Source organism: Onychostruthus taczanowskii, unplaced genomic scaffold, assembly GCF_017590055.1.
Source record: "Onychostruthus taczanowskii isolate IOZ18803 unplaced genomic scaffold, ASM1759005v1 scaffold24, whole genome shotgun sequence".
Lineage (NCBI taxonomy): Eukaryota > Metazoa > Chordata > Aves > Passeriformes > Passeridae > Onychostruthus > Onychostruthus taczanowskii.
In genome coordinates, this window is record NW_024499684.1 from 4,091,522 (window position 1) to 4,162,769 (window position 71,248).

Consider the following 71,248-nt stretch of genomic DNA (forward strand, 5'->3'; position numbering starts at 1 on the left):
GGACCCTTTGCCTGCCTGGCCCAGGGACGGGCAGCAGCCCGAGCATCTTCCCCGCACACCGAGCAGCCTTGAACGCGGCTCTGTTGTGCGGGCCGTGCATCGCTGCGCAATGTCCCCGGGCGGTGGCAGGACACTTGTGCCCATGACATCACGGGCAGGGCACAGGCGGTTCTTGTGCAGCCCGGGGACGCTGTCAGTGCTGCCATTGATGTGATGCTGCCCCGGGAGGAGCGGGGCACAGACGTGCCAGCTTGTGCAGGCTGCCCGGGGATTGTGGATTGTGCCCGCGGCTTCACCCTCTTAACCCCGGCTGCGAGTGGGACACCTCGGAGCAGAAATCCCATGGAATGCTGCCTGCAAACAGCCCTGGAGCAAACTGGGAGGGAAAAAACACGGGAACACCTATGTGGAATGCCCGGGGGAGGGTTTTGGTGCTGCGGGAGGTGCATGAGGTGATTGGGAACTCCTTCACAATTGGTGATTTCTGCCTGCCAGGCAGCGCTTAGGGGATTTTTTTTTTTCTGCCCACCCCGTTAGGATGCGCTGGTCCCTTCCAATCTCACCCATGCCGTGATCCTCATGCTCCTGGTGCTGGGGATCCTTGGCAGGGAGTGGTGCTGGGGCTCTGTGTGCTCTGCCCACAGCCACAGGTTGCCAGCATCCGACCCCAAATCCAACTCTGGAAAGGCCCTGGGAGCGCTGCTCAGAGGAAGGAAGAAGTTTTATTTCAGGGAAGAGAATTAAAAAACAAACAAAGCAAAGCAACCCCGGAGCAGCTGCAGGGAAAATGCACATCTGCTTCCATGGGCTGTGAGGAGATGGGGCTGAGAATGTGATGGGGTATTAGTGCTGGCACCACAGAGGGGAAGGGTTCTGAGGAAGCACAAAGAACATTAAACTTTTCTAGTTTTTAAAGGATCAAAACTGAAATACCTGCTTTGTGCTTGCCCAAAACCTCCTGCTGCCCTGTGGGGCTCTCGGGGCTGAGAATGTGACGGGGTATTAGTGCTGGCACTGAGAATGTGACGGGGTATTAGTGCTGGCACCACAGAGGGGAAGGGTTCTGAGGAAGCACAAAGAACATTAAACTTTTCTAGTTTTTAAAGGATCAAAACTGAAATACCTGCTTTGTGCTTGCCCAAAACCTCCTGCTGCCCTGTGGGGCTCTCTTAGTCTGTTGGCTCATGAAGGCTTTTAGTGCTCATTTGCTGACCCAAAGCCTCAAAATAGGATCAAATACAATTCTCCTGAATCGAAAAACTGCTCCACACGGTTCCTAACACCAAGTGTGGGGTGGTGGCTGTCAGCTGTGGTGGTCACCCCAGTGTGGAGGTCCCTGATGCCCAGCAGAGCTCTCCCCTGCTCCACCAGGACCAGCTGGAGCTCTTCATCCCATGCCCATGACGGGGAGAGTACTTGGCAGGCTCCCCATCCCCACATAACAGGGACAGCAGGAAGGAGCCCTTGGGGACACAGTGGTGGCCCTGAGCACCCCAAAGGGGACAGACATTTTCCAGGGGAAAAAGAAGTCATTTCCCCAGGGTCTGGGTATCAGATGAGAGCTGGCATTTGGGGCTCTGAGCACTTGCAGGGGCCTGGTTTCTGGCAGCTTTAGTTTTGGAGAAATCCAGCAAAATTTGCAAATTTCTAGCTTGGGTGTCCAGGGTGGGCCAGGGCGAGTAGCCACAAACAGGCTATTTTCCAGGGGAAAAAGAAGTCATTTGCCCCAGGCTCTGGGTATCAGATGAAAGCTGGCGTTTCTGCCTCTCCACAGCCCCACGGCCCCTGCAGGGAGGGGACAGTGCTGTGACACCCCAGCTCCCCCAAGGAAAGGTGAGTTTCAGCAGATGGGAAGACATTGGTGCACCCCAGGTCTTTGCACTGCAATAGTCAACCTGTGGTCATTGGCTTTAGGTTTTTCCTTTTTTTTTTTTTTCTTTTTTTTTTTTCTCTTTTTTTTTTTTTTTTGTGCAAACAGATAGCCATTTTCTCTCACAACACCACAAGTAAACAACAAAGTCAGCCTGCTGAAATGGATGGTCTAAAATGGAATTTTTGAATAATTTATAGCAAGATTTTGTTAATTTCTAGCTGCAATTTAGCACTGAAAAAAATATTAGAACTTCAGGTACTGACTGACTAAACAAAATTTACATGGGAATTTTTTTGATTATTACTTTTTGGTTTAGTTTTTCATTTAAAAGGTTTACATTGCTATGGAAACTAATTCTAAGACACATTTGCCTCTGGCTTTCTTTACAAATCCCTTAGTTCCTCTTTGATTTTTAAATGTAAAGGCACACAATAAAGCTTTATGCATTTATTAAAATATACAGATTTTGGTAAATTTAGATTTTTTTTTCTTAGTATCTTGATTATATATATGTATTATATGTATAGTCGTCAACAACACAGTCATTTGAAAATAAAAATCACTCCATAACATATCTGCATATTTTTTTTTCTTTCTCATGACACACTACAAGACCCCATTGTACAATGCACCAATGGGCTTCTGGAAACCACAAAAAAAAAAATGGATAGAACAAACTGCTTTTAACAAATACACCAACTTCATACCAGAACTGCAGAGAATTGTTACACCAGAAAGTACCACCTAAAAAAAAAAAAAAAAAAAAGAAAAAGGCAAGATATACATCAGAAAGACTGAACAAAACGAAGTGAAGGTCATTTACAAGCTGGATTTACAACATCCCATGTTGCTGGGGTGTGATTTTGCTGCCATGTGGAGGATGCTGGAGCACTGGGCCTCGCACTGAGGGGTTGTGAGCATGTGGAGTGAATTTGTGGAGGGGCTGAGATCTTACAGAGTCGGCCTGGAAGGTCTGAGGTATTTATGCTCCATCTGTACCATGCATTTGGCCCCTCAGGGCATGTGCCCCATGGAGGGCAGGCAGGCACGGAGGGGCTTTGTGCCTCTCACCAGAGGTGGGAGCAGGATGGTCCTGCTCTGCCTCGTCCTCCTGACAGCTCAGGGATGTGAAAACCTCCCTCAGGGCACCCCCAGGAAAGGCTGGATTTGGGGTTACAGCAAAACAAGCACTTGTGCCCCTTTCCAGCCCCCTGGCCAGCAGTGCCCAGAGGTGATGGGCACACCTGGACATTTTGCCTTCTCAGCCTTTGCTCGGGCCCGCTGAAGAGCCCAGTGCTGCTACAAGAGACAGCACGTGGGTTGGCAGAGGCTGAACCCACACATCTCTCAGGAGCTGCCACCCAGAACAGGGGGCAGGGATCCTGTAAACCCGCCCGTTGGCCACTGGCAAACCCCCAAGACCTGTGGCTTGGTCACCTTCTCCTTAAACACCTCTGTTGGGTGGGATGTGGTACAGCTCCCACCCCCAGCATGGCGAGTGCTGACAGCAGCCCATCCACATCTGTGGCTTCAAATGCTGTTCCCTGGAGGTTCCAGGATGGGGCACAGCCATCTTCCCCAGAAGGGGAAGGAGGATGGGTGACTGGGAATGGGGGCAGCCAAAAGGCTGCTCAGATCCAATGGAGAAGTTCATACAGACACAAAAGAGCAAGGGGTCAAGCCCTTGTCAAATTTTACGGCGTGACTAGAGCGGACGTGACGACAGACACTGGTACTGGTAACTGCTCCGTAGCAAGAGATTAAGGCTGCAAGAAGAACAGGCTTTGACCCAACAGGGTGCTTGGGCATGATGCCCAAATACCGTGTGGAAGCAGGACGAAAATGACTACCTTGGGTGTGATACAAGAGCTGGTAGGAAAATAGCGTCAACCTTTCTCCCTGAAAACACACAGCCAGACCTGCGAGGTGCCATCTCTCTTGGGTACTTCTAAGGCATCAAGAACGAGAGCAGCCAAGCACGGGTGGGTGGTGACCGTCACAACAGGAGCTCAGTGCTGCTGCAGAGGTTTCCTGAGCTGGCCCGTGAGCGGTGAACATTGCAATAGCTTTTCAGTGGGACACACTCAGGATTTCTCCTTGTAGAAGCGTGGTAGGGGTGGGCAGCAGGAGTCAATGCCAGAGCAAAGCTTACAGGTCCTTTAGCCAAATCCTCACTCCCACCCTGAAGACGCTGCAGAGGCCAAACTTCCGTTGGATTGCCTGGAGCACTCCAGGTTAAGATTTGCAGAATTGGATGTTCTTCTCCACTGGGAAAAGGACTGTAGTTTGCCACTGTTTGGGACAGGACCTGGATGGATACTCTTGCGGCTCCAGGCAGAGCATCTCCATCAAGTCTTTGCATCTCAGGAGTGATGGGGACGGGCACAGGTCCAGGCACCCTTTGCACCTGCTTGCCTACAGAGGGTAGCAGGCAGGTGTTTTGGGAGCCTGAGCCTCATCCAGTGTACCAAAGCATTAATGATTCTCAATATCAACGAGGATATTTCCATATTGGAAATCCTTCCCCTGTTGATGTTAAATTGTACGCTGGGATGCCAGCAGCAGCACGTGGTACTGGGGGTTGGTCTGGGCTGCACTGGAGACTCTAGGATGGATCCATCTGCAGCCTTCGGCAGTTGGGGGGAGGATGGGAGCTGCTGCCTGGTGGGTTTTGGTTACTGTTTATTCAAAAAATGTTCCTCCACCACAGTGTTTTACATGAAGCATGATGGGCTCCACAACTGGACTTGCTGATATGCACTGTTGACTGACAGTTCTGTGGGGACACAGGCAGCAGGGAGTCTGATGGCACTTCTGGGGGCCATGGCCATGTTCAGGGGGTTTAACATCCACCTGCTGACCACCTCTGCCCCGCAAGCCACCAGCTCTGTTTGGTTTCAGACTGAAGTACGGACACTTACGGAATGAGCAGCATTTCAGTGTTTTTCATACAGCACCTACCAAGCCAAGGTCAAAACCAGAGAATATTGTACAAGGTGCAGACGGCAGTAGGGAGCTAGATTTCAGCCGCCAAGTCCTCTCTGCTTGCTACCCGTGGCCCAGCTCTGCCCGGATGTGGCTGACCCATGGATGCTGTCTTGTGAGGGCATGGATGGGTGTCTGGAGCACTGAGGACAGAGTGAGCACTGGAAGGTGCCCAGCACGATGAGGGAATTTTTGTAAAAGACACAAGGTGGTGGAAGCAGTGCCCAACCTTAAACTGGTGATGCTCAGAGGAATGTTGACCATTTGTACAGAGAGGGTTGAGCCAAGAGTGGGTCACAGTCCTCACTGTGACCAGGAATGGGATCAGGCTCCCAGCCAAAGATCTGGGGTGTTGGGCCTTGCTAGGACTTAAAGGATGGACTGAGACATGAACTGATTTTGAATAACAGTATTGGGGTTTGGGGTGTGGGGATGGATGTGGGGGAAGCACTGCTCTGTGCAGCGTGCCAGAACGGGCCATGGAAACACTGTGTGATGGAGCCAACTATGCACCTCTGAGCTACTCCCAGGGACGAGTGTGTCCATCTCCATTTTGCACCTACCCACCTCTCTGTGCCTCTGGCTCAGCTATCATTTCTAGGTGGATCAAAGGAAAAAAACACACATGCCAAGAAAGTGCCAAAAATTTTAGAGTGGCATCCCCCCGCTGCGACCATTGGGTGGACATTCCCCAGGGACAATTTGACTTGTCCCCTCATGTGGCTCCTTCCACCTCTCACCACCCTCCTGGTTTGGCACATCTCCCACTCCGCTGCCTCCACTGGTGCAGCTGGTGCTGGGAGATCAGCCAGTGCCGGGGGATCAGCCAGCATTCACCAGAACAAGACCTGACTGGTGGAGCTGGGACGGGCCAAGGGCAGTTTTGGTTCGGGGTCAACGGCAATCGCAGAGCGCGTCCCGAGTACCAGAGGTGAGCAGGGCGGTGGAGGACCCAGGGAGGATGGGGCAGGATGGGGGAGCCACGGGGACCCTTCCTCATTTCCTGGGCGGCACGGCGCCCCGCTGCCCGTCCCACTACTCGGGCGAGTAGTCCAACTCGTCGTTGGCGATCAGAGCATCCGACGGCGGTTTGTGCCGGCCTTTGCTTTTCGACCTGCCACTTGTCCGATGGCTTTCCTTGGCGCCTGCCATTTGCTGGTACGAGAAGCTCTTGTCCTCAGAAGGACCCCAGGCTGGGTAGCTCTCGCCCTCGGGGGCGAAGGAGAAGCCGTCGTCCACGGAGAAGGGGTCGACGTCCACGTCGTAGCGCTGGTAGGTGCTCTGGTGCAGGGCCTCCTCCCGGGCGCTGATCTCCAGCGTGCTGTTCCACATCCCATAGCCAAAGTAGATGAGCAGACCTGGGGTGGGCAAGAGGGAGAGGGTTGGACCTCAGCTACTCACCAACCCCGCTAACCCCACCTGATTTCACCTTCCTGCACAAATGCTTTCACTGGCAGCAAATATATCCAGACATCTGATTTCCAGTGGATCATGGGATTAACCTACATCTGCACAGAGAAATCCAGACTCCACATGCCATGGACTAGCCATGGAGGACTAATCTCTGCCAGAAAAACCAATGAGATGTCCCATCCCCAACAGCCATGGGTGGGCTGGTGGAGCTTATCACACCTAATGCAGTGGTTTAATTGATTAGTTTCCACTGCTGGTAGCTCAAGAGGTGTTCATTATACCCACAGAGGAAAGAGCTTAATCACAGCAGATTAAATTGATGCTTTGGAGTAATATTTTTTTCCAGGTAGAAGGGCTTTCCCTGGATTTGCGGCTTCATGTGTTGACTTCAAGAGCCAAAAAAGCACTGAGTATGTCTTCTCCAGCCCAAAAATGCAGATAACAGCCCCTGCCCAATGGCTCAACTTGGAGGAGCTATGAGATCTGCTTTATTCTCTTGCGCTTGTGGACTAAGTGGATTGCAAAGTAAAGCACTATGGATATGCTAGATTCCTGGTTATGTGTCAGAAAGCCTAAATGTGAGGAAAAAAAGGATCCACAACAGAGTCTGTGAGTCCTAAGATGCCCCTACCCCAAAGATAAGAACTTGGGCTAAAAGGAGATACAGTCTACAGATCTGACTTTCCCAGGGCTTCTAGGATTGGGCAGCTCTGGACTTTGGAAAAGCAGTGCTGAAATACTGGTGTGGGCTGCTGAAAAGCTGAAGTGGGTGACTGAGCAAGAAATCAGGCTGATTTCTGTACAAAACCTGCCTGTGAGGCAATTTGCAGAACCCGCCTACTTTACATCAAAAAAGCCATCAAAATAGTCACCTTTTCATGAAACTGATGTTTTCTGGAGGTGTAATTTTCCATTTAGCTGTGGTTCAGGGGCTGGATAAAATCAGATTTCTAAAAACTTTAGGATGGCAAGGGGCAGATGAGAAGGACTGGGTATTTCCCAGGCATCAGCCTATGCACTCTAATTAGGGAAGTTGTTATTATCAACACCCTTCCAAAAGAGTGTCAGTGAAAAAATCAAAATAAATGAACCTGGGACTCACCCACAAAACACCAGACAGCAAATCGGATCCACGTGACTGTGGAGAGCTTCAGCATGAGATAGATATTCACCAGCATGGCGAAGGCAGGGACGAAGGGCAGACACGGGGCCATGTAGGGCAGCTTCTTGGGGTTTTCTGGCTGCTGCAAGATCACAAACACCAGCACAGCGATGAGCAGGACCATCAGCACCACCAGGAGGACAGCCCACCAGCTCTGCTCAGAAATGTAGTCTGACCCAAAAATGATGAAGGAGCAGAAGATGAACATGAGGACAAAGAGCAGGAGCACACAGGTGGTGACCGTGTGGCCCGTGGCCGCCGTTGGGCGATCCATTTTACCCGGCAGCCCGAGGTGGATCCGCATCGTGTAGTACCGAGGGCCAATCAGCTTCTTCAGTTTGATGAGATAGATGTTCTCAGACTCATCTGCCTCTATCCCCGAGGTCATGTCGACGGTGCCGTAATTGGGGTGATTCACGTTGTAGGCGGATTTATCGGATTTCCCAATTAGCATCTCGTTATCTCCTAGCGACGGCAGATTTTTTGCCCCGCACGTGTTGGTCGGTGGGCCAGAGAACTCCTCTCCTTCGCTCCCAGGAGAGCAAGCTTCCTTCTCACAGTCGGCCAGGATGCCCTCCTTCTTCTTGGTGTGCTCCTCGGAGAGGAATTTGACGAAGCCGTCGATGTCGCTCTCGGGCTGGTACCGCAGGAGCAGGACGCAGACGGACACCAGCGTGTAGGCGAGCAGGGTGCCAATGGACATCATCTCAATCAGGTCCCTCAGGCTGACCAGCAAGGAGAGCAGAGCTGCCAGGAACCCGGACACGATACAAGCCACGACAGGGGTCTCTGTGTAAGAGCTGACGTGGGACAAAAACCTGGGGCACAGAACAGTCACAGAAAGTTAAAATCACAGAGGTTTCCTGTTGCAATAACCCTTCCCTGGTTGCAGGGGACAGTCTCAGGGATCCCTTCAGGTCTTGCTGCTTTTTGGAACTTTAATTCCAGGTGGGGAATGGCAACACTGCTGAAGTTGAATTTGGAGTTAGATCTGGGTCTGACCAGCTCTGCAAGGAGCACTTGGATACTTCCCAGATTTTATCCATATAAACTGCTCTCCTTTGCAAGTAGCTCTTGAATTAAACACTCATCCCCACATAATCAAAATCTCTGGGTAACAGCACCAAATGAGAAACTCTAGGGTAGACTGCTTCCTGATATTTTCCCCTTAGGACAATGCTTTGTCTTGTGCCCCACTCTGCACCCACCTTGTCTGTGCATGCCCACTGCTCCCTGCAGTGACAACACTGTCAGGGTGTTGGGACCCCCAAACCCTCCAGCACAATTTCCCCTCAGATCCTAAGAGGCCAGAAATAAATGCCAGCATGGGTATGACTGACCTGAAGAGCAGCCCATCACCAGCCATGGCGTAAATGACTCTGGGCATTGGGAAGAGGGAGCCCAGCAAGCTGACGGTGAGGCCGGCCACGGACCCAATGGCAACGATGAATTTGGCTGCATAGAAGCCATGGACCACGAACATTTCCATCAGTGGGGACTCGGTGTCGATGGCATCGTAGGGCACCATCAGCGTGAGGATCATGCTCACCTGGGCAAGGCAAGAGGAGCAGAACAGGGGTGTCAGCATCAGCACTGGGGGCTGCTGGGGATTCTCAGGGTGGAGGGGATGTAAAATGCTGGAATTAGGTCTGTTTGCACTTTGCTGTAGGGTGGTTAATCCCAAAAACTGTGGAGTCTTAGTATTTGCTACTCAAAAGCAAGAAGGGGATGCTTGAACCTCACTTGAGGGGTGATGCAGGAGTCAAGTGGGACTGGTGAGGCTGGTGGGACTGGCAGGGTTAGTAACACTCACTTTGGCTGCATTCCTGTGTGGGAAATAATGCTGGGGCAGACCCCAAATCCAGACTGCATTGCTTGGAGCAGCACTCTGACCCTATTGGAGTCAAAGAATTTGTTTTCATGAGAAGCCCAGTCCCATGCGGGAGAGATGAGTTTCTTTGAAATGATCAGAACAGTGTTTTTTTTCTTTCATAACTAATTTTTGCTCTTTTGCAAGGACAAACTCTGAGCACAGGCATGCTTTTATTGGGGTGCAGAGCAGTGCAATCTCACACAGCCATCCCTGCCTATCCTTCCCTCACTTGGATCCTCTCCCATATCTCCAGCAGAGGCAGTGCTGCTTTTCCCAGAAACACAGAGAAAGGATGCTGCAATGCTGCTGCTCCTTCTTTGCTTCTCTCCTGGGTGCAAAAATAGCTGTGGACAGGGATGAGAAAAAACTGCCTGCCACCAGGTCCCTGCAGCTGGCAGAGGGGTCTTGTCAGGTGACAGGAGCCTGGGGACAAATGGAGAGGAGCCTTGGCAGGCGCTGTGCAGGTGCCCAGAAGGACTCACATGGTACATATATATATATATATTTACATGCATACATACATATTTATGTACACTCACACCTGTGCAGGGACTACTTACAGACACATAAGCTGTCAGGCACGTGACGAGCGAGGCTGTGATGGCGTAGGGGATGGAGGTGTTGGGGTTCTTCGCCTCCTCTCCCGTGGTAGCAATGATGTCGAAGCCAATGAAGGCGTAGAAACAGGTTGCAGCCCCCTTGAGCACCTGTGGGGAGGATCAAACATCTGGGTGCCGGGAGGGAGGCTGGCACCCAGCCAGGGAGAGGGAGCTGAGCAAAAATGGAGCAGCGCTGTTGTGCCTTGTGTGAGCTAAAGGGTGAGTGGCCACAGGTCAGGGAGTGTACATGTAGCTCTGGGGACTGACCCTGGGAGCACCCCTAGCCCACTAATCTGGTCTGGGGAAAAGATTTCAACCTGTGCCCTGAGCCATGGAGGCATCTGCAGCTCACCCCACAAACCTGCAGTGCCTGAATACGCGGGGAGATCCTGCCAGTGTCAGAGGAGACAATCAACCAATTTCAGGTTTGCTTTAACAATCCTCCACCCCAAATCCATTTTTATGAGTAGGGATCTGGAACATGTTTGCATGTTCTGCCTTAGCAAGATGTCTCATGTGGCAGCAAGATCTGCTTGCAGAGGAAGCAGGAGAGAGCAGCAGCTGTCAGATGTGAGCCGCTTCCCAAACAACCTCTGTTTTACTTGGAAGCTGCAGACAGGTTAGGAGCACACATTGGAGCACTTGGATGAGGAATTATTTGTACTGTTTGGTTATTTTTTTTTTAATGTGATTTTTAAAAATATACAATATTAGCGAGGACATTTATAGGAAAGGAATGCTGGAGCAGGGTGAAGACTGCCTGGCTGATCTGGAGCTGTGAAAGCCTTGGAGCTTGCTGGGTACCACCTGTCCATCACACCTCTGTCATCTGAGCTGTCTAGTGATACTGCACACAGTAAAACTCACCTCTTTCAGGGACTGCCTGTAATTACCCTTTTAAAATATGCCCTATGCTGTTGGGGTTCTCACACTTGTGCTTGGTGATGGATTTACTTTTGCAAACAACTTGTGAGACAATGCACCTGAAAAGGATGAGACCACCCTACTGAGTTGTTTTGTGTTTTGAATATGCATCTATCTTTTAGAACTATTTTTTTTTTTTTTCATGCCAAGAGATATTTGATGTACTGAATTGGAGCAAAAGAGATGTCTATCTTTTAGAACTATTTTTTTTCCATGCCAAGAGATATTTGGTGTACTGAATTGGAGCAAAAGAGATATTTTCTGTTTTCTCTTTTTCACTATTTGATGTACTGAATTGGAGCAAAAGAGATATTTTCTGTTTTCTCTTTTTCACTCCTGTTGCATGGTATAACAACCCAAGTGCAACCCAAAGGTAAATATGATCTCTGTTCTCAAGTAAGCCTCAGAGCTCTTCTCCTCACTGTTGTTCTCTGGCAAAGAGGTATTGATTTACTGGAGGAAGGTGCAGGGACTGTATGGCAGTTTGGGACCCTTTCAATAACCAAGATTCGTGGTTTACTTTACTTTCTTGCTTATTTTTCTGCACAAAACCCCAATGGAGTTGAGCAGTGTAAATCTGAGAAATTATCTTGGGTTTAGGCCAGCTGAGATATTTTCAGTCTCTGTTCATCCTTGGATAAAAACCAGTGCAAGCAAGCTAAAAAAGCCAAATATGTCCAAATTCTCAGTAAGCTTTGAGGGAACATCCATAAAATAAGTACTGGCAGGTGGCATTATGAAGTGCTCAAAACAAATACTTGAGAACATTGTTGTTGAAAACCAGCCAACAAAAGTATCTCCCCGCTCTGCAGAGGCTGAGACAGCTCTCTGGAGTGCCCTGTCTCAGAGAGCCACAGCATTTTGCTCCATTGCCTGGCAATTAATTTCCTTGGGGATACCTCCATGTGGAGTTTGACTCTGCAGAAGGACATTTTGGAAAAGTTCTGGCTTTATGCTAAGAGGAGTTAGGAGATGAAGCATTGCCGTACTCTTTGGGTTTGGTGGAAAGAGCAGGTCTGGATCCAAGCCTGCACTCCTGGGATTTGGAGGTCTCTGGCCAAAGCCCAGGTGGATTTAGCAGGGCTGGGTTCTGGAGGGTACAGCAGAATTGGGGTGTGTACACCATGAGCAAGGCTGAGTGTGTGGCAGCACTTAGGTGCTGTGTGTCCCTCTGTGCTCCCAGGACTTACCCCCGGCCATCCAAATGGCAGGAATTGCCCTTCAGCCCAGTTGTCACTTTTGATGTAGAACAGACCAGCAATCATGATGAAGACCCAAACTGCCAAGTTAATGACATTGAGCACGTTGTTCAGTCCCACTGAGTTCTTCACCCCCATGGCCACAATGATGGTGACAATGACAGCAATGACCAGAGCAAGAAGGTCGGGGTACGACTCCTCTCCTTTCCCTAAGTGAGAGAAAAGAGATGTGCTACTCTCCATCCACAGAATATCCAGGAACTCTGGGGAAGAGTTTTAAACACTTTTCAGACCTTGAAGTTTTGCAGAACTCTTTGGTCTCATTGCAAAAGTGGCCTCCAGAGGCCCATGTCTCCACTAGATAAAGTTGTTTAATTAAGGTGATAAATCTCGGTGTCTCAAGACACTGTTCAGACTTTTGGGAGAGCAGCAAACCAATGACTGTGTCCCAATTTGCATAACATGTATCTGCCAAGTACTCATTAAAAATCAATCAGCTATGAAGTTTTCATGACACAGGACAGCTGGCTGGTTTGCTTGCTGGTAGGATTCATGGACTGTTGCTGGAACTGCTGGTCATGCAGGACCACCACAGCCCCCAGTCCCCAGCAGTGCAGCAGACACCAGCTTGTGTTCTCTAACAAAATTCTGGGTGTGCCTCAAGGGGATCAAGCAGAGTGTTTGCACTGGGTGAAGGGTTTTTGTGCTGCCCTTACTCTCCGTCATTCAACTATTTCTGTGCATGCATTCCAAATGCCAGCTCATCCCAAAGGGGCTCAAAGTATCCCATATCCCATCCCATCTCCAATCCTGCCTGTGTGCCAGGCTGCTGAGGCAAAACACCAGAGCCAGACAGACAGTAAATAATGAATGAAGCCTGATATCCATGTCTGACTCCTGATGAGTTTCCAATTACTTTTCAGGCCCGAATTAATGGAGGTGTCTCTGTGTCACCATGATATTTTATGAAAAATTCCTTTGCCCAGGATTTCTTCTCCTGGGAAGATGAGAAGCCTCAGAGGAAAAGAAAAACAATATAATCTGGCTGCTTCTCCCTGTCTTTTGCTGCTTTGGAATGTGGCAGGTGCATCTTTGATTGGTTCCATGTGAATTGTTCTTACTTAAAGACCAATCCCAGTCCAGCAGTGCCGGACTCTCTGGTCTGTGACGGGTTTTTATTATGCATTCTTTTCTAGCTTTCTGATGCATCCTTTCTCTATAGTCTAGTATAGTTTTAGTATACAATATCTTTTAATATAATATAATATGATACTAAGCCTTCTAAGAAACATGGAGTCAGATTCATCTCTTCTCTTGTCCTGGAGACAAACATCACCAACACCTCAGCCCAGCAGGACGCACCCAGGCCGTTGAGCGTGCCCACGCTGTTGATCATCCAGCGGCTGATGGTGTGGTTGGCCAGCGAGTCAAACATGCTGCTGAGGGCGCTGGCACCCGCGGCCGTCCCGATCAGGTACTCCAGGATGAGGTTCCAGCCGATGAAGAATGCCACGAACTCCCCCACGGTCACGTAGCTGTAGGTGTAGGCAGAGCCCGTAGTCTTGGGGACCCGCACGCCGAACTCGGCGTAGCAAACGCCTGTTTGGAAAAGCAGGAAGAGGTGTAAGGAAAAAGGGAAATGGAAAAAGTAGAACTGCCTTGGTGCCACCTTCCCGGTGGTGCTAGCAGGTGTCAGGAGCGCAGACAACATCAGGAGCACTGGGAGATCGCATGGTGACCCTCCTTCCCCCGTTTCTTGGCTTAAAAACCAGAAATATTTCCACTAGGAAATATTTCTGGGATTTTCTTTTTGAGAAGACACAGTTCAAACCAGCCAGACGTTTACATGGGATCCTGGACCAGTGCTGCACGGTCTCATCCCAGAGGAAGATGCCACAGGAGGGCTTACAGAAGGGTACACCTCTCTCTGTCCCAAACTTCCAATCCCCAAACACTCATCCTGCATTACTGCTCTGCAGATCCAGGCATGAGCACTGTCCTGATCATCCCTGCTTTTGTTCATACCCAGGCAAGAGGAGTTTGAAGACGTCTTACATAGAGAACATAACTTATTTTAACACTTAAAAAATATTTTATTTAAGTCTTCTAAGGAATATTTGCAAAACTAACTGTGCAGAAGAAGAAAAGAAAAGCAAAAAGAAGTATTTAACTGTAAATGTTTGGGAGGAGAATTCATCAGACTTCAATAATTTTTGAACTCCTTGTGTGCTTACTATGTCAGGAAAATTTTTAATAAAAACTTGACCTTGACACGTTGATGTATTAAAACAACCATTAGCTTTTAAAAAAAAAAATAATGGATTAACTTAGTCTCAAATTCCCCAAATATTATTCTGAAGAAGTGCTGGAAGGGTCCTGCATGTTTAACATTGATTAGGCCCCTGCCCCAAAGACCCCAGTAAAGTTCATAATGGTGAATTGGTTAAGGCTGTTACTATCATTGATTAACACATAGTAATTATTGAGCTCTCTATCAACTGATATTCTCCATTTAGAAGATAATAATTGCTTCAAATTTGCAATCAGTTTAGTACAGAGAGGGGAATGAATAATTTATAAAAATGTTATGAGGTGGCTGCTCTTCCTTAAGTGCTGTTTTTACACTGTACAAATACAGAGTTGTTGAATCTCTTAAGCTGAATTTGGTGGTGCTTGTTTTCTTGCTTTTGGAGGATTTTTATATTCCATTTACTGCTTAACTTGAATGTGGGTTGCTTTGCAATGGGACTCTTCAAAACTTGATTTCTGTAAAGCAGCCCAACGGGAGCCACAAGAGGTTTCCATCATCCATCCAGCCCTACCGACAGTCATTATTCAAAGCTGATGAAAAATGCATGTACTTGGCAAAGGTACGGCGTTCACAGATAACTACAGGACTGAATGATTTATGAAACTGGTGCTCTGACGAAGACAAGTATCTAGTTTCTCTCCTTGATGGCCTTAAAAGAAAAAAAAAAATATATATATACACACACACTTTCTTGTAGGCAGCTCTCATTTTAGCCAATGACAAGATAATGATTGAAGAAGATGGTTATCAACACACAACGATAATGCTAAAGCAAAGAAATGAATATGTATAAAATGTTGGAGTTTTTGGTTATTCTACTTGGATCCCAAAAGAGAAGGGCTGTTTTTCACTAGGGGTTGGGTACAGCAATAGGTTGAGAATATCAGCATTAGGTGTCAGTATGTATTATACACAAACATATATACAATAGATACTAATATCTGTTGCATTTGCACTGTATTATTACTATTGTTGTTGTATTAATTTTTTTTAATTATTTTTTTTAAATAATCTAACTGCACAATAAAACTGTGTTACTCAGGAGCTTGAACTCCTTGGCAGTTCAAGCTATTCAGCACCTTGTTCCCCTGTAACCAGAGGAATGCAGCTCTCCCAGTGCTCCTGCACAGCCAGCCCAGCTCTGGAACTGCAGAGAGAGGTTGGGTACATCCTCCCTGTCACAACTGTTTAATTTGGAGACAGATTTACCTTCTTCCCCCCAGTCAAGAGTGTTTGCAATTTCTGAAGAAAACAAGACAACACAGTGGTTTTTTGAAAGACCAAGCATTCTACAGAGGATAATTTCTTTTCCTTGAATATCTGCTACCCTTGTGCAATTGGTGCGACAGTCATTACACTTGTGTAATTATACAGTCACTGACATTGTTCAGCAGGACATAAACACAGCTGAGTGGTCTTGGTCTTTCCAAGATCCCACCCACAGAGCAGCCACTGGGCAGCACAACTGGTGGCATGAGAGCTGGTGCTTTTGGTGTGCTGGCATGGTGGTGGCTGTGATGTGGGTGCTGACCCTGCCACTGATACTTGGCACGAGGCTACACAGGAACCATGAGACATCCCACAGGGCACTGGCATGATGGCAGTGATGATTCAGGTGAAAAACAACTTCTGAGAGGGGCCTTTCAGCTGCTCTGGAGGTAACTCCAAATAATTCATGCTACCACACCAGAAATTCAGAGGGACCATCTCTCATCAACCAAGAGCAGCCAACTTATTGAGGAAGCATATTATTTTCATCAAGCCACTGTGCCTGTCCATTGCATTCATGATCACCATGTGCTGATAGATAAAAGGCAGCTCCATAAAGAAATCTTCCACAGAGCAAGGACTCCCATGACTCCCAGGCAGCTGCAGGTGCAGCCCCTCAGCCCAGCCCTCATCCTGCAGCCAGCAGCACCTGAGGCACATGCTCAGCTCCCCTGTTCCATTGTGCATCCTGGCTGCTGCTGATCCTGTTCCTGTACCACCATCAGGTAAGTGCGGCACTGTGCTCCAAACTAGGTTATTGCTTTAGGAGAGAAGATCACTAAAAGGATAAGAAATGGCTGGTGGGAAAGGCTGTGGAGAGAGTGATGGGTGAGATGCAAACTGCTGATTTTTCCTAAGGAGGGGTTTTGGATAAACAGGGGTGAAAGTGGGGAATGCTGGTGGTCACAGCTGATGGCAGGAGCCTGAAGTGCACTGCGGGCTTTGTGGAGAGAAGCTGGGCAAGCATTTCTACTTGAGAGATGAATGAAAGGCCTTCTAGTGAGAGAAGAGAAGAGATTGATTTGCTTTATCAGTTCAACCAATTATAGTGTGTTTATGAGTACCCTGATGAGGTATGTGTTGCTTAAAACTATGGAAGGCATAAGTGGAATTTGTTGAGTAGATGAAATTGGAAAAGTACCTTTCTGAAACCAGGCTTAATAGTGCAAAGAGGCTTCCCTGTGGCAGGGCTTCCCTATGGCTGTCTCCCTGGGAAGGCAGATAACCTTCTGGATGGTTTTGGTTTGTCTGTTTTTTGGGGTTTTTTAAAATCTAAAATCCTTCTGGGCTCACTTTTGCAAGCAGCGGGGTTTGACTTAGTGATCTGTGATGGACAAAGCAAAAACTCCTTAAAATCTGTTTGTGCACACTTGTCCAAACTCAGTGCCTGGCACACCAGGCATGACCACAACGGGAGAGCTGAAATCACATCCCCAAGGAGTCTAACAGCCCGTCCAGCTCCTGAATTCTTACTTGGCTTTACTTGCCAAAAAAGTGTTGCTGTTACAAACAACAGCAGCGTTAACGATGAAGTGAGGAAGCAGCCAAGGAGACTATCAAAACACTGCATCCCTCACAAAACACTTTCCCAGGGCTACAAAAGCAAGGGGAGATGAAAGCGGAGTGGGAAGCGGCGCAGGCTCCTGTGGGCAAAGGCGGGAGGAGCTCACGCGGGGCAAGGCTCACGTCTGGGGTGAAAAAACCCCTTTTGGAGAACAGAGTGTTTTTGTTAGTAGAGACCCACCCAAACTCCCTTTGCTCTTGGTTTGCATCACCGCCAACAAAACCTTTACAGAGGAGAGAAAGCAGGCGGTGGGGAAGGAGAGACACTGATGCTATCTACTGCCTTGGATAAAAAACAAGCATTTTGGTTCATTTGTTGTGTTGGGCACCCAAAATAAACGCTGGATCTCAGTGCAAACTCTCAGCTCTTGTTGTGGGCTTTGGAGAGAGCCTGAGGACTATCCCTAGGCTGGGCCAGGGTTGTGTCTCTGGGCTGCAGGGACATCAGGGGTTCAAACTCCCACTCACTTTGGTGGGATCTCAGTGGAGATCTGCAAACTCCAGAGAAAGACCATGATGTGCTTCCACGTCTCATGACAAAAATCCAGAGTTTTGAAAAGCTGATCTGGGTCACTTCGCTGTGTTGGCTCTTCTATCAAAGCCTTTTGCCATTTGCTCAGGTTTCTTTATCCAACTCACAGACAAAAGCTGGATACCAGACTGACACAGCATGCAAAGTCCTCTGAGTAGAGAGAGCAGGAACATCACATCATCGTGTTAGCACTGATCTGGAAAGGACAAATGCCAGCAGTACTGGCTTCATGGAGAAACTGCAGCTTGAGCCATATGCTCAGCTGGGTTCCTACGGAGGAGATAGAATTCACCGTGTTTTCACTAAAATACATCATTTCTCTCTCCCTGCACATTTGTTTGCTGTTTGGTTTTTTTGTTCTTTTTTTTTTTTTTTGTTTGGAAATTCAAAGACTGACCCTGAATGAATGGGAGCCAATGAAATCAACTCCAGAACTAACTGAGCAATTTTTTAACTGTTAGCCATGTCAACAAAAGAAGCTGGCCCTGGTACTGCCCAAGCCACTGACATCTTTCCTGTTGGAGCTGAGTCTCCTACAAGCTCTCGCTCCAGTGCTGTGGCTTGGCCACACTCACGGCCTAGGACACACTCTGCAAAACTCTCAAATATCTCAAAAATATTGCCCACAGGCTGCATTATTGTAGAAGCCATTGGCAGCTGATCAGGATAATGCTTGGCTGCTGGTTCCCAGTACAAGGTTTGGTCTGATATTTTGACAACGAGGGACAGCACACCCCATGAGCTGTGTGAGACCTGTGGGAAACGGTTTTGAGTTGCTTGGGAGGGTGCTGCCTCCTTGTAGCTTATGATGGTGGATAGGTGTCCGCCCATGAAAGGAGAGGATGCAGGAAATGGCACATTACCCAAAACCTCACCTGACAAGATGGACGCGACGGCAGCGATGATGAAGGACACAATGACGCCGGGCCCCGCCATCTCCTTGGCCACCAGGCCGGACACCACGTACATGCCGGTGCCCACGCAGCTCCCGACGCCCAGGGAGATGAGGTCGAGGGTGGTGAGCACCTTGGCCAGCCGGGCGCCCTGGCTGGCCGCGGCCCCGCTGCCCTCCAGCATGGACTCCACGGGCTTGGTGCGCAGGACGCGGGCGCGCAGGGCATGGCCCGCCGCCCCCCAGGGCACCCGCCGCGGGTCCAGCCGAGAGAGGAAGCCACTCATGGTGCTGGGCTGGGCAAAGCTGGGCCACGGACAGGGTCAGCAGCACCCACTCAGGGCTGTGGCTGTGTTTCCATCCTGTGCTGGCAGCCCTGCGAGAGAGGGGAACAGAGTTTTGGACTGAAACAGCAGGAAAAAAAAAAAAGAATCAAAAGGGCTCCCTAAATTGGTTTTTGGTGGGCTCCGGTGCTGGCAGAGCTTTGTTTTGACCAATGCTGCTGGTGCTGTGGAGAAATCTCTTTTCTCCACCCTCAGTTGTTTTGTACAGCACCCTCAGTTCTTTTGTACAACAGCGATGCACTGCCCTCCTTTGTGTTCACATGGGTTTAGCCTCAGTCATTACCACAGCGCTACAAACAGCAGCGACCTGATTTCCTCCCAATTCTCATTACATGGCTTAGTTGCTGCCAAAAATGATGGTGGCTACGTGTAACTGTGAGGTGCTGGTGGCCACTGGGCCCTGGTGGGGACAGAGTGTGACTTCGAGCCTGTAGTTAAGGCAAACTGGGAGAGAAGCTCAGCAGGAGCAGTGTGGGCTCCACTGGCCACTGGGGAGTGAGTGACTGACAGCACGGCCAGCTGCAGCCATTTTTAACACTTTTAAATTATCTTGTCTGAACCCACGTGCTCTAGGATTGTCTCAACAATCGTGGCCTTGTCTTGGTTTCCTCTTTCTCTGTGCTTTTTTCATCCCCAGTCCTATTTTCAAGAACAATTCAGCAACTCCCATTCCCCCCTTCCTCCCTCCCTCCCTCCCTCCCACCCTTTCTGCTGCTCTTCAGCAAACTGTGTTGTTCTCATAGTACCAGCAGCAGGGACTTCCAGGTGACACAAAATCACTTCTTGACTTTGAGCAAACCAAGAAGAACTGACAAGCTGCAAGCTAATACAAGGGAACAGGAAAAATAGTTTATCAAATATGAATTTTTACCTGGCAGCTTCTTCCCTTTCAATACAGAAATATTCTTTTATTTTAATTGCCTTGAAGACAGAACACTTATTTTTTTCATCTTTACATCCAAAACAAATTACATTGTGTCCACAAGGCAGCCTTGTGTTGCTGAAGTTTATTAATGAAACACAGCATTCATTTCATGTTTTAGTTGATCACTGTTCAACTTGTGCTGATTTTTTACCTCGAGCAACCACAGGTTGAAAGGCTGCATGCTCCAGCTAGGAATAATAATGAGAAATTGTTACTGAGCAAATGTGGATCTTTGGGTTGAGAATAAAACCTGGGTTTGTCTTTTGGGTTGCTCAAGGAGTCAGCTGGCTGTGGGATGGGCTGGCTCACAGGTGAGGTTTTACTTTCTGGCTTAAAGGAAGGTTTTTTTGTTGGGTTTGCACCAGCCAGGATGAAACAGACCTGTTCTCATGGAATAAACATGGAAGTGTTTAGCTTTGAAAAGAACTTGAGATTATCAACTCCCACCATTAACCTACGTTCTCAAGCGCCAAATCTCTGCCTCTGTTAAATCCCCCCAAGGGCGGAGACTCCACCAATTCCCTGGGCAGTGTGTTCCAGTGCTTGACATCCCTTCCCATGAAGAAATTTTTCATAATATCCAATCTAAACCTCCCCTGGCACAACTGAGATCATTTCCTCTCATCCTGTCACCTGTTGCTTGGGAGAAGAGACTGACTCCCACCTGGTTCCAACATCCTTTCAGCTGTAGAGATCAATAAGGTCCCCTCTGAGCCTCCTTTTCCCCTCAGGGCAACGTGCTCCTGCCCTGGCACCTCCACAGTGGCTCTGCTTTGCCAGAATTGTGTTTTAGCCATGTGGAAAACAACAACTCTAAGAAAAAACACCCAAAATTAATCCTTTTATCCAAAGCATGGCACCTCTGGAGTGTGGGCTGGAAAAAGTCTTACTGTGCTTCCCACTTTCCATCCTTTATTTAATTATTTTCCTTGATCTTTGTGACTTCTTTTAGTTGAGTTTGAAAGACTTGGATTTCTGTGCTAGGGTTTGCATGAAATTTAATTAAACCAGTGAAGTAGCTGGGTCTTCAGAAGAGGTAGGATGGTGTGGGATGAAGGCATCAAAGCTTCAGGCTGGTCCTAGGTGCCATCTCCAAGTCATGCTCTGGCATGGGAAGACCTGTCCTGTGTTTTAAGTGGGATTGGGACCCCAGTTTTTCATCATCGTGTCTCTGGGTGTCTGATGAAGGCTTTGGGAAGGGTGGCATATGCTCCTTAATGAAGGAATTCACATTCACACTGGAAAAATTAGTGAATTCCTCAGCCTGAAGAGAGATGACTGATTTGGACAGCCCAGTACACTCTCAAGCCACATCATGGTATAGAAATCACTTTCTTATCAGTATTGCAAAGAACCCCAAGAGAAGACAGGGCAGTCTTGTTCTGGAATAATCTTAACTGCTAAAATGATGAAAAAAGCCTTTAAATATTTTAAATGGTTTAAATTTAAAGCGGGAACTGGCTGGTGGATTAGTGATGCACCCAGATTTAGGCTGCTGAGCTGTTCCAGCTGCCTGGGTCTGGCCTGTGACCAGGTCCTCCTGCATGGCAGCCCAACAGAGCCCTGCAATTCATGGGGTTTAGTCTTCTCCTATAAGTCATCAAGGAAAAAAAACAAAAAAACAAAAAAACCTTTCAAAACCTCTGAAATGAAATAACTCTATAATTGCTGCTATGCTCAATTAAAGCAGTCATTCAAAACTGTTTCAGATGTTTAAGCAAGACCAGCATATTGCTGCTATGTATCTTGGAAAATATCCTTTCTCTCCATTTGAAACCAGGATAAAATATGTCGTGGATGGCAACCACCTCCATGGGGCAGGGGCAGCTCACTCCTGCTCTGCTCCACTCACCCTGCCTGTCTAGAAGCAGACACTGGGAAGCAAAAGGAATTTTTACTTGTTTTGTTTTGGTTTTTTTTTAATCTCTTCACCATAAACCCAGGAAGATGAAGGGAGCTGTGGGTCAGAGGGGGCAAGCTGAAGCTGGGTTTTGGAGCTGCTCAGCTTTCCACCATCAGGCTGTTGGGGTTGGTTTTCCTTGCTGGCTGGCACTTGCTGCTGCCACCATGTGCTTGTCAGCACCACTGTTTGTACCAAAACACTCCTCTTCATCAGGGTAAATTGACTAAAACTGCAATCGAGCCAGAAGGAGAGACATAGGTGTTTACAGGCATGGATTTTCCTTAGTGTCTGGGTTGATGCTGAATTATTCCTGGTATAAAACTCGTTCTGCTGGGGAGATGCAGCACAGTGCCCCCCCCAGCATCTCCCATCCTCATCACCCCCCATGGCTCCAGCTTCTCTAGAAAATTGTCCCCAAACCACACCTGTGCCTTGGGGTGGCTTTTGATTTCCTGTTAATGACTCCCCTCTCTCCAGAAGTCTGTAGGGGTATCCATGAGCAAAGATGTCTATTAAAATCTGCTGGGAATGCGACAAGGAACAGAACATCGATGGTGGTAAATAGAACAAAGAGAGCTCCTGGTGTTGTATTGATGGAAAGCCAGGCAGGGGCACTCATTAAGAGGAAAAGGTTGGGTTTTCCCTGGTTTTCCTTGGCTCACAGAGTAATTACTGCAGAGGAAAGATTGCTGATGCCTCCAGCAGCCGGATCAGCATGGATCTGGCCCTGGCATGCAGGACACCAGTGCCCCGTTTGCTGCAGAGGTTTTTAGGGGGACAGTCCCTTTCTCCTTGCCCAGAGGAGCTGTGATTCAGAAATCTGGGATTGAAACAGGTTCCTGTGAACCCCCAAGGCAATGCCTGCTGTGGACCTCAGGAATATTAATTCTGATGTTTATGGTGCAGGAGCATCAGCCCTCAGACCCACTCCGTGCTCCAGCAGGGACTGTGTGCCAACATCACCCCCGGACAAACAGAGCCCCAAAGGCTCAAAGGGATACTGGAGGTAGCCCGAGATGATGGCAAAGGCATCTCCTGGCAGCAAACCCCGCTGCAATCCCAGAAAAAGAACAAGAAAAAAAAGGAGCAAACGTGCTAGGCTGACCTCCCTGCTGCCCCTTCCCTTTTCCCTTTAATCGTGAGCTGGGTAACGGCGGGGCGGGTTTGTCTGGAGAGGCTCAGGGGATGGATTTCATCCCAGCTCCTCCAGCAGGGAGAGGCTGACGTCAGCCGGGCAGCAGCTCCGAGCGCAGGGATGCTTCTGCCGGGATGCGCGGCCCCGAAATGTTTTCATTACGAGTGCGATTTGATTTGGAGCTTTATGCGCTTGTTTTTACAGTGCTGATCCCCAGCTGGGCTGCCACTGTAAAAGCTGGCTCTGTCTCCATCACCAGCCCTCCTAAAAGCGATTTAAAAGGCAGGCACAGAGCCGAGAGCGAGGGCTGGTCCCTGCCGGTCCTGGCGCTGCTCACGTGGGTCCAGCTTCAGCAATCTGGCCTTGTGCCTTTGCTGGTAATTTTTGGGCTTTTCTTATTTTTAATCTTTCCATTTTTACCTCTGCTCGAGCAGTTCAAATGGAGCTGTGGTTAATTTAAACTACAGTAGTTGCTAAATTAAACCACTGATAACACTTCATGTTTAAGACCAGCTTTCTCTGTGCATCAGCTGAAAAAAATTGGATATTTTCTCTGTGTCTTCTTGGAAAAATGGAAGAGAAGAGGTTGAACAGCACTTTTCTATCATGCTTCTATCAAGGTTATACTGAGTGCTTCAGCAGTGTTAGCACTGCTGTAAGATGGCTAAACATCATTATCTTCTTTTGACAAATAAGCAAAATAAATGAGGAAATGTTTATTTTTGACCAAAGACATAAGGCAAGGGTGCCATGCACCCAGAGGCAGCCCCCAGGAATTCCTAAACTTTGTATTCCAGTCTATAGTGCAAGTATTAAAAGAGCATAAATGTGTAATCCAGTGATATAATTAGCTTGTACACAGAGATCACCCTTTCTCCCTCTTCCCAGCCTTCAGGGGGATACAGTGTGATGGTTTAGCTGCTGTCCTTGCTGGGGAGAGACTGGACAGCCTGGATAATCAGGGAAAAGGCAGAGGGAAGGATGGGTCTTGCAGCTGGTGCTTCCCATTTCCTAAGTAAATAGCAAATCAATATTTGAGCACTGATCTGTGCCCATGCAGGTGAGCAATAAGAAGGGTTTGGTAGCTGAGGGCTCATCTTCCTGCCTGGATGAGGTGGGAGATGAGGTGATGCATTCAGAAGTGAAATTGGAGCGTGCCACAGGGAAGGCCAGCAGATCCCTTGATACTGAGCTGTTCTAAACTTTGCCAGCATTAATTACATGCCAACTTCACAAGCAGCTGGTCCAGGCTCCCTTGGGATCCTCTGGAGCAGCAGGCTAGTGAGAAACAGCTCTGGGACTGAAAGGAGCAGTATTTTCCTCCTTCCTAGGGGCTGGATTCGTGTGGAGCACCTACAGTTCCTACAGCCTGAATGGGATGGAAGCTGAAATATTCCTTTTGGAGATGCTCATGCACATCCTTGCAGGCACATCCTTCCCCTTGGTAAATCCACCTGTCCCAGTCCAATGTCTGGCATTTTGGTTTTCCACTTGTTTTCTGCCCTTTTTGCATGGCTACCAATCACTCCCATGGTGCAGAATAGAGTAGGAATGGATGCAGGGTATGACAGATAGAGGAGTCAGTGCATGCCGAGCTGGAATAATGCAATATGCATGAAGTGCTCTATTTGGCTTTGCAACAAAGATATTTAACCACCAGAAAGGGGAAAAAAAAAAAAAAGAAGAAGAAAAAAAAGAGCGAGAACTACAGAGTAAGAGGTATAATCAGTTTGCACATTTGCAAAAAGGTCTCGTTTTTTGCTGTTGTCTGGAGGTGGGAAGCCTTAAAAATTGCAACAATGCAGGGAAATGGCAAATCAATAGATGGGTGAGCTGAGCAGGAGGTGGGGAACCAGGAATATCTTGGAGCTGTTCTGACAGGCTCCCTCTAGGAGAGTAGTGAAACTACATGAAATGAGTAAAATTTCTTGCTCCACCAGTAAAATGGATAAATTCACTGCCTTAAAGAAGTGTGTGGTGGTTAATCTGTCTGGGTTTTCTATGGAAGCAGAAGAGAAACAATGCTAAAAATGATTAACGGTCCCCTAGACGTGCCTTGTTGAAGTCAATATTGGTTTTGTACCTGCACGTGCTCGTCTGCAGAAGGACCCTGGAGGCTCTGTGCACTTTCAAATGCTCATTTGTGGTGCTGTGTGATTTTGCATTCCAAGTGCAGATATTGATACCAGTTCTCTGAGCACAGCCTCCCCCACCTTTCTGCAGTCACAAACTGCAGTGGTGTCGAACAATGAAACTCCTAAAGGAAATTTGGGTTCACAGGTCTAGGTGCTCAGGGTTTCAAGGACCAATGTACCGAGGTTCAGGTTTTTAAACACCATGGGAGGGGTGTTTAAATCTGCCCAAGAATGCAGATTTGCCTCACACAGACTCGTAGATTCATAGAATGGTTTGAGTTGGACAGAATCCTAAAGATCACCTCATTCCAACCCAACCTGTGACATGTGCAGGGACACCTTCCACTAGAGCAGATTGCCTAGGATTCCATCCAGCCTGGCCTTGCAAATATGCTGGCACATCCTTCTGCAGCCTCAGGTTTTGGGAGTAGCAGTTCCAGACCCTGAGCTGTCACAAGAGGAGAAGCATCATCTGATTTTTCTGGAATGTAGTGAGTTGCCCATTTGCAATGCTGGGCGTAGATTCCTCTGACAGTACCACTGCCAGCAGCATCAGTGGGATGGCTGCAGCCTTGAGTTTGTGATTCTGAGCTTTTTCCTGCTTTCAGGTAGTAGGTTGTACTTTCAGTAATTACCATTTTGATGAGATAACACATTTTCTGTACCAAATCTCGCAGTGAGAATGGACAACAGTACCTTTTTATCACTGAAACTCTAGATCTGGGCTATCAGACAGTTTGCTCTAGAATTATACTCCTTTAAAAACTGTCTTTGCTTTAATAACACACAAGAGGAAATCTCTGTAATTACTGGGCTGTGTTTTCTTTTTCTTTCCTCAGTGGATCCATACTTTTACATCGCAGAATGAAAGTCATTATGGTTTGCTGCAGGCCAGACAGGAGAGCTTTTTTCATTGGACATAATTCACAGAATGGGTTATTTATTAATGTGTGAGGCTCTCTAAACAAAATGGATTTTTACTCTTGCAAGAGTCTGGCTGATACATCATTATGACAACTTATTTCATTTCTGGGTAGGGTTTTGAACCCAGTGACGAGCACACAAATCTTTCAGTAAAGAACTGATTTAACACTAAGGCTTTGTCATCCAAACAAGGAAAAAATTCCCCTCTATATCAAATACAGGATCTGAAAATCCACTGTTTTTAAACCTCTAGTTTTATTTTGAAGATTGCTGGTTTTGTAGAGATTCCTTTATTCCCCACTAAGAAACTGCTGGGCTTTTTCCTCTCAGTGCTGACTCTCACTCACCAGCAGTCTTTCCACCTTTCTGTAATAATTCAGTAGGAGTCTGAACTGGTCTTTTACACAGTAAGCACATCAAACTTACAAACACCATTACTCGCTCTTGCCGAGTTTCAAATGCATTTATCTTTTGTACGTGCACATGGTCTCATTAATTACTTATCGTGTTCCATCAGCAGTTGTACAAATGTAATTGATTATGCCTCACTGCCCCACTTCCACTATTTTGGCTATCAGCTAATTAATGCAGGAGAGGATCTCAAACAACTGCTTTCCTCAGAAGAAGCTGGAAAAATGTATTCTTCAATCCCAAGCCTACTAAAAGTTCCAGAAGAAGCAGTAGTAGCATATGCAAATCAGTGGGAGATTTTTGCATATGCAAATAGGAGCCTTGAGCTGGGGGGAATTTGGCTGGTTGCAACCTGTGTCTAAATTCCTCAGCAGAAGCCTGAGGTAGGTTCAATGCATCTCCAAGGAAGTGAATAGCAGCTCCTGCTGATTTTATTACATTTTGCTGCTTATTCTTCTTATTCACTAGGACAAAATCCCCTTGCCTTACATGAGTAATTCTGCTCCATTTCAGCACAACCGATTATATGAGTAATGTGATCACAAGTGGATCAAAGATGATGATTTAGAATGGAGTTCATATGTTTAGTCATTCATCACCATCAGTCAAGCAAAGGCACTGCAACACCTAAGTGATGTGTAATGTGAGTAATACCTGGTGCTGGAGCAGGAGGGCTTTTTTCCCAGTGAGTTACAAATTTACTGCAGACTAACACTAAATCAGTCTCTAGGATGGTACTAGAGGAGCAGAATTAAATGAAGAATTATGTGTTCTTAAAAGTGATAATAGCATAAAAGTTAGAGTATGAGAATATTCCTGAGCAATGCACATGCACTGCCTGGAGATGTCCTTTTGTAGCAAGGGAATTGGTGTGAGCCAACTAGATTTTTTTTTTTTTTTTTAATTTTCTTTTATTACCTCTTTCACTGAGATTTTTGTCTCCCAGCTACAGTCAGTAGAGTGTCCCCACGGTGTGCTGCCCTGCCTGGCAAGCACAATTCCACTGCTGTGCCTGCACATGAGTGAGAGGAGAGCTGCTGGAATGCTGCTGCTGTAGCTCCTGTTTGTGCCAGAGCTCCCAGCCAAAGGACATATTGCTTCTTTCTGTCTTAATTTCCTTCGAGCAGAGCTGGTGACCCTGCTTATTAATTGCACATCTCCCAGTCCCTGTTGCTTCCCAGCCAGTTGTTTAATGAGTGGAACATGTCTGCTGGTGCCCAGGTGTCTTAGACAAGGCTCTGGAGATTCCAGATGCTTCCCGAGCCCGTCGCTCCAGGGCTGGAATGGTGTGAGACCTGTGCCCAGAGCTTCCTGCCTGTTCCCACCTGGGAGGGAAGGACAGCCAGGAGAGGCAGATGTTTCCTTCACTACCACACCAGGATGCCCAAATCCTGCCTGGAGCCACCCTGGCATTGCTGAGCACCACGGGGCAGTGGCCCATCTAGCACAGCTCAACAGGTCCAGCATTAACACCTGGTTCAGCAATGCTCAGGCACACGTTCAAAGCTAAATTTTAATTGTGCTGCAGGTGTGCAAGTGGTGCACAAAGGGGTGTTTCCATCCTCAGCTTTAAAAAACTTTGTTGAGGAAGACTCAGCCCACACCCAGGAAGCTGAGGATGTGCAGGAGGAATGGCCCAAACCACCAACTGAGGTCATGGTCACCAATAAACAAGAGCCAATGGCTGCTGAAAGGGGCTGTCCTGAGGCCATGTGTGGTTTTATAGATTTTTACTAAAGTTTTGACACAGATGCACTCATAGGCAGTTGTAGCATGGCAACAGAAACCCATTTCCCTGTAGGCAGCAAGCCACTTTGATCCTGTCCTCTCAGAATTAGGATGTGGTGCTGGAAACACATGTGCTGCAGAAGCTCTGCTGTTCACCTGCCAGGTGGATTTAATTTATGGTATCATGACTTTCAATGAATTATGGATACAGTGACTGTGCAGAGGAACAGAAACAATGGAGTCATGTGCTGTGTGGCTCCACCTCGCTGGCTTTGTTTCATAAGTGCCTGGGCTTTGCTCTGACAGTTTTATTGTGGGGAAAAAATTGTTTTCTCTTAGAGATGTTCCAGCCTGGTGACAGCAGGGGATGGGCTGTGGTGGGGACATAAATGCTGGCCAGAGCACCCAGTCCCCTGAAGAATCTGGAAGCAGGGCTGCTATGCAATAAGCCAAGGAAACTCAAGAGAATTTTTCTCAATATACAAGAGAAAAATTACAGTTTTCAGTTCTTTCAGTTTTGGCATTTTCCTGTTGACAACCACAGCTTAGCTATGTCTAATTCCTTGTAAACGAAAAATGTCTTGGGACTCTCTGTGCATCTGAGTCTGCTCCCATTTACACGTGGGTGGTTTAATGAGTTCAGCAGACTCACCCTGGACTGAGGTGAGACTGGCCAGGTTTCCATATCCATAGGAAGCAGCTGAAAAATGCCTGCTGTATTTCTGGGCTCTGGATACTTTGCATACCTGTGATCTCCCTCTCACAGACTGACAAGCTCAGACCCAACCATGGCTTTATGTATTATAGAGGGCACAAATCTGGGAGTGATTTGGGGTTTTAAATTTTTTTTTTATTAATATGAGAGTCACACACGCTGCCCCTCTGCTCATGTTGTTTTTGTGTGACATACAGATCCCACTGCTACGCACAGCTGAAGAAGTATTTGCTTTGTTTTTACATTCTTGTTTTTAAAATGTCTTAATAATCCAAACAACAATATGTTGCTTAAACATTCCGATGATTTTAATATCTCAGGTACTCAGAAAGCAAAGTTTTGATTATTTGGGGACTAATAAATCAGTTACAGACTGCTCTGTTATCCTCTTTTATTTTTTTTTTTTTTTGATTGGCATCTTGAAGAGCTCAGGATTGTGTTTACGTTTGTGTAAGTTCTTGGCATCCTATTTGCTTGAATGTTGCAGGGCTTCAGAGAAAAACCATTAATTTAGCTATTAGGAGGCTTTCCTGTTCTCATTGAATTTTCTAGAAAATCTCCTGTTGCCTTTAAGGGAGCATGGAAGAGATTTTGTTATATGTGCGTGATTTCAGAACTGAGAAAACAGACTGTCTTCAGAAGGAAGTAGTGTCAAACCAGCCTACAAATATATCCTTTAAACTGATTTTGGCTGGAATCCTTCCTGATATGATCCCATCTGAGACTCTGAAGTTACACAAAGAATAAATTTTCATCATTTTCATATAATCCAAAAAAAATTAGAGAAGGATAAGATATGTCTTGACTTGAGAGTCATGAATAACTCCCTGAGGAGAATGATTTATGTCTTAAAATGCTTCACTTTATGCAACATGCACAAAGAAAGATATTATTTTGGGAGAGAGTTAATTAATGAGATCAGTTGGAAAACTGGAGTATTCAAAATAAAATTTGGTAACTTATTAACTCTGCTCTTGGCATGTGGTTAAAGATCCCACCCACTGGGGGGGTAGTAGTTATCTAGAGGGATATCTGGGGCACCTGGAATTAAAGTTGTAACATCTCTGTGCCTTATTTGGGGAATTAAGGACCAAAGGTACCATAAAATCCTCGGAGTTAATTCTGTCTGAGTCTCAGGCCATTAGTTTCCAGGCAATTACTGCTGCAGGGAGCTCAGTGCCTTGCTTTGCCTAAGTTGCATATTTTGGGAGGACATCAAACCTTGACACAAACAGATGGAGAATCCAGCACATTTTCTGATGGCTCCTTCATCAGGTCATCAGCACTCCTCTGTTCAAAAATGTGATGCCTCCCTTAAACTGGAATGTTTTGGCTTTAGCATCTCGGCAGCAGCTCGTGTTGTGCCTCTCTTTGGCAGACAGAGGAATAACTCAGTGCCTGGTAATTTCTTTCTGTAGGCTCTTAGATTCAAGGATTCACATCACTTCCCTCCCTGCTTTTTAATGAAGTGAATTCTCAGGTGCTGTAATTCTTCCTCTGTAAGAGCCTTTCTCCAGTCCTTGACAGGTTTTGGCTTTTCTTTTCTTTTTTTTTTTTTTTTCCCCCTTACTTCCATTTTTGTTGTCATTTTTGTTGATGTCTGCTGTACTCCAGCAGTCTGTTTTCAAGGGCTGAGGTAAAATTTCCTTCCTACATCTCCACTTACTGAAGAGCAACTAAACAAGCCTTTTTTTCCCTTGTTCTTGTTCAATGACTTGTCTTATCACAGCTATTGCATCTGTGTTGTCTTCTCAGATATGTACTGCACATTTGAGTTCATGTCAAGAGGACCCAAGATTCCTTGTTTACACTATTTACTACTCATCAGTAACTGTTTTGTTGGAAAAATTTACCCCCTTTAATAGATGAAAATGGGAAATCATTCCTTGGACCTCTGCGAGAGCCCCTAATTCTCTGTTCTCCTGCAACAGATTCCCCATGGAGCAGTACATTTTAACAACAGATGCTGAGTTTAATCTAGGTAACTTTTCTCTCTAGTGTTGTTTTTGGCTTATTTGAGGGTTTTTGTTTATTTACAATATGTTTTTCAACTCTGCTAAGTCACATGCCTTAGCAATGTGTACCAATATAACAAACACATGTAAATATCTTTAGCAATCAGACTTTTGCTCTCGTGACAGTTTTTGGGCAGTTAAACAAATGCCTTGGCATGCTAAAATCTATTTGCCTGCTACTCAGGGACACTGGGAGAATTAATCACTTAATACACTAGATTAAATCAGACATGGCTCTTTTGAGACAAAAATCTTCTATGGGGTCGGCCAGACAGGGCTTCCCCCTCCTCTCCAGAGGTGCTGCTTCCAGAAACCCTGCGTTGGAGCACTGGGCACAGCCTGTGCCAGGAGGGCACCGAGTCCATCTGTATAAACTATCATTTAACAGGCCACAACACCCGGGCTGCAGAGCAGCCGTGAGAGCAGAGACGAGGCTTTTGAACAGCGCTGCTGGAGCACACCTCGCCGGGCTGCCAGGCAGCTCCAAAATACCCGTGCGGAATCAACAAACAGCACCGACTGGGGGTGACGTAAGGAGGAAGCCAACTCCATCACCGGCCTCCAAGTCGCAGGGAGTTTTGCAGGCGCCGGGGGGAGGACGGAGCCGGAGCCGGGGCTTCCGTCCGCGGGGTCGGGGCCGCCCCGTCGGGGCTTCAGCACCGCGGACAGCGCCCGCCCGGAGCCGCGGCCACACGCGGGACCGACCCCCGAGCAGCCCCGCGGGTGTCACCGGCCCCGCGGGTGTCACCGGCCCCGCGGGTGGCACCTGCCCGCTCCCTCCTCCCTCGCTGTTTCCCTTCTGCTCGGCTTCTGTTCCCCTCATTGCCCCCATCCCGCAGCGTCCCGACCTCCCCGCGGCGTGTTCCGTGCGGTCACCTGTAGCAAGAGCCGTCGCTTCGCTCAGGCCACCCGGTGTCCCTCCTGTCACTCCGTTTCTCCCCGTTTCCAATCAATCCCGCGCCGTCAGCTCCGGCGCCCCCGCCTCCTCCCCGCCGCGGAGTGCCCCGACGCTCCGCCAACACGGGGCCGCGCCGGGCCGGGGCAAGGCGATGCTGGGGCGGGATGGGGTCCCCCGGGGCCGGTGCCCCGATGCCGGGAGGAGCCGGCGCTCTCCCTTTGCCCAGCGGGGCACAAAACCGGCTCCGTCTGCGCGGCGCGGGGGCCGCGGCCGCGCTGCCCGGCGGGGCTCCGGGCAAACCCTCCCCGGGCTCGCCGCTCGTCCCCCGCACCCCGAGGGGCTCGCAGGGGCTCGGGGCCGCCCCCCGCAGCCGTTCCCTCCCCTCCCCGCGGAGCGGGCACTCACCGCGGGCGCGGAGGGCAGCGGGCGGTGCTGCGGGGGCGGCGGCGCTGCTGCTGCAGCCGGCGGGGCGGGGGGGCTGCGCCGGCACCGCCGACCCCGGCTCCGGCCGCGCACGCAAGGAGGGGGAGAGAGGGATGGAGGGAGGGAGGAGGGATGGAAGGAGGGAGGGAGGAAGGGAGGAGGGCGCTGCAGCTCCTCAATTATTCAGCGCTTCCCCTCCCCGCCTGCCGCATGTGACCGCCGGCAATGCCCGCGGGCCGTGCCGGCCCCGGGAGCGCTCCCTGCGCCGGGCTGCCGCCCCCACGGCCACCTCCCCTCCCTGCCAGTCCCCCCTGCCTGTCCAAGTGTCCTGAGGGCTGTGGGTGGCCTCCCCAGAACTGTCTGGCTGGTGGAAAAATAACTCTTCTGGCTGTCTCCTCCAGCGCAGGGCTTTCCTCACCCCGCGGACAGAGCGTGGGGAATCTCGTTTTTGTTTTCTCCTTGAGCTGCGCTCTGAGATTCGGGTGTTAATGCTGTAATCCTGGAAGAGGCAGAAATAGGACTAAAATAATGCCTCATGCATTGCAGCATGCTGTGCTGTCTAGCTCTCTGCACAGCCCAGCTGGGAGGAATTAGGTATCAGGTGCAGGATATATTTAATATTTTATACCCGTAGCTACTTTAGAGGATAGCTGAAATTCACGATCAAGATTATTCCTTTTTGCAGTTTTGTTTCTCAGTTTCTGCTGTTTGGTTTGATCTAGAAATACTCCCTGTCTGTATCTGTATTTTGACATCAAATTCAAACTGGGTTCATCTCCAGTGATGCCTGGGGAGGATCTGGTTTCAGTATCTGTTACAGTTTCATCCTATAGCTTCTAACAGGACCTATTACCAATGACAGCTGTGTCTCCAGTGGAGAGAGACCTTTCATCCTCCAAAAACTGAAATAAATCTCTTCTGATAAAAGTTAAAGGTGGGATCCTTCAGTGCAACCAGTTCAGTTCAGGAGCCAATGTCTGCCTAACGTGAGTGACCCTGACAGGAGCTGCATCATTGGCAGTGACCTTCTGGGGACATAGAGACAGTGACATTGCACAGATACACACAGACAAGGTGGGGGTTGGACTAGGTGACCTTTACCCTTCCAACCCAAACTGTTCTATGATTCCATAGCCATGATCTTGTCTTTGGCCAGGAGAGCAGAGCACAAGTCATCTCCAATCTCCTTTTCAGCCATGACTTCTGTGGCAGTCTTTGTGCCTTTCCAGATGAGTGCCACAATCTTCCCAGTTTATTACCAGACTCCTTCCTCTCTCCAGCACAGCTTTACCTTGCTCTCTTCCCTCCCTCATGGAAGTCTCCTTGCAGTCCCTCTCCTCCCAAACAGGCACAGCAGTACCTCTCCCAGGTTATACTGCTGGCCAGCAGAAGGTGTCATCACAGGATGACAGGATGCTCTGTTCCTTCCTGTCACTCTGGCCAGCACACATCACCTCACACAGCACAAAGTGCAGTCAGCTGATTCCCTTCCTCACAACCAGCAGTTTTCAAACCTTGTTTTTATTCTTTTCCTTATTCTTTGATTGCCTGAAAGCAACACTCAGAGCTGCAGCTGCTCTCCTGTCCTTGTCTGTGGTCCTCATGCTTCCCATTTTTTTGTTGTTTCTCTTCACATCCACTGGCTTCTCCAGCTGCTTCACTCAGTCCCTGGACACTGGATGGAGCTGTGGATGGCTGATAACAGGAGCTTCCCCTGGACTACATCTGTGCAAAAGAGAAAACCTTCTCCATTTGTTATTCCCTCTTGTTTTGCATCACTTTTAAGACCATGGTGAACTGCAGCTGACAGCACCACCAGCCTTTTTTGCTCACACCCAACTCCTTGGTGCTTGTAGAGTGTGAGTAAAGGGCATGGCCTGGTGTGTTTCCAAAAGGATTGGCAGTGTGGCCAAGTTTTATGGGGATTTATTTAAGTGTGTGGATTCGGAATAATTTTATTCGTATTTATTAATTGGGGCTGGTGTAGCAGCACAGAGGGACTTTTTTGGCCTCTTAACAATCATTGTGCAGTACCATGATCTTCCACCTTCCCTCTACTGCTCAGAGATCTTTCTTCAGAGGACTTTGCTGTTTAGTAGCTTTCTAGACCCTGTTTTATCCCAGCCTTATCTCCTTTTTATAAGATTCCTTCTGTTTTACCCAGTAGCACCTGCTGTTAGCTATGCACAACAACCTGCCGCCACCTTGAGTAATAAATGTCACAAATGTTTTGTCAGAGGATCTCTTAAGCTCTTTCTCATTAATCTTTACCCTGTTCTCATGAGTTTTGTAACTTCCAATCTTGCAGGAACTGAATCTTGAATTTTTACAGCTACCCCTCTAATGTTTCTCTTCAGGTTGATTAAATGTAGATGAAGAACTGAGTGAGGACAAGTTACTTTCTCAATAAGTCCCATCCTTGAGGTCACCCTCAGATTAAGATGAAATTTTCCATAGCAGCCAAGCACATGATGGTACATTTGCAGCAGAATTTCCTCTGTCCCCAGGCACTGTCCAGTTTCTAGACCAAACTAATTTCTGCCCACTTTTCTGTAGTAAGTGGCCATCTGACTGGTCATTTAAATATTTAATCCTATTTTGAATTTGACCAAGGCTTTGGCCTCAATAACATCTAGTAGCAGGGATGTCCACCAGCTGCTTTCTCATTATCTTGGCTGTTTTTCTTCCCACCATCAAATTTGGCCATTCTAATTTCGTGGGACATAATTTTCTTTTTTAGTGACTCTAAATACAGGGATAGAAGAAGTCAGCAAAAGCTGCCTTATTGCCTTATTTTCTTTCTTGCTGTTATAAAAATGTTTAACTCTCATAATCCCCTCATACTTGTCTCATCCGTGACTAATTAATCATCCCATTTAAATACCACAGTTCCTGCTTTTCTGGGTTATCTCTTTATCTGCACAGCTTCATATTAAAACAATCAATATATCTTGGCCTGCTGACCCCTAGATTCTTCTAGGGATTCCAGCATCCTCACCTTATGGGCCCTCTCTCCCTCCATGAAAACTCCTCAGAGAGGAAAGTCTCATCTCCAATTCCATTGGTTTAATGAGTTTTCTTCTTTCAGTGCTGTTTCTCAGAATGTTTTGACATCATCAAAACTGACTAATAGAATGTTCAAGACGAACAGCCTTGGGTTCCCCTTGGATTTATATTGGGGTCCCATTGTGTGTGCTTGGTCACCCCAAAACATTTCTGTTGGTCTTACTGATTTGGGTTGTATTTCCAAAGAAAAAAACCATTTGAAACTAAGAGGGGGAAGCTGCAGCACCTTTCCTGTGCCATGTGTGCTGGCTGCCATCCCTCCAGCAGCCTCTGTGAGACAAGCAGGGCTGAAGGCACAGCACATCACCCTCCTGTGGTTTAGTGAAGGTGCTGAGAGACCCAATGGAGCCCTGCAGAAGTACTGGTATTTTTAGAAATATTGCCAGGATGCTGGGCCTCTCTTTTCCCTCTTTTTGCATTAGTTGGAACCTCAGTGAGTACCTATAGGGGTCAGAGTGATGGAGGCATCCATGTAGGAGGATAAGAAGAAGGATTAATCTTGCTGTCTCATCTGATGACTTGTGCCACGATGAATAGCAGCATGAGGAAGGGCAGTCCTGTTATTAAAGCCCTGACTCGAGACTTATAAACCCTCACTGGATTTACTAGTTCTGCAGCAGGAGTCCTGGGTGAGTTTCAGAGTTCTCTGTATCCCAGTCATATGAAATCACATTGGAAGTGCTGCCCAGTCTCAGGGAGTGAGTTGGCTGCCCAGGCTGTAATTCCTTTCAGTGAGGGATTGTCTCTGCTTTCTTTATGGGACCTCAGTGGGGCAGTTCAGCTGGGGGAATTCACTTGCAATTAGCTGGGCAGGTGAAAGAAAGTGCCTGGAGTGGTGAGCTGGGCCTGGCTCCTCCCTGACCCCGGATACCCTGAGGCACAGGGACTGCAGCCCTGACACTGCTGGGCAGGGGGTGAGCCCAGCACTCACCGTCTGTATCACTTGTCTGTAGTGGAGCTGGCCATAGGTTTAATTTATGCTTAGAGCCATGGAAAGGATTATTCTGGGGTTATTCTGCATTGCTAAGAGGCATCTTGGGCAGGCTGAAAGGAAACATCCACGTGGATGTTTTTCATTAACCCATATCGGGTGCTTCCCTCTGCATCAGTGGTGTGTGGGCATAAACAGAAACGGGTGAAATCCCAGCACAGCAAACCCTGGGAGTGCTTTGTCATTTGATGTTATCCAGCTGAAATTTCTCCCAGCCCCTTTCCTTCTTGCTCTGTGTCATCCATGCCAGGTTGAGCAGAGAAGATGGGTAATGCATCCATCAGACACATTCACTGTTCAGAGACACACGGGGTGATGGAGCATTAAATAAATCCCTTTCAAATCCCCGTGCAAACACACAGTCCAAGCCTAGCTCCAGCACGAGCTGTGGCCTCTCCCCTGGCTGGAGTCTGTCACGGGTGCATGCAGAAGTGATGCCCTTTGGTTGTGCCACCACCATCCCCAAAGGGGAAGAGCAGCCCTGACCTCAGCCACAGACAGAGGAAAAAATGTGTGATGGGGCTGGGGGCTGTGTGGGGTGGGGACACCTTGGGGACACCCCACCTTTGGGAGCTGCAGTCCCCAGCAGGGCTGTCCTGGGGCTGCAGACATGCCTGGGGGGAGGCTGGGATAAAGCAGCTGCCAGGAGAGGGGATTAAATGATTCACTGTTTGGAGGCTGCTGCCTTATTTAAAGGACCACACACTAATTTATTTTTTTTTCTTATTCAGAGAAGTCTGTTTTTAACAACTAAACCAGACAGAAGTATTATTTTTTTGTGGCCTTCTCTGCTTCTTCATCTCATGGGTTAATATGAATGTTTTGGGTCACTGTGTAGCTGCTAAGTGTCCATCCAGGTCTCACCATGTATGCTGTGATGATTATGGATTAATCAAGTGATACTTGATCAGTTCCTGCTGTCCTGCAAGTGGGTTTAGCTCATCTAGATTTTGATTAAAGTCACAGGGTGAAGCTGATGGCAGGATTTGGTCTTAGTTGTCTGTTCTGAGAGTAACAGACAAAGTAACAGCACAAAGTGATACCAGTGCAGGGACATTTAGTGGATCTGTTTGGAGATCACACACAGCTGTGAGTCTGGATATAGAGTTGTCACAGGGCAACATCTCTGTGTTAGGCATGCCTGTGGCTCCCCTTGGATGCTCCCCAGAAAAGCAGCACTTATTTGATGTATTTCAGCCCCCCAAGCCCACCAGCCATGCTGGGCTTGATGGGATGTGCCACAAGGAGCCTGCACCTGCTGACACTCACTTGTCTGGTGGCTCAGTGCTCAGTTCAGAGTGGTGGGTCCTGGAGTTTGCCACCCATCATGTGCCCTGTAAACTGGTGCTTCTGAAGCTGAGAGGATTGCTTGGCTTAGCTGGTCACTCATCTCAGTAAAGCTGTGGTTCTAGCAGCAGCCACGCTGGGCTACTTTTAGGCAGAAACTCACTCCTATCAGTAAAGAGATTGGAGACCTTATTCTTAATTTGCTGTAGGAATGGGTGCTGTAAATGGTTTTGTTATCAGTGTGGGAATGCTCTGAGGACAAGGCTTTGGCGAGGGGACCCCCAGCCTGGTTCACCTGCAATGAGCAGGGGGCAGGGAAGATGTGCTGCCACAGGGCTTATTCACAAAATCACAGAATAGTTTGGGTTGGAAGAGACCTGAAATACCTTCTCATTCCAGCCCCCTGCAATGGGCAGGAACACCTTCCACCAGACCAGGCTTCTCCAAAGCCCATCCAGCTTGGCCGTGAACAGCTCCAGGGAGCTCTGGGAGCTGCTCAGGGCTGACTTGCTCTGCTGGGGTGCAGCACGCTGCACACAGTTTTCGATCACAGTTTTCCCTTGCTGCCTCTCATGGCACCTACCTTGGACTCATTTCAGTTCCTCATCACCTGTCCCTTGTTTTAGATGGCTGGGAGAGCCAGGCTCTGGGTGGGCAGTGCTGCATCAAGGGCTGGGGAACACCCACGAGCTGCTTGTCCCCAGTGTGACACACTATGGTGACAGGTCCAGCTTGGTCTCTGCTGGGCTGTCACACACAGGAGAAGCTGTTTGTGGTGCCCTCGGTAAGAGCAGTGTTACCCACAGTATTTGTTTTGGGTTCATACACAAAAGGTCGCTCACCACTGCTGAGAACACCAGGTTAAATCAGTGGTCTGCAGAGTATTTCAGCATTTGCTTGCCAAGTTTGACCCAGAGACTGAACTGTTTCTGCTTGGATAAAAAAGAAAACAACATTTTTTTCTGGGCAAGGAAAAAAGAAAGATATGTGAATGCTTCCTGGGCATCATAGCTGGCTGTGTGATTTATCCATCTTGCTAATAATAATGGACAGGGCTTTGCCCATCCCAGGGTTTGATGAGAGGCTGCTGCCTGCCTGAGTGCATTTGCTTTGCATGCAAATAAGAGGGTTTATTGTCTGTTGTTTGTTTTTCACAAAAAGTGCAGCTTTTTGCGTGTCCAGAATAACTGCTGCTGTCCCAGGAGCAGGCCTTTCCTGGCAGAAAAGGGAAGGTTTAGACACATCCCAAGGTTTGAAGCTCAGTAGCATCAGCTGTTCAGCAGGAGAGCACGGCACATCTGCTCTGAAACCACCAGCACTGCAGAACAAAAGAGGAAGGTATTGAACTGATAGTTTGTTGTCATTGGCATTTCTATTGATCTGCTCTTCCCCAATGATTCCTTACTGCTAGAGCCAAAGGCCAGTGCTGGGAAGGGTCAGCACTGAAGGCAAAAGCTGTACCCAGATGTGCACCACAGTGCAGTTTGCCTCAGACTAAACACAGCTTCTCAGCTGAAGCTCAGCCAAGATATTTCAGCAGGGCCATTCCAGGTCTGTTCAACCTGATTTTGCATGTCAGCTGAAGGACGAGGAGCCAAAGCCCACACCTCTGAAGTCACTGTGGATTTAATATCGTCATGCAGCCTTGGCTGAGCGCTGCCTGGAGGAGCAGAGCAGCACAGATTGAATTACCTGCAGCATATTAGCTGAAATCTCCTATTCAAGGCCTGCAGGGGCTGGTGCAGCTCAGCTTTCTGGGGAGGTTGATAAGATCACAGCCTGGGGTAGCACAGTTTTAGGTTTTAGTTTGGTATTCGTTATATCACTATCAGCGAGCGGGGTCCTGGCTCGATTACCAGCTGGATGTCAGCGTGTGGCTGCCCCATCCCCTGGCTTTGGTGCAATGCCTTGCCCTGTGTCAGGTCCCTGGCACAGGTCCCATGACCTGGACAACCATCCCTTATTGACCTTTTGTTGATACACAGGGAGGTGCTGTCCACACCCCAAAGAAGCTTGAAAACCAATGCAAAAGAGGGAATGAGCGCCAGATGGCTTCTCCAGAAAACAAAGATTGGACTTTCAATAGTTTGTGTATCTTCTACTAACTTAAAATAGCTCCTTTCTGTTTGTTGAGGCAAACAAGACAAGACATTAATATGCACATCCCAGCGGTAAATAGGTTTCAGGCAAGCTTCTGTAGAGCTGGAGGAGGATATTAGGACAGTGTGTTTTTCATCACTGATGTGCCAGCTAGCATGCAAAAGACTCATAGTGCACAAAAAGGACTGGAAAATTGAGGGGGAAAAAAAATTTTCACAGAAAAAACCCTGTCGAACAATGCAAAGCAAATACTGTTTTCTTTTTTGGTTCCATGAGATCTGATGCTAAAAGTACATGTTTTGATGAATTGGTTCTGGAGTGGGCCAGGTATAGACATGATGTAGCTCTTGAAATCAAGTGGAATGTCCACAAATAAAATGCTGCTTTCATTGACCCATTCTGCTGCTTTCTTTTTAAAATTTATTGTTATTTTCCTGGCCTTTGATGTTGTGCATTTATAAAGACAGGCTTTTAGAAATTACATCTCATGGAAAAATCCACTGGGCTTTTCCGCAAAGGAGTTAATGGCTTTTATGAAAAGATTTACCTAATGTGAGGAGATGTTTTCAGTCTCATGAAACCAGCAGTGAGCAGAGCTGGAAATGAGAGCTGAAGCAGGAGCTGGTGCCATCTCTTCTGTGCAGGGCACAAGGGAAAATGAAATGGTTTGCTTTGTTTCATGCTTTTGGGTACAGTAAAGTAGATTTCAATTAAAAAAACCAGGAGGAATGAATGAACAATTTCGTAATGTATCCAGTCAGCAAAAGAGAAGCAACCACATCAATTAGACAAACCAGATTAATGCCCAGGGTGTGTCCTCACTGCCCACACAAAGCGTCCACAGCCCGGCTTCTGCTCAAATGCACCCTGACAAACCCAGGCAGTGACTGATCTATATTTACCTTCTTGATTTATGAGAACAGAGACCAGCAGGGACTCTGAAGCATATGATTCACTCATGTTCATCCTGGTTTGTACAACTCCTGGTTAGGAAAGGCTGCCTGTTGAAGTCAGGGGAGGGAAATCCCCTCCTTCCAGCCCCACCCCAGCTCCTCGAGGGGGATGTGAACCTGCAGTGGTGCCCACCACGAGGGCTGGAGATGGCATTTACATCCTGGGTCCACCATTGTCTCATGTGAGTGTTGTGTTTGGCTTGCTCTGTGAAAAAACACAGCATTTGAGCTGCATTTTGGTGAGCTGCATGGAACCACGAGCCAGGGCTGCGGGCTCACTGCTGCAGGGCAAGGGGATGTGCCACAGCTCCATGGCCTCCCTGGGGACAGCAGGGACCCCAGGTGCTCCAGACATGCTGGGGGCTTGGCAAAGCTAATGAGAGGTAGCTGCAAACCAAACAGAAAATGAGAAAACCAGCAAACAAACCTAAGCAGCAGAGGAATCACAAAGGGAAGGAGGAGAAACCCTCTGTGCAGAGTTCATCATTGTCATCTTTCACATTCACAGCATGACAACTAATTAAAAAATGCTAATGCTTCAGTGTTTTCCCACCAGCTTAATAAAAAAAATTTGTTTTAATCCCCATTTCTTACTGCCATTCCATTTGTGCTGGCGCTGGGCTGATGGGTGCAGCACTGAGAACTGGGAATGGCCTCTGGGTCTTTCCCACCAGGAAGGATCAAGCTGAAGGACCAGGGACAAAGCTGCTCCTTGGGAATGGTGACCAGTGGCTGCTGACCCAGAAGCTGCTCCTGTGTGGTGGCACTGGTCACCCCAGGGGACAGTGGGGACCTGCTTGCACAGGAACAGCCCCACGACAGGAGGGGCAGGAGCACTGATGGCAGAGGAAGGGACTAAACCCAGGATCTGTGTTTTAAAGAGAACTTTAAATTGGTCTTCTGTTAACAGCTTTATTGTGCTGATACAGCATTATTTCTAGTTTGAGATCTGAATGGAGACTTGGCCACTGATTTTAACATTACAGAATTTCCTGAGGTGCTTTTATTACACAAATATGAATAAGAAAAGTTGTGCACAATGAAATTTTGCTGTAGGACAGCAAAATATTGTAGTGTCAAACATTTGTTTAACCACCACCACCTCACACTAATGTGTGCATAAACAAGCTTCACCCAGCTTGAATTCCCAATTTCCCATTTATTGGGGAGCACAAGCTGCCCCATGCCCTGTGCCACACACAGTGCCTGACACCACCAGTTCCTTAAATACATCACAGATGGACGCACTGCAGGCAATTTTTATCCTCTTGTGCCCACACCAAATCAGAAAGTCAATTTATCCTGGGATTTTTGTGGAGTTTCTGGTGTTCAAGCATACAGGAGGGAGCTCAGGAAGATGTGGTTTGCTGGGTATTCCATTCTTTCCAGTGCCCACTCTGGAAATAGCAGTCTAGGAGTGTAATTTCCCTTTTCCTGCTGGCCATTGGTGCTGTGCTTCAACAGAGCTGCTGTGGAGCATCACTGGCCACTGCTGGGTGACTTATTCCTTGTCTCTCTCCACCAGCTGGTCTTTGGAAAGGTGAATAATGAACAAGCAGCACCGTCTTTGTCAATATGTCTGTTTTCCTTTTTATTTTTCTAAGCAAGAAACCCCAGTGATTTGTTGACACAGAACAAGTAACAGTTCATTTGCAACTCTCCAAATGAAGCTAAATTATTCTGAATAAATTAAACATTAAAACAGCATCGGAGCAAACCCAGTCTCCTGGTGGAGTTTAGTCCTGCTTGGAAATGCAGATAACGGGTTTCTCAAAGGTAACCAATGCCAGCTCCTACCCACCCTCACAATTCCCTATCTGTAACACTTATCCAAGCCTATCCTAGATTTTTTTTTTAATTTTTATTTTCCTGGCTTTTCCATTACTTATTAATAAAGATATTATTTCCTGCTGGCAGTTGGATTGTGTATTTCCCAGGCAGAGCATGCTCCCAAGTGGAATGCCACCAGTGGGTCTCACCACAGAGCAGCTCGGCCCTGGATTGATGAAAAGAGACAAGCTCTTAAACTGAAGAGTCGTTTGACATTGTGCAGTTAAAGAAAATGTTCTCCCTGATGATAATTAATGATTCTTGAAGGCAGGGGGGAGCAGGGGCTGGGCAGCCCAGGGTGCTGCTGGCCAGGGAGAGGAGCGGGCAGGGGAACACTTCACTGGCTCCTCTCTGCAGGAAAGGCAGTGGGGGAAGGAAAATATCTGGGGGAAGGAAAGAAATGCTACCCAGCACTGAAGCAGAAATCTAGAGCCATTTTAGCAATCCCTAAGGAAATTTGTGATTTTGCCTCTGGTAGGAAGGATCGCTGGGTAACACACAGCTGTCAGTGGGTGCCAAGTGGCCAAACCGGGCAGTGGAGATGTGCTTAAATCAGAGCTGGATTTGCCTGCTTGTTCTGCTTTATTGCTGCCCTTCCCTGACTTTTCCCCCTGTTGAGGCTGTAATTTCTGTCAAAACGTAACTGCAGAGCTCTGCATTTTAATCCCACATAATTACAGTCCTCGGGAGCTCGGTCACCCCTGCATCCGCCATCCTCCCTGTCCCCCCTGCCCCGGCAGGAGCAGATTGAAGAGCTGTCACAGAAGGTGGCTGGAAGGGGGGTCTTGTTCTCCTCAGAGCCTTTCTTGTCCCCCCTGCTGTCATTTTCAGAGCTCTGACTCGAGGTTCGCTGCCACAGCGACAATCTCCTCCCCAGCATCCGCTCCCGGGGCAGGGAGGGACACCAGAGCCACCCCAGTGCCACCTTCAAAGCAGCAGTGACTCAGCCTGGCTCTATGCTTGGGAGCAGGATGAGCCACGGGAGGCAGAGGCTCAGCTGGCAGGAATCAGCTGATGGACTCACCAGCCGGCTCAGCTGGGCTGATTCCCGCTGCTGGAGGGTCCTGCCCGCATCCCACCCACCAAACAGCATCCCTGTGGGACAGCTGGGCTGGGGCACTGAGCAAGGCAATGGGATGGAGATAAATGGGGGGGAAAAAAGAAAAAAAGTGTTCCATTTAAAGATCTGGGAAAAGCAGTTTTCTGTTGATAGTTCTCAGTGTACCCCAGTCGGATGAATGGTGTCCTCCTTGCCCAGCAGTGTGGTAAGTGTGGGCTTGGGAGGCTTGCAGCAAGTTTCTTCTTCTGTTCTTCTGTTCAAAATATCTTGCATTAGAGGAAGAAAATGCAATCTATATATTTTTTTTTTCTTTTTAAGTATTAAGGGTGAGGATGGCAGTCAGAATGCAGAGAAAACCAAGTAAAAAATAATATTTCCAGCAGCTGTTTTGTGGAAGATTCCTACTTTTATTTATTTTATCCGTATGTCACTGTTGCTTTCCAATCCCTTCAATGTGTTTAGTCCACATGCTTCTCAATTTTCCTTGCTCTTTCAGCTGGGTTCTGTGTTGTCCTTCCCATCCTCTAAATCTCATCAATTTGCTGCATCCCAGGGATGATGCAGCTCAGAGTCAATAATCCTCTCCTGGAGAAATTGCTTCTGGAGGTGTCTTTAATTCAGTCAGGCTGGAGACCCAACTGAACTAAAGACATCTACAGAGTGCTCTGCTTTCCTCTGGGGTCACAGCACCTCCCTGTACAGGAGGTGGGGAGCTCTCAGCTGAGCTATCACAAATTTAATTTTTTTTTTTTTTGGTATTAATATAGAAGCAGATTTTCCTTTGCCTTTATATCAGGTTGGTTGTCAAATGTGCTGTTTGGGAAACAGTTTCAGTCCTGTTGCCTTTCTGAACTGAAAAACAGGAGATTCTTACATGAAGGAACTGCAAGGACAGAGTAGAACCATTGAAAAATATCAGTGTGGACACAACAGGCTGCAATAGCTGTGTAACCTGGGATTCAAAATAGCTTCATGTATATCTGCTGGTAGTGGTAACTCTTGTCACCTATCTACCCCAAGAACTTTATATAAAAACTATATTTTTACAGAACAGACTACAACAGGGCACCTCTTTAAACCAAAATAGGTCAATTTGTCATCGTGATAAACACTCCTGTTTGGCTGTGTGGACAGTAGATGTGAACCAACCCAAACTTTTTTATAATAACAACACTAAAGATGGAAAAGATTGTTTTAGAAAAGATTAATTTCAGCTGTCACTCCGGTTTTGATTGAAGAGTTTTGTGGTAGCCACAGAAGACCCTACAAAAGAATGTTGCAAGCACAACTGTTGGCTTTTTGAGCAAGGACAAAAGTTTAAAATACATGGCAGAGAGTGAACGAAAACAAACCAAGAGTGGTCCTGCTGTACAGTGTCCATTGCACACCAGAGAGAGACCATGGCAAATGCAGAATTTTGCTGGCAGAATGCTCTTGTTGGGTCTGGAAATTCTTGTCCAAAGCTCAGAAAAATCAAGCAGCCTCTCTTGAGTTCCTTGACCTTGGGATTAGGCAGGATGTGAAATAAGAGGACGCGGACAGCAATAACTTGTTTTGAAAAAGTTATTCAAATTTTGTTAAAATACACGATTTAAAGTATTAGTTCTGGCAGAGAGATTACTGGAGTTTCGGTCAAGAGGAACAAATATTCAATAAATTAAAAAGCCAGGAGCTGGCTCTATAACAATTGCTTTGTAAGCAAATGTTGGCTTTTGTGGTTGGTGTGAAATGTGCTGGGGAAGGGATCCAGCTCGGCGGCGTTCTCGGGGTAGACTTTGCCATCAGCAAATCCATCTGAAGGAATGCTCAAATTTGCTCTTTTGTCGGCACTCGGGAACCTCACAAAGATTTACCAACTCTTTTTATCATTTTCTTTAGAGATGGGGGTTTTCCTATAAGAAAGCTGTGGTTCATTTGAAAGTGTAGGAGAAAAACTGAGCAGAGCTCCCTCCATGCCAGTCCAGCACCATCATGAGCGAGGGTTAACTTGTATTTTAAAATTCAAAGTCATGTCTAGGCCAAAAAGTGCATTTTATCTATTTCTTTTTTTTTTTTAAATGCTGGAAATACACATCTACTTGATGTTTTCAAGGCAAAGTCTACAGTGTATATTAATATTTCTTTTATTATTTATCTGGTAAATCTGCAACGCTATTATTCACTATGTCTTTGTCTCCATAGAAAAAAGGAGACTATAGACTACAAGGAGGAGCTGGCAAAGAGAAATCAGTTTTTGGCACTGCAAATAATCCCTAATAGCAAGGGGAAATTTATAAAATTTAAAAAATAAAAGATGGCTTGGCAGTGGTAATTTCTTCTGTATGGAAGGGCGGTGTTGTTTTCTCCTCCCAGCTTCAACAGTTCCAGAATATTGAACAGTTTCTTTTATTTTCTTAAAACTAATGTTATTCCTGGTCTCCCACCTGAGTACCCAGAGGATGAGCTGAAAGGAAGCTCTAAACAGTGAGGGTGAGGTATATCCTAAAAATGTGCTAAATGCTTTTTGGGCATACAAACTCATGACCTGGATCTGGATGCATGTTTTCCACTGCCTCATGGGAGGCTGGTCCATGGAAGTCGTGTGACTCAGATGGATTCAACTTCAGCCAAACATTGGGCAGAAATGAAGGAAAGAGAAACAATAAGTACAGATTGGAATGAAAAAAAAGTAACCTCTGGGTTTGGGTTTGTTTATTTAATTATCACATTGATTGATGACTCTGATAAAGTGGAATTTTGACATCTGTGCTTGCTTTTTCCCCCAAACTGAACATATCTGTTCCCTGCCTGCAGCTGCCAGGGAGTTCCAGGCCTTTTCCAGTAGCCAAAGAAATCAGAGCTTTCATTCCATCGACACGAGCCAGGAACACGTGTTTGGCCAAAACTCTGCCCTGGGGATGGCAGAGCACTTCTGATTTCTGAAGCTGACCCCAGACCTTCAGGTCTGTGCCACTATCACACAGTGACCCACCTTCATGGTGAACTCTTTATTTAGGGAGATTTGGAGAGGGACTCAGGAGTGCTTGTGGAGGGATACTGATGCACTGAGGTCCTCTGGTCCTTAAAACAGCTACAAGAAAAGCAAAATAGACATTAAAGGTTTTACTTCTCTTTTCAAATTATTGAAATGGCATTGGAGTGGGAGGCTTACACTGCTGAGGAACATTGAATTTGATTAGTCCCCACTCTGCAATTTTTTTTTCTTTACCCAGGAAAGATCTATTTCTCTTGCAGAAACAATGTATTTGCAGTGTGTAATAGCAGAGCAGTGGGATGTGCTCTGTCCCCATTATCAGATTTTGTATTATGGAGAACAACTTTGTTGGTTTTTCTTGTCTGGGTATTTAACCTTCACCTCCCCTGTGATTTTTGCCACCTGAATATTTCTCATTTCTGTGTTTTTCAGCTGAATATTTCTCATTTTGCACAGGCTGATAGTGATAGAACAAGGGGGAATGGTTTTAAACTAAAAGAGGAGAAATTGAGATTAAATGTTAGGAAGAAATTCCTTATTCAGAGGGGGTGAGGCCCTGGCAGAAGTTGCCCAGAGAAGCCGTGGAGGGGCTGGGGAGACACTGGCATTTCCCACTCTGCACAGCCTGCTGTGAATCCCCAGATGGATTTACCCTGTTCCTTCCCAAAAGGTCAAGGCAAGACAGAGCCAGCTTGGTGAGAGTGTGCTCTGTTTAACTGTGGGAAGATGTGAAGGAGAAGAGCTCGTCCATCACTGCTCTCAAGAGCAAAATATAATATACAGAATTTCTTCTGGAGATATTGCTGAGCTGAGAACCCATCACTCACCCACCGTCTCTCCCTGCAGTTATTTTTCTTCTATTGAGTGCACATAAAAAAAGAAGAAAAATTTCTGTCTTTCTTGTCTGATGCAATTGCTTTACTTCCCATCCCTGTTCAGTCCTGTGCTCAAGGAATCCCTCAGGCTGTCAGGGCTGTGCTCAGAATCCCCTCCTGCAGGTAAAGGAGCCCTGCTGGGTAGCACTGGAGATGAATTCTCATCTATAAGCACAGCTGTGGAACAGGAGGGCTGGGTGATGCTTTTCCTGGGTGACTTTGAGTAAAATTCTCTGTGCTTCTCACAATCTTCATAGGAGTAATTAAATGCAGAAGGACTGTAGGGCAGTGGAAACCAATAAATGTTTATGGAAGCAAGGTAGGGGGTTTGCAGATGGGAAACTATCAGTGATATCTGAGTGCTGGAAAGCAGCACAGCACTGGCAGATGGCAGAAGTCATTTTACAAAATACTTTGCTGTCCTAATCACTGTCTTTGCAGTTTATTGGACTCTGGTCAGAGACACCTTTGGGGCATGAACTTAATATTCTGAAATAATAATACAAATTTAGTGATAGTAATAGTGTTGTCAGAAATAGCCAATACTTTATTTTTGAGCTGTTAGGATGGAATATTTGACTGCCTTGCTGTTTTCTCCTAGAGTTATATTTTTGGGTTTTTTTCCCTGACAGTGCAGTAATTTACTTTCTTTATTTTTCTTTTCCTCTTTTGCATTGTAAAAGACCTGACTGATGCCAATTCAGAATATCCCAGGCCTTGCAAGCTCTGCTGATAGCTGGGATATTCTGAATTGCCTGCACCAGCCCCTGGCCCACCTGGTGCACACACAAAGCTGTTGTTGAGTGCCTGCAACAACACCGTGCTGTGTTAGGAGCGTTCTGGAGGTTGGTAAAGTAACTCTGAGATTCTGTGAGAGGAATGAAGAGCTCTAAAGCACTTAAAATAGGTAAAGGAGGAGAGAATGAACCTTTTCCTCATAACTAACAACCTCAGCACGGGGTCAGGAATTGTTACTCATGGTTTGCCCAGCCCACTCTTCCATAATGTATTTTTTAAAATTATTTATTTCCCTTTAAGTTTGAAAAGAGCCGGGTGTAGATGAGATTCTCATTTTAATGCTGAAGCTGCAGCACAGGCTGTGTGATCCTGTGGTGGTGTCTGGGGGCGAGGGATTGAACTGCTTCTCTTCGTGCCACGGAGCTGCCTTTGCTGCTGAGAGGGTGGGGAAACAGCTTTGATAAATTGGGGTATTGGGGCCCCCCTTATCCCAGACTACCGTGGATGTTTCCCTGCCTCCATCTTTTGTGCTGCTGGCCTCCTTTTGCCTTTTCCTTTGTCAGCCTGCCCGGTCGCTGTGGGCTGTGCGGTGCCACGCTCGGGGCACATCCCACGGGCTGTGTGGGAGGGCAGCAGCACATGTGAAGCCATGGATGAGCATTTAGTGCTTCTGCACACAATTTCCAACTCCTCTGCTCTGGCTGCTGCAGCGTTTCCAGGTTAAATATCTTCGGGAGCTGGGAAACAGCTCAGTATCCAAGAAAAATCCAATTGACTGTACAATAGCCTGGAGATTGTTCTTTGATCAAGTAGCACTTTTGTATCACCATAAACAGTGTAGGAACACAAACTAGGTTAGAGGATGGCTTTTTTTTTTCCCATTGTTCCATTTAATTTGATAGCCTTTCCTTGGGTATGCAAGTGCTTCCTGCCTCTCTCTCCCTGAATGTGAAACACAGATGGTGCAGTACTGCCTGTATTACACAGACAATAAAAGGTATTTAACTTTTTGGGTTTTTTTAATGCATTTCAAGCAATAGAGAAGAAAAAACATCCTCAGAGGTTTTGAGACATCCTTTAGCTTAAGGCCTGGCCTGAAGAAGGGAGGGACTGGACAGAGAGGATGAGCACCAGAGGAATGGTACTAAATGGAGGTTACAGTGCAAAACACAACTCAGGTTCTGTGTTTAGGGTTACCCTTGGCTTTGTTCTGAGACCTCTGGAGAAAGCAGACACTGGAGCAAGCAGCAAAAATTTGAAATAATTGAAATAATTTACTTAAATGAAGAATGCTCCCTTGAAGAGGACCTTGAGGGAGGGTGACTCCTGAGCCACAGCACGAAGCTGGGGGTGAGCCCAAGCGTCCCCCTGGCTCTGGCTTTGGCTGTCCTTCCCCTCCCCTCAGAGCAGGTTCTCTCTGTTCAGACTCCAATAAATTTCCATTGCAGTATAAGCAATACAAAGCCATATTAAGGAAATTGAGTATGGCATTAGTCATTCCCTAGGCAAGAGCTCTGCCTGAGGAGGAGGGAAAAGCAGAGTAAGGCATCACACCACGGTTTCTGTGCGGTGCCAAGGCAGCCACAGCCCAGACCTCCCTCACTGCTGCTCAGGGGCAGCAATATGTTCAGTGCTGAGCATATTTCACAACATTGGTCTGTCAATAGTGTCAATCCATCCTGTTCTCCTGATAATTCCTCTCACTCTTATCCATGAGGGATTAAGTGGAGAAATAGAGTAGTGCTGTGGATTGTACAAGGATTATCCAGGTTTTCCTATCAACTGTATCAGGAAGGCATTTTAACTGGAAAACTGCAAGTTCAAGCTCCCAGGATTAACCCAAAGAGTATCATGTTTTGCCAAGCTCAGGAGCCTTGGCTCAGTTTTATGCTTGGATTCACTGATAGTTTCTGTGATAGAGGACTGTGCAAACCCAGCAACAAGTGCTGACCCAAGCTGGAGTGTGAGGCTGCATTTGTGCTCATGTTCAAGGACTCTGTGGTCTCATTTCCTGGTGCAGGAGGTCAGTCCTTGATACCATCCAGTTTTTAGAGATGTCCATGGCACTCCCCAGGCATGGTGCAGATGGGATGAGATGGGATCATGGTGCATCAGGATGGGTCAATGCTCCCCACAGGAAATTTTCACAAAACTTTTTATTCTGCTGATTGGGAGAGTTAAGCATTATGGACACAAATCATCCTGTGCCAGCTGGCCAATATCTGAGAGAATGCTCCCAAAGCTATTTAATTTATTAGCAGAGAGGTAGCCTGATAGAATTGATGGTTTTATTTCTGGGACTGAAGCTTCTTTCAAGATTTGGTCATTTGAAGGTGATGAATCTTTGCCTCAATTAAGAATTCTGGATTTGACCCAAAGTAAATTAGTTCAGATGAGTCAAAAAGCCAAGCAAAAGCCCTCAGAGGGCCCCATACAAACCATAAGTTTTGTATGAAGAGTTATGAAGGCAATTCTTTATTGTCCTGTTCTTTTGGTGTTCCAGGGAATTCTTTAGAAAAATACTGTGGGAATAAAGGAAATATTTTTGTCAACAGAGAATCCTCAGATAGTCTTGAAAGGGCAACTCTGCTAATAAGTTTTTGAGGGTCTGTTCTGCCTTGTGTAGAAATTGCTGACTGTTATGTACAGTGCTTAAACTTGATTACTTCATGTCTTGCAATTGTAATCACCTCTGAGTGTTAACGTATGTGAATTAGGGAAAGGATTAAAATTATCCTTGGAAGTAAAATGTGTTCTTTCTGATGAAGCATAAAATTAGTTGTCTCTTGGGGAAGGCCCAGTCAAACTGTTGTTTACAGGGGCTTCTTCCAGAATTGAGGTATTCATTGCTTCAGTTCATATTTAATTTAAAAAAAAAAAAAGGAAAATATTTGTCATATGTTTTGGACTACAGCGTGGTGTAATGTTTGTTGTAAGTGATGTTGCTTACTGAAAGATAACACCAAGTTATCCCAGGGCTTCTTTTCCTCTGTTGCTTAACTTATAATGGATGGCTCTTTCCAGGTAGGGAATTTAGAGAAGATGAGAAACTGTACGATTTGAAAAATTGAATTTAAACAAGACAGTTTGTTGTCCAGGCAGCCTGGAGGAAGGCAGGAACACACACAAATACCAGGGGCATGAGAAGAAGGATCAGAGGAACAGACTGGCTGTGCCCAAGAGAAAAGCCAAGGCAGAGTAAGAAATCACTGGTTTAACCCCCTGCCTCGGTTGTGTTTGTGTGGATAAATGAGTCAGGCTTCGGATGGAAGAGATTGTATGCTGTCACTCTGTTTTCTGAAATTAGAAAATCCATAGGGAAGAGTCAAAGCCAGTAAATGATCCTTAGGAAGAGGCCTGTTTCATTTCATTCCAATGACCTTCACATTAGATTTTAGCAGCTGGGCTATGACCACAACAATCAATTGAAAGCTGAGTCACAGGTACTTGAATCACTCCATGAGTCATGTCTGATCCAAGATATTTCTGTGAAGATCCCTGGGTTTCCTGAACAGATGTCTGGGGCAGGTGAGGTACATTGTCCTCATGAAGTGCTTCCATCCCTCGCTGGCTGAGGAGGACCTGGATGAGCCCTCAGAGCAGGCAGGAACCCTCCAGGCAGCCACATCTTGTCATGTCATGGAGTGAAGCCGCCCTGAAGCTGCTGGAATTGGCAGTGTTGGATTTATGGCTGGACTCTGTGACCCTAGAATTCCAGCCTAGGGGATTCTGTGGGTCTACATCACTCTTTGCCCAAGCAGAGATGAATCTGGGGAAGGGCTGGGACCAACCCTTGGGGCAAACTCTACTGAAGTCCAGTCACCACCGAGGCAGTGGTAAAGCACTGCTGAAGGACCACCAGAGTACAGGCACCTGTCCTTCCAAATTCTCTGACAATGGCACATTTTACAGCTGCTTTTCTCAGTAAGTTCCCAGCTGATCACACTTGTGATCTACAACAGCTCTGTTTATTCCTGCTCTTGTATCTGTGCCACGGCTCAGCGGGCAGTGATTAGGTGTAGCCTGGCAAGAGTGTGTGCCAGCAGCATTAGTGGCTGCTGCTTGGCTACAGCAGGGAATGGAGAGTGCTCACAATGGGGTTTGAAAGTTTATACTGAAATTTAATGTCTAGAAAATAAGTGGTTTGCAGTTTTAATCCAAATAAGTCCAAGCAGGTAATGTTTGTGCTGTAAAGATTGGTAAGGCTGAACTCTCAGGTAGATGAATGCTTTAGGGACAGCTGGAAAAGATTCAGAGCTCAGAGGCTGATTAAATTACCATCCAGAGCAGAGACCTTCACTTCTGTGAGCGGGTCTGTGAGCATCCTGCACTCAGGCTGTAGGAATGTGTCATCTTATCTTTGTGATAACTTCAGGATGGAGCTCCTGGGCACTTGTGTAACACCACTGTAAGAGACTGAAAAGTTGTGAGAGCCTCCTCAGAGGATTTATGGACGACCCTCAGGTCTTAGGGCAGTGAGGAGCTGAACGTGCTTGGCATCTTCATCATCCTCCAAAGGCAGCATCATGTCCCTTTCTGTTCACTTAGAAATCTTCTGCGAGTTCAGGTGGTCTTCTGAGCCCGTGCCCTCTGGCCACGTGAGCCATTTGCTTTGGTGTTTGATGTATTCTGTACACTCAGGAACAGGTGATTCACCACAGAGCCCAGTCAGTGCAAACCCACGGCCCTTTCAAGGAGCTGCTGAGCAGCCCTTGGGTTACTCTGCAGTGTTGGCATCATTAATTCTCCATGGTAGCACCAAAATCTGCCCCAAATAACCCCAAATCAACATTTTTTCCAGAAGAGTGAAGGGTGTTGGCTGGGCTTACAGCTTTGCTTTGTGGGCACTGTCCTGTCTTCCAGTTCTTTGTGGTGTTTTTAATCAAGAATTAACCAGATTATTCAAAGATGGGAGGAGAATTGCCAGGCATAACAGTACTGGTTTAATTTCCTTCTGTGTAATCCCTTCTGTACTCATTTTCCATTAAAAATTATTTCCATTTCATCTTCCTGAAAACAAATATATCTTTTTGAAGACATGCCAGGACAATTAAAAGAACACTGCAAGGCCACAACCATGTCACATATGGGCTTCATGAGCCATTTGCAATGGAAATACCTGAGATAGCATTAGATTGGATTTCCAGGGGCTAAACTGGATTTCCAGGGGCTAAACTGCATTTCCAAGGCCTGATGTATTTCCAGCTACAAGTTACTCTCCTCTGCCTGTCATCAGAGCAGTCAGGTTTTAATCGCAGTTCTGTGTCACACAAAGATGGACTTGGTGTGTAGCACCAAATAATGGAACTCAGCTCTTCTTTTGTAACTTAAGAAAAAAGTTCCTGGTTATAATGTCTGGCAAAGAAGCTTGAAATGTGACTCAGCGTGGTGGGTCTGTGTGGATGGTGGGGACTGCAAATCTCACTTTTGTGAGGATGAGCTACTCTGTTCATCCCCATGAGAAACTGTTGTGAGACTCAGAGATAAGGATGAGGACACCCTTGTCTGCATTTAAATTACTTTTTGCCTTCATCCACCTCTGGTCTGTGCAGAAGTGGCTGCTGGGAGGAGTTGAGGCTTGCTAAGGGTTAGAAAGCATGCACTAAATTCCTGCTGAAGCTCTCAAAGTAGGCATGAAGAAGGCTGGAAGTCTGAACTGTCTCTGCTGTTAAAGTTGAAGTCGCCTCCTACATGGAGTGATTTAAGTCCTCACTCCTCCAGACTTCAGCTTTGGAGTAAATAAGTGGTGTAGTTCAGCACACAGTGAAGAACAACATTGAATTTAATACTCCCAATACTTTCAAACAAGAAAACTTTCCACAGCAGTCACTCTGCTCACTCTAATTATTGTACATTAATTAGAAACAAAGATCTTAAAATACACCGATGACAGATTTAATTTGAGATGGAGTTTCTGCAGTTCAGTTTACTGGAAGCCATGCAAATTTGCTGTGCTGTGGGATGTAGTTTCACAGTGAAGCAGCTTGAGATTCAGCTTGCTGGATGACCTGTCTTCACTGTTACTGATGTGCTGGTTCTTCCAGCCCTCTAAGCAAAGTGTTTTCACTGGCTGGAGTCTCAGTTCCTCAGGACAGGGATAAACACCTGCTTCCAACCTCCCAGTATTTACCTGATGGCCACAACATCAGCAGAAGCAACTCCTCTGTGCAAAATGCCCCTTCATCTCCCAAAGAAAGGATGTTTTTTTCTTGATCTGACTTTCCCTGCTCTTTTCTTTTTGTGCTCCAACTCTAGTGGTAGAGCTCCCAGAGCTGCTCCAATCCCCATCACCTTTCAGGAAACATTGAACCCTGTCTCTGCCTTCACCTGCTACAGCCTGGGGCATCTAGGAGCATCACAGGTGTAAAGATGGGAGAGAGCCTCTGGAAGTGCTAAAGGGTTGCCTCTTTAGCAAAACCCAAAATGCAAACCCTCTGGAGAAAGATGGAAATTATTAGATGCATTGGTTTTGATTTTTGAGCTCTTTTATCTGGAACTCAAATGTTGCAGCTGTGGGAAGAATGAGTTTTGCACAGTCTGTAATAAACTGGAGGTCTGACACCTTGCAAGGCAGAGGTGGAAAATGCTATCTCCAGCTGAAATCACCTGGGAAAAAGGTGACCACCTTCAAATCCACCCCTCACCATCATTCAGCCCAGGACTCCAGGGTTAAAGCTCCTACACATCCAAAGCATTATGTCTTCTCTTGAAAAATGACTCCAGAAAATAAACCAGGCCATTCATCCCAACCTTCTGGCACTGTCTCCAAATGCAAATACCAGGTTGCACAGCCTGCTCTTCTCGGCATTGCATGCTCCAAACTGGGAGGCTTTTTGTGTGCAATGCCTCCTGCAGCTGGCATGGCCCCATTTTGTACTAGACAAACACTGACAGCTTTATTTCTTGTTTGTTCGGTCGCAAAGATCCTCAGCATCCTGGTTTGAATTGAGTATTGTGGTTCTTCACTAGCAGAAATGTAAATAACAAAGAAATTTCATGTATTTTAATTACCTGAAGGCGTCTGTTTTAATCTGGTAAATCCTCTTATGTGATAAAAGTAATGTTGCCATGGGAACCCTATCTAACAGGAAAGGTAGCACCAGTCTGCCTGTAAATAATTAGGAAACTGATGCAGTGAAGTGATTTTTCGGTAACTTGGCACAGAACTGTCTTCCCAGTGGAAGTTTAGACCTGTGTTTTGGTTTTACATGTACGAGTGAAAGAGGCAGGGGTTCAACTGGGAGCATCCCATTCAGGCATCTTGGAAGGGTCAGCAGATGTTTTTTTTCTCACATATATTCACCAAAATACAGCCCACCCCCACCAGCATTTGCCTACTGTGACACTCTCATCAAGGTTTATTAAGTGTTTTAACTCAGTAATGTGTGAAGTCCTCTCAGGAGTGAGACAAACCCTGAAACAATCCCAAAGGCAAATTCTACCCAGCCAGTGACTGGTGCCCGAGAGCAGAACCAGCTCTGGGGGTGCCCTCTGTCCCCCCCAGCAGTGCCTGCTGTGGCACCAGATCCTGGTTTTGGCTGGGATGGGCAGGGAAGGGTGCAGGAGCTGGGCATGGTCCTGTTCATCTTTAAATTACCAAATCTCTGCTCTGTGCAAAGCCTCTGCCCACAGGGATGAGTGGTGGGTGCCAAGGGCAGGACAAGAATCCTCTGCTCCATTGTCCCAGCCCAGGGCTGTGCCAGGGCTGTGCTGTGAAAGGGTTTATTCATTTACCAGGAGGATCTGCTGATAAGAGCCCTGTGATAACAGGCAATAAAGCAATAATAGCAATATGGTTCAATATATTAGAAAATTTTTCATGCTATGAATCCTTCTCTCTTTTCTTAGATTAAAAGGAATTGACTCATAGGATAATTCTCATTTTACTTTATGTAAGTACATAAAATTCAGTATGTTCTTGTGCCTTGAGGCCACTATTGAGAAAGAAGCTCCCATTATAAATTTGGAACAGATATTGAGTTACTCTAAAGTCTGGGATGCAAAGAAAAAGGGGAAAGATTAAATCTACTATTCATTAAATATTTCTACATTAATTAAATTAATTACACACCAAAGAGAGCTCATCATTTGCCACATAAATGTAGGGTGACCAGTGAAAAACTTGTAGACTTTTTTTTCAAAAAATGAAGAATTATACATCAATCTACTCCTCTTCCACAGATTATTGTACATGGGTGGGTGACATTTGTGTCTCATTGCATATCACTAGTATGGTTTCCATGGATAATGCTTCCATGAGAAATTGTAAATTTTTGTCAGGCAAATATTTTTTTTTGTCTGCAAAGAAAAACCCTTGTAGAGGCAACCTCAATATATCTGCTGCATAAATACACTGTTTTTGCAAGTTATGATTATTTCAGTCAACACTGACAATGTGCTGACATAATTTGAATAGAATGATCTCCTTAAACACAAGGAAAAATTTGTTACAGTTGAATAGGAAGGCTTGAACATATCCTAAAACCTTGACTTCCAGGAATGTGACATTCAGAGATTTTTTTTAAAGACTTCCTCATAGGAGCACCATGTAGGCCAGTCTTAGGATGAGGTTTCAGTGATCTCATGGATTTTATCCAGCCTCACCAATTAGAAGATCATTTGGTAATAAATTAAGTCTCAGAAATCATAATCAGGTTCATGGAAAACAATCCTACCAGCCCAGCCATTTCAGACTGAACCTGCCTCATTGCAAGAATATTAAGGACAATGAGCTGCTATTTGGTCCCCAATGTCCCCACATGTCATTGTCTGGGACAGTGATTTGGGGTGGGAGAGGAGAGGCAGCAACACTGGGAGGCTCTGGGCATAAAAATATTGCAAGCCATGTTTTGTACTGCAGTATTAGGTTAAATTAAAGTCGTGTTCCTGACATAGCTCCTGCCCAGCTAGATATGAATCATTAGTACAAAACCAATTTCCTAATTATCCTTCCATTGCAGGGTAATGCAATGAGTTTTGTACAGCTGTAATTTTACCCTGGTTTATTTCCACGTCCTCTATTTTCCCTAGAGACCTGCTCTGCTCTCCTCTGAGGTTATTTCTGACGTGATCTTTGGCAGCAGGAAAAGTGGTGGTGGATGGATTAATTCATCCATTGTCAGCTGCTTTCCCAGATTCCCAGGGAATTTTAACAAGTATAAACTTGTTAAAGTATAAACTTGTAAAAATTTTACATTTTAAAGTATAAACTTGTATAAATTTTAACAAGTATAAACTTGTACAGGTGTTGGATGGTCTTTCAAATAGTTTGTTTTAATGGTTGAATTATTCTCATGGCAGATGATGGAAATGTTTTTGTTGCTGACCTGCTGTATCATCTATTGGTATTTTTAGGTGGTTTATATAAAACAGGTGTAAAAAACACAGCAGGGACCACGTCATGAGGAGGTTCCTGAAGGCCCTCTGCATTACCAGACATTTCTGTCAGGACCTGTAGGTATTTGAGAGGTGAATGAGTGGAATTTCTGAAAAAACCTGAAGCAGGAAGGTGTTGAAGGAGGAAGTTCTGTCATCCCTCACCTTCTGAAGGTGTGGATGTCCCTGTCCTGCACAAGGCTTCATCAGCTGGCTTCAAAAACTCAATCTCTGTGCAGAAAGCCTCAAACTTGAGTGATGTGGCCCCACCAGCGGGTCTGTCTGTGAGAACTGCAGCCACACTGCCAGCAGATAACCTGCCCTTGGTCCAGGGAGGGAAAGCAACCACTGCCACCATCCCCGGAGGGAAGGATGGGAGAGTCCCCAGCTCCACTCAGTGGGCAAAGCACAAACAACATGCAACAGCCCAGTAACCACAGCTGAGCAGTGTTTAATCCCTCCAGCTCAGCCATGAGCACAAAAAGGCTTTCTTTGTCCTTGGAAGACCATCCTGAAGCCCTGGGCTCCTAGAGGAGGACCCACTGGAAGTGTCCCACACGGACTCCTCTGGGCTTCTCTCGGGGTTACGGAGGGATGCGCTGCACTTGGCTGCTGCTCAGGCAGATTTTATTTGTTAGCCATGGTCAGATTTTCTAATTTTTGTTACTCAAAGCTCCTGTGAAATGCACCCACAAGGAGCACCAGGGTTGGCTTCAGACTGCACAGCAGTGGCTCCTCTCCAAGGGGCAAGAAGGAGCTTTGTTGGTGGCTTTGGTGGCTGCAGGGGAGGCTGCTTAGGGATTTCCAGAAGGGTCATCAGAGCCAGGGGAAAAGAAAAACCAGGATTTTAGTGCAATCACCCTTTCTGCTGATACCTGCAAAACATCTCAGTATCTCTGTTGCTGGTTTAAGGGCAATTAATTAAATAATTTCCATTGGTTAGACATCTGCCCAAATCACTTGCTTCATTCTTTAGTGCTTCTGCTTTTGGCATTTCATCAAAAAAAGCCTTTTTAGGTTACATCTTAATTAAAAGCACAGCCCAGCCTGGCTGCAGCTCTCCCTGAAATGCTCCTCAAGCAACAGTACTTCATGTGCTATTAGCTACCTCCTGACCCCATCCTCTCCTCTTGGCCAGGTCTATTTAAGATGGCAAATTAACACAAATCATATAAATGCAGCACATTTTCAGGGGCCAGTTGCCTTTGCACACTGTCCTGTGCTCCACAGGGATTTTGGGGGTGTTTCCTCTACTCCCACAGGGACCTTTTTACTGAATCAGAAAAAAGACTCCTAGTCCCAGGATTTCAGGATTACTTACAAATAAATGGCTCTCACATCATATAAAGTTTCATCTAAACAAGTGTTCTGTTCCTCCATGTCAGGATCTGTCACACATTGAAGGAGCAGGGAACTAAATAAAAGTGCTTTTAGCATCTGATTTCTTTTTTCCTTATTAAATTTTATGAAAAAGAGTTGCAAGAAATCAGAAAAAATGGAAATGGTCCCCTGTGCATTTGGAAAGGATGCAAAGAGAGGATAATGCTTAGTGGGCTGGCACTCTACTGCAGATATCCAAACTTTATATATAGATATATAATTTTATTTTTTTTATTATTTCTTCTTGTGAAATTCAGGTTAAAGGCATTTCCAGTCTACCACTGTTTACAAAAGTTGCTGGACTTTTGGATTTTTTTCCCCCATCCCCTCTGTATCTCTGCTGCTGCTGCTTCCCTCACCCTGGGAAGCTGATGAGCACTAAGGTAGCTGCACAGCAGATATTGGATCCCCAGTATAATTTTCAGCAGTTAATTAGCAGCTCTGCTTCTCACATTAAAAAAAATGGAAAGTTTTAATTAGACTCACAAAAGGACCTTAAAAAATAGCTGGCAAGTAGCCCCTCTGTGCCTGGGTAGGTGAGGGACTTGCACTGAAGTGTGGCTGTGCTTGTAACCTCAGCAGTGCCCAGAGAAAACAATTTTTTTGGAGAAAAACCAGAGAAGGGGATGGAAGAGGTTCTTATTCACCATCTGAAGTGTGTCTTCTCTACCTGGTGCCCCACACTGGCTGAAATGTAGTTTTATATGTCATTACTCTGTACCCACTGTCAGGAAGCAGCTGATGCTGCTCCTGCTGTTGCTTAGCATTTTTCCCATGGGATGTAGCTCTTTGCCCTCTCCATCCACCTTTGCTCACTTCAGTGTCTCTAGAAACACTGGCAGCTCCCAGGTTCCCTTTTCAATGGCTGAGAAGTGCCTGCTCTGACCATCAGGAGTGAAACTCACAACTCTCAAGTGCTGATGGGCCCCAATTAAAATGCAAAAGCTGGATGGTGTTGGGATGGAATATGGAATCAGAAGAGTTTGGTCTGGCAGGAACCTTAAAGAACATCTCATCCTACCCTCTGCCATGGGCAGGGACACCTTCAACTGGGCTCAGAGCCTCATCCAACCTGGCCCTGAACACTCTCAGGAATGGGCTGTCCATGGGGAGTCTCTTACCAGCTGCATTATCAGTCTTAAGTTCTGTGCTGATGCCAGTATCCAGTGTAGAAAGGGTTCTTTTGAGACCTGAAAAGATGCATTGACTTGGCAGTCTAGACATTGTGCTACAGCTTACAGTTAAAGTGAATTATTACCCTGTTGTATGATTTCATCACTTAATGAATATAACATTTTTGGATAATGCTGTTGCTTTTATTTTCAGAGTCTCTCTAAGATACTCTTTGCTTGCATTAAATCCTTTCCTGACCTTAGACTGGCTGAGCCCTCTCAAGCCTGAGGCAATGAGAAGGGTGAAACACAGGTCTGGGTGTTTCACTGCCTAAACCAGGGGCATCTGGGGGCGCAGGGTCAGTGTTTGGGGTCTTCACACACAGGAAATGCTGTGATCCTGAAATACCTTTTGTACTCGGGGTTTGTTCCTTGTTCTTCTTCCTGCTGGAATTTACTTAATTTGCAGAAATTTAAAATAAATTCTTCAGGGTAAGGCATTTTCACTACATTTTTTTTTTTTTCCTGCCAGAGAGGAGATGAGGATGAAAAGGAGAGACCCCCCCTTGCCTTGAAAGGGGCAGGGAACCCCATCCAAAAGGTGTGGGACGAAGGGTATGGGATCACTGACCCACTCCATCCTCCCAGGCTGGGCTCTGCTGCCACCCCCACAGCACCCTGCTGCTGGAGGGAAATTCACTTTCCCTTTGGCTCTTTGGGTGGCTGCTCCAGGCTGCAGAACCCATTTAGCTGCTGCACATCTGCCAGGGCTCTGCCTGGGAGAGATGTTATTACACTAAGCCGCAGCTCTGAGAGATTGCAGGAATATTTTTGTACTAAAAGATGCGTTGTCCCAGGATGCCCCTGGTGGCAGGGGACCCACGCCCATCATGAATATTTGTGTCCTGCTCTAATTACCTTCCAGCCCAGCTCCTGCAGCCATGCACTGACGGCAGAGCTCCTTATTTTGGAAAGCAGAGTGAAGCTGCAGGGCAGGGAACGACCCCAGCAGCCTTTTTGTCTCTCTCCAAAATTGTAACCTATTTTTGGACCAGTCATTGAGAGGATTACAATTTTATTAGCTGAAATAACCACAAACTGCAGCTACTTATCAAATGGCTGCAGCTTTTGACCTGTATTTTGGCCTCCTTCTCTAGGAGTTGGTGTTTGTGGCCCAGAACTGGCTGTGACCCTCTGTTTGCTGCCAGCCAGGGTGATGTGGGCACTGCTGCAAGGTACCTGCACAAAAAAACCCCAAACCAAACCAAAAAGCCCCAGCAAACCAAGGAAGGATGCTCTTTAAAGGAGAAAGGGATAATTTTAGATAAATTTTAGCTGTTTTCCTCTCTTCTGTTCTCTGCAGATGTCAGCTATATTTAAGTGTTGGTGGGTACCAAACTCCTTATATTCCCCAAGGGTCCTTTCTCTTACCTTCATCTTCAAAATATTTCTGATATATACAAGAGGCTGGTGTACTGGAAACAAGAAAACCAAGTCTTTTGCCTCAGATTACACAGCCATTGGACCCCAGATCCTGCCTAGGATCTAAACAATGGAGCAGGTGAAGGCTGGGCAGGGCAGAACCAGCAGCTGCTGATGCTGGAGTGTGACCTGCCAGGTGCCCTCACCCTCCTTTCTATGGTATGCCCTGATTTTAATGCCACAGTGGAGCCTGATCACTCACAGGAAGGAAATCTCCAGCTTTCATCACTCAAGTCATGTGGTGCTGGGCTCTGTGGAATCTCCCAGTGTTGTTTTATCAGCTGTGTGCCACTGGGTTTGCACTCAAAGCTCCTTTATTGCCCAGCACGGGCTCCCCTGGGCTGCTGAGCCTGCCCAGGCTGGAGCAGGTCACTCACACTGGGCAGGATGGAAGTTCTGGCACAGCCCTTGTTTGTTTGAGGCCACAATATTCCTGCCCAGGAAAGTCACCCTTCCTCCACCACATCCCTGTGGGTTTTAGGCAGGGTCATTCTAAAATAAGAAGGGTTTGTTTTCATCTGTCACTCCCAGTGAAATAGAATTTTAGCAGCAGGTTTGTGTGTAAACTCTGAGCTTCGGGATGGAGATGATCTGTTTCACAAGACCCTGGATGCATCCTGAAATTCAGCATTTGAGCCACAGTTGTGCCCTCCACACCTGCAGGCCACTAAGTAAGCTGTCCATCACCAAATGGTGGTCACAGCCCCCATGAGCTGCCTTGCTGACCAGCAGCATGTAGATAAATTCACCTGTAGCTTGCAAAGCTCAGGGTTTAGCAGACATCCCCCAATGTTTGGGCTGCTTATGGGGCTGCAGTTCTGTCCTCAGGCTGGGGTAAAGATTTTGTCAAATTGTACAGCGAGTTACAAAGCAGGGGGAGGCTTTGGCTGCTCTACAGCCTGAGAAATTCTGCAGTGACTCAGAAAGGGGAAATTTTCTGCCTGAGGAAACTGGCAAGATGCTACAAGCCACGAAAAGGGACTTGTCACGGCGGTGGTGACGAGAAAGGTGAAAGAGAGATTGATGCAGGAGCTGAAATACTCGTCTGGCACGACAAGGCATGAGACATTTGACTCCTCCAAATATCAGATTGCACTCTGAGCGGTGCTTTGCAGTTAATGATCTGACCAGAAGCACACTTTGATGGAATAAATGCATGTAATTACTGACATCTCCTACTTTTCCTTCTGTTTCGGATGACAGTCTCTTCTCACACAATTCTCCAGCATAATTTGCTGTGCACATTAATTAATGCCTGGTATAGAACGGAAAAATGTAGAAGCCTATAAAGCAACCCTTCCTCAGAGGTGGAAGGTGGAGGACCTGCTGCCTGCACTACAGGGCAGCTCTTCCAGCAGCTTGGGCTGTGGGGGGACATCAGCCAGAGAAATCTCATTTTCCAACCTTTGATTCTACCAGCAAGGGGTGTTTTGGCAATTAGTGCTCAAAGAATATTTTTAAAAGACAAAAAAGATTGGATATTTCAAGATGGAGAGATGCAGAGGAAGAGCTTTAAAGGAGAGTGGGGCCTCTTGTGCATTTTGGGCCACAGGAGCATCCTGCAGGTGCCCCCTCACAGCAAGGAGAGCAGGCACACCATGGCCTTCCCTGCCCAGAACTCTCAAATTGCTGCCACTTGCAGTTTCTTACTACAAGAAACAGCATGGGAAGAGCTGAAAAGAAAAAAAAAAAGAAAAAGAAAAACCCAGCATGGTCATTAGGATGAACTGCTTGGAGTTAGATAACCAGAAATGAGTTGCTAAGCAATGCTCAGGGAAAATGAGAGAGAACGTCACGGTGTGTGATACCTAAGGAGGGAGAGATGTGTGTGCTTAGCAGAAATCATGCTCAGCTGCCATGGCACAGCAAGCTGGGCACCAGGGCTGTTACAGAGAGGAAATGCAGCATTTTGCTCTATGGATTATTACTTTTATTATTTACTCCTTTATTGCTGCTTGATGGGTTCTGGAACTTTCAGGGTCTGAGTTTGCAGAGGAGCTCATCCTGAGGATGCATCCTCAGCTTTCTGTCCTTGGATCTGCATGAATCTCAGTTAAACAGATTTCCTTCATTTTGAAAAGCCTGTCAAAACCATTTAGCTATGAAAAATCATTAATAATTTCAGATATCTTCAGAAGGAGGGTGTATTTGTGGAACTAATTATCTCCTGTCAACATATAATGTGCTCCTTTACTTTCTCTGGTGTAGAAAACCATTCAACCCCAGCCCTGGGGTTGATGCAGCTGGGCAGCATCAGGACACTAAAGATTTGGAGGGGGATGAGATCTCTGCTGAGCAGTTCAAACTTCCCTGGCTGCCCATGCTTGGCATGGAAACTATTTAAGGATTTTGATGTTCAGATCTGGCCCTAAGCATAGACCAGGCTGCGGAATAGTTCATCAGCAATGTCCTCCTCAGTAAAATTGAAGCTCCTTTTTCTCCTGGCGTGGTATCTATTTACAGCCCCTTGTCTCTTACCCCGGGCAGAGCTCTGAGCCTCAGCTAATGACTCAGAGCTGTGATTTCACCGTGCTTGGCTCTTCTCCTCCCGTCATCCACGCGTGGCTGCAGCCCGTCCTTGGTGCCTTTTCCTGAGATAAACCCTGCCTGGGGCAGCACAAAACTCTGCCTCCCTGCAGCCTTGCTGCTCCAGCATGCTGGGAAAGCCAGCCTGACCCACATCACCTCGAATCAAACCATCAGCAGCATCAGTTTGGCTGGCCCCAAAGAGCAGCTCCCCCGTGGGACCCTTCTCCCTCCTGTCAGCAGATTTCCCAGGGAACAAAGGCAGCTGTATCTGTGTTATCTCCAGGCTGGAATGGCCTCTCCCTGGCTTGCACAGAAATGTTTCTTGTTTAGGCAAGGGGGACAGAAAGCACTGTGAGGAGTGTCCTTGTTGATAAGGGATGTGTTGAGCTAAGCAAGCCTGGCCTTTCCACGGACCAGCTCTGACATCGAGTGGGTGAAGGTGGCTCTGCCAAGTTGGTCTTAAGCAGACCTGGATGACCCCAGACTGGTGATGATCCATGGCAGCTCATTAAAGGATGATCCAGGTGTGTGAGGAGGGATTTATCATCAGTGAGAGTTCCACAGTCAAGCATCAGTGGCAGGTGGGGATGGGACGTGCCGTGTAACCCTGGCACTCAAAATTTGGGGTGGCAAAAGTGGGAAAGGTTTGGGGTGGCTGTAGAGGGATCTGGTCATGCTGTCTTTTCTCTGTGGAGAAGGTGGTGGGCTCATCTGGTGGGACCTGGTTTTAGAGGGGACTTCATGGTGGTGGTAAGGAGGGAATGCCCAGGGAGACCCCAGGACCTTAGGGACACCCAAAGGGTCACAACTACTTGCTAGGACCAAACCAGGAACTGGTTGTTAGGACTTATTCGGAACAAACCACCTCAGAAAGAGGCAGAGCGAGCTCCAAAACTTTGGAGATGGATTTTTCCGTCTCATGTTGCACCTGTGCCTTCTGCAGTGTCCCCCTGTGAGGCAGTGATGGTGAGTGCCATGAGCTGGTGGCACAGCAGAGCCTGGCACTCAGCACTTTGACAGAACACAGACTTCAGGCGTAGCCTGGAGTGATTTTCCTTTTTTTTTTGCTATAAAACAGCAGTGATCTGGGTCAGGAGAGGGCTTCTCCTGCTGAGCTGTGACATACCCTGTGCTGATCAGTTAATCTCTGCCTGCTTTTCTTTTTGCTGCGTGTTACAGCCTTGTGAGGGCTTTGGGAGAATTAATGGCTACAAACAGCTTTAATGAGCGTTACAATTACAGACAAATTGCAAGTTCAAGGAATTGCAACCAGACAGCTTGGGAATGCATTGCAGGTTGGTGGTGTTGTCCCTCAGATGCTGGAGATCAAAGGGAGATGTGTCTGTCAGTGCCTCTGGCAGGATTCAGGCCCCTGGGAGTGAAGGGGATGTCCCCTCTGTCCTGGGAGGGGACAATGTCACACCCATGGCACTATAGCAGAAGGGGTGTTGCTCAAAACTGCCCTCTACTTGAAAATTATACTTATTTTTAGCTTTCTATGAGTTTTCTCTGGTCAGAAGATCACAGGTCACCATCACTGCTTGCTTTCAAGACAGTGAGAGCAAAATATACTAATGAACTCTTCACTGCCCAAGTGTTTTCTTCTATTTTGGGGAGTTAAATAAGACTCAGACTGCAATTAGCTAGCCCAGTCTTTCTCATGCCCTGACCCTGGGTTTAGACAGGGGCCACAGTGCTGTCTCATTAAAGATCCACTGAGACATTTCTTTTCATAGGGGAGTTTAAAAAAACACTAGTTTATTTTACAAATGTGTTTTTACACTGACCTTCCTGTAATTTGCATTCAGACCATCCTTTAAAATGCCAAAAAGGTTCTTAATGGCAATAATAAAGAAATCATAAAGTAAGAGGAGCCAGGGATATTGGCCATTTCTCCCCCAAGACTATTAGTTAATTTGCAGTGTGTATATTTGTGTTGGCTTGTGGTTGTGTATTTGCTGCCCTATGTAAAGGGGCTTTTTCCTTCTGCTGCTGCTGTTCTTCCCTTTCAGAATGAAATTCTGGTAAGTTCTCCCCTCTGCCCCCCTCTTCCATCTCCATATTTTAGACTAACTGGAGGCAAGAATTGATGTTGTTATGAAGATTTCTTTAATGGGGTAAAACTTCTCATTTTCATCCTGAATAATTTATGGGCAGCTCATTCCCACTAGTTCTAACTAAGGGTTGTTAGCCTAATTATTTTCTTTTCCTGCTGATATTCCTTATTTACTTATAAACAGCAGTTGTATCCTCTCTCAACCTGCCTTTTTTTTAAGCTAAGTCAGCCAAAATTCTCTATTCTCATAAAGTTGTGCTCTTTTATTCAGGTTAAAAATTATTAAATCCATAAATGAAGACCTTGGTCTTCAGTTGGGATCCTGATCACCTGTCCCAGTTTATCTTTGCTCAGGAGGTGAAATGCTGCTGTGTGAGGCTGTTGAGCAAACCTCCACTGATTTTAACATGATCACGACCTCCCCTGCCAAATCTAAGTGTTTGTAAAGTCATATAATGGAGCTTGATAAATAAACTGATTTTTAAGTGGGGATTATTTATGTATAGCCACAGAAAAGAAGGTTTGACTGTTTAATTGAGCCACTGGTCTGGTGGAAATTGTCCTTGACAATGGCAGGGTGTTGGAATCAGATGTTCTTTAAGGTCCTTTCCAACCCAAAACATTTGATGGTTCTGTGATTATCTGCAGAGCAATTGCAGAGAAGAGCCATCTGCATTGCTGATGTCCAAGTCTGACATTCAAAGGTTAGAGGTCTTTCAGGTGCCATTTCTGCTTAATTGTCACTGATGAAGCTAATTTCCAGCAAATTGTACTAAATTGAAGTGAATTTTCTGAGAGCTATTTCTCCAGTGCCTTTCACAGAAGGCCATTCCACCTGAAAAAATAAGATTTTTCCTTGGCTGCCTCACCAAACCCCTTTACCAAACCTTCTTATCTGTGTCATGAGGTGTCCATATTGCGAAATTTAGGGGTTTCACATCTTTTCCTGGGGCTTAGAGCAGAGTGTTGTTAGCATGAGGAGCAAAACTGTGCACAGGAACCACATCCATTGCTGGATTCTCCTGATTTCTCTCCTGTGTTATCTGTATTTCATATTTGAAGGCTACAAATGAATCATTTCAGAAAAGAGAATGCAGCTGAAACTCAGGGAGAGCACGGATTTGGCATCCATCTCTGATGTGTGAGATCTGTGCCAAATCTGCTGCTCTCTTTTGAGGCACAAGACAGCGTCCCCAGTTGGGTAGCAGGCAGCAGCACCCACTGAGCACTTCAGAAATCTGATCTATTTTCTTCTGGAAATCTGATGGAGTGTTTGAACTACACGACAGGGAATGATTTTGAAAAATGGTGCTAGGCAGCCTTGTTTGCTTTAGGAAAAAAAAACAGTTTTAGGAAAACTAACCACAACCCTAGCAGAAGGATTAATTCATCTGTTTTCTTCAGGAAAAATAATTGCTACGGATCTTTCAAAGCTCCCAAGGAGTTGGCAGAGAAGCCTTGCCCAGAGCTGCTGTCTGTGACAGCTGATCTGGCTGTGACACTGTAAAATCAAGCATCCCTCCTGGCCGGGGCAGCGAGCAGCAGGAGTCCCCTCTGCGCTGGAATCTGCAGACTCAGAGCTGCTCCTGCTGCTGGGACCTTCCTTTGGCTGGATGCCTTGAGAGATGCAGCATCTGCCGTGCTTGGTGCTGATGGATACCTATGGGGGAGACGGTTTTAATGTAAAGTATTCCAGCTGTTCATTGCTAGGGATGCAGAGTGCCCAGGGGGAAGCCAAGCTGGGCATGCTTGGTGCTGATGGATACCTATGAGGGAGGGTTTTAATGTAAAGTATTCCTGTTCATTGCTAGGGATGCAGAGTGCCCAGAGGGAAGCCAAGCTGGGCGCTGTGGTGGTCCCCGGAGCCTGGCACTGGGAGAGGGTGGGAAATGTTTTACATCCAAGTGAAACCACTGGGAAAGCTGAACCCGTGGTGGCAAAGGGGGAGAATCTGGAGGAAAGCCTTGCAGGAAAGCTGTGAGCACACGAGGGGGTTGGTGCTGGGGCTTCAGAGGGCTCAGAGACATCGCAGAGCTCGGCAGGGGGAGTGGGGTGGTCCTGATGCTGGATCATCCATGACAGCTGCTGGCAGGAAGGTGCCTGGTGGGACTTTAACAGCTATCAGTAAAATGTTACTTCTCCTGGGAGGAGAGGCCCAGGAGAGCAGTGGAAATAGGAAGAAAAATAGGAAGAAAAAAGAAAAGGGATGGGAAGCAGCAGAGTTGGGTTGCGTGGCTGAGCATCAGAGTGCTCAGCTCACCTCTACCTGCTCTGCTCCAGGGCAGGTGGGATGGATCCTTGGCAGGAGCTGACTGTCTTGAGTTGCTTTCCCACTGAACAAGATATTTTTCATTTCACATTTCCACAGGAAAATGTCAGTTCCAGAGAAAAAAGAGAAAAAAAAGAAAAAGTGATTGTTGTTTTTATGGTTATCTGCTGTCAGTTCTTCCTCCAGGCTCTCACTTTTCTCACTGTATGCACTCCAGGCAGGGATTTATTCACCACTTTCAAATGACTGACATGAAGGTACCATGCCAGCAGAAATAAATATCCATACTGATAGGAGTTAATATGTTACTTAGATATTTTCCTTTTGGAATGAAATGGAAAAACTGGACAACCAAAATTTAAATTGCTTTTGTATTCTTTTGAAACCTCTTTTTAATTGGTTAGATTCAAATTTTTAGGTGGGAAGCATGTTTTTTTCTACCAAAAACCAGTAAGCAAGGATTTTTCTCCAGGCATATCTTGTCATGTGAATTTTATCAGCTCTCCAGGCAAATGAAAAGGTCAGGTAAGTGACAGTGGAGGTGGAAGTGACTTTTGTTCAAGAAGATCTTGTCTTTACAGCTTTGAAGATATTTCTGGCTTTGAAGAGGACCTCACACAATTTTTTTTCCTAATTCTCATCCTGTGGCTTCTTGCTTGTCAGGAGGTTGTGGACATTGAAGACATTTTGCCTCTAAACCTCAAGGAAAATCAGCATGCCTGCAGCCAGGAGAAAGGAGATTTCGGCTCTTCTTTTAGGTACTTGTAAAACCATCGTGCTACTCCTCTAAGTTTTCATTCAAAGCCCTTGAAAATCAATTGTTCCATGAGCAGACAAGCTGGCAGCTTGTGCTCTGTCCTCTGCCCTGCCCTGCCACCTCTCCTTGCCCAGGTCCCTGTGGGTCCCTAGTGCTCCCATCGTGTCCCCAGTGCCATCAGGGACCTCAAGCAGGAGGTGCTCTTGCCTCTCTCCATTTCCCCTCCTGTTCCCTCACTTTCTTGAAACCTGAGCAAATGCAGCACTCTGAGAGGATCACTGCCATGCCAAACGTGGAACAATGCTGGCAAATGGGCTCAAAACCTGTCAGGAGAGTGGTGGGAAGGGGCAGGCCAGGCAGGGGAATGCCAGTGCACCAGAGGACCTTTGTCAGTGTGCACAGCCACTGTTTCCCTTTGTTTGCAGAGCACAGCACAGCCATTCCCAAAACCAGACTTCTCCCCTGAGATCCCCCAGAGCATCCACTCTGCTCCCCAAGGGCTTGGGGTCACCTTTGCAGTGGGTTTGTTCAATGATTAGCAGGGAGTTATGCTGTTTGTGTTGGCATCTGCTCTTTTGCAGGGGAAGAAAGGTTTAATTGTGCAGGTGATGGGCTGAGGTGATAAGTGCTGACTTCAAAGCTGCTCCCACTCTGGTGGTGTGGAGTTACTCCTGCAGGATCCACTTTCATGGTCTGGCTGTTTAACGGGAGGTTCCTGATGGTGTTGGAAGCCTGCCCATCACATGCACTGGGCTCTCTGGATAACGACCCCCCTGCTCTCTGGCACGGTGACTGAGGGGCCTGAGCCAGGGGCTGGTCCTCTGGGCATTTTGGAATCAAAGCAGCTGTGGAATCTGACCACAAAGGCAGGCCAGCCCCCAGCTTTGGGCAGAGCAGAGAGATGTACAGACGTGTACAGGCACCTGCTTTCCGTGCTCACAGCAGGCTCTGAGCACACCTTGGGGGAGCAGGACTGCTCTTCATTTGTTGAATGCAGCCTTCAGCATGATGAGTGGTCTCTTGGCAGGATATCAAATATTGCTGAGGCCATGGAAATCAAACTCTTCTGCCCCCAAGAGGGCTTTAGAGTCTCAGGACATCCATCCCACCCCTGCTGCCTGTGTCCATCATTGGTGGATCTTGGTGGTCCCGCTACCTCCAGAACCTTGCTCAGCTGTTGCAGTGATGGAGCCCAGCCCAGCTGGGTACACACATCTGGGGCAATGGCCCCACAGCTCTGACAGTGTCCCAGCTGTGCCTGTCCTTGAATGGACCTTGGGTGGACCTGCAGGAACCTGAACAGGTCCCAAGGACCGAAGCTGCTCATTGCATCCAAAGCTGTTGAGCATCCCACAGGAGGGTTAGGACACAGATGAACCAGAGCCACAGCCTGCTTTGCCCAGTGCTCTTCCTTCTGGCTCCCCACTCCTGTCTCTGTGAGCAGCAGAGCCTGTGGCACCCTCTCCTTCACCACTCAACAGCTGCAGGTTCACTGTTCACATGGAATCAGGGAATAGTTTGAGTTTGAAGAGACTTTAAAGCTCATCCACTTCAACCCCCTGCCATAGGCAGGGACATTTTCCATTGGACCAGGTTTCTCCAAGCCCCATCCAGCCCTGGACACTTTCAGGGATGGGGCAGCCACAGCTTCTCTGGGCACCCTTTGCCAGGGTCTCACCACTCTCATTGGGAAGAATTTCTTCCCAATATCTAATCTAAATCTGCATTCCTCCAGCTTAAAGCCTTTCCGCTTTGTCATCACTTGGAGTCTGCAAATGGAAATTAAAAACCCTTTGAATGAATCTGTAAGTAATTTCTAATGATCCTTCCCAGGACATTTTATGAAATGAAAGACCCCTGTTCTCTGTCTGCAGTTAACCAAGGTCCTCTGGAATCAGGAGAATATTTTAAGAACAACATTACTTTGCAGCAGCTCATAGCTAATGAATTCCCAATTCATATTTCACAGTAGGTTTAGAAGAAAAGAAAAATCCATTTTCCTCACAGCTGTAATGTATTTTCCAGTCACTTGTGGAACAGACTGTGCTCAGACCTGCAGCAGTGTAAAAAAAGCACAACTAGAGTTTGGCTACTTTGTGTGTGGGGTCCCTCATCCACTCCATGCTCTAATTGCATTAAAAGTGTGCATTTCAGAGGCTGCCAAAAGCTCCATTTTCAGATTGCTTTGTTGGGTGCTCTCCCCATTTCTTCTTATTCTGCTTTTGCTAAGTGCCTGCAAAACAAATTACAGCAAATATTCCCT

At 46.8% G+C, this 71,248-nt stretch overlaps 1 protein-coding gene across 1 annotated transcript; it reads right to left on the reverse strand.

Annotated features, from left to right (window-relative positions):
* Positions 1–5,245: 5,245 nt before the first annotated feature.
* SLC7A14 (solute carrier family 7 member 14) lies at positions 5,246–31,777 on the reverse strand. Its single transcript, XM_041405872.1, has 8 exons — positions 31,707–31,777; positions 18,579–18,971; positions 13,391–13,627; positions 12,020–12,237; positions 9,867–10,013; positions 8,774–8,982; positions 7,374–8,251; positions 5,246–6,216 (listed from the first exon to the last, which is right to left on the reverse strand). The coding sequence occupies exons 2-8, from the start codon at positions 18,880–18,882 to the stop codon at positions 5,894–5,896; spliced, it is 2,316 nt and encodes a 771-aa protein (XP_041261806.1). The 5' UTR covers positions 18,883–18,971; positions 31,707–31,777; the 3' UTR covers positions 5,246–5,893.
* Between the last annotated feature and the right edge of the window lie 39,471 nt (positions 31,778–71,248).

Excerpts from the sequence above, each read along its gene's own strand:
- SLC7A14 (XM_041405872.1), bottom strand. The coding sequence starts at position 18,882 with ATGAGTGGCTTCCTCTCTCGGCTGGACCCGCGGCGGGTGCCCTGGGGG. Across the intron at positions 12,238-13,390 it reads GGGCACGCTCAACGGCCTGG|GGAAAGGAGAGGAGTCGTAC; the intron begins GTGCGTCCTGCT and ends TCTCTCACTTAG. Across the intron at positions 8,983-9,866 it reads GCCTGACAGCTTATGTGTCT|GTGAGCATGATCCTCACGCT; the intron begins GTAAGTAGTCCC and ends TGCCTTGCCCAG.